At 42.1% G+C, this 52,459-nt stretch overlaps 1 protein-coding gene across 1 annotated transcript; it reads right to left on the bottom strand.

Moving 5' to 3' along the window:
• Nucleotides 1-6,254: 6,254 nt before the first annotated feature.
• Nucleotides 6,255-34,560, bottom strand: LOC306752980 (double-stranded RNA-specific editase 1-like; the record flags this gene model as incomplete). The annotated part of the gene is made up of 10 exons (XM_079236812.1): nt 6,255-6,431; nt 7,405-7,583; nt 8,023-8,204; nt 9,398-9,566; nt 10,179-10,333; nt 10,632-10,800; nt 11,779-11,893; nt 13,622-14,667; nt 17,514-17,588; nt 34,476-34,560. 10 exons carry the CDS (start codon nt 34,558-34,560, stop codon nt 6,255-6,257), a joined length of 2,352 nt encoding a protein of 783 aa, XP_079092938.1.
• Nucleotides 34,561-52,459: the final 17,899 nt, after the last annotated feature.

Here is a 52,459-nt window from a genome sequence, read left to right as displayed (position 1 = left end):
TTGCCATTGCTGCCGTGTGGGCACACACAAAGCCTTCTTCGATAGTCAGTGATGGAGGATCCAGGGTTGAAGCAAGAGCTGACAGGTTCCTCAACTTATCAGGAGATTGACCCTGGTTATGCTGCGTTTGTGTCTGACGGTTATGTTTCACTGGTAGGACGTGAGACAAAAGTACCCGTTTAGATTTTAAGAGATTCAGGGGCTCTGGAGTCATTTATTTTGTTGGCGTAAGGCCGACTTCAACTGAGTCTGCCCTATATAATTAGGAGTGGCATTAGGGCCAAGGGTTGCTCATGTTGAGAAAGCAAACATTTTGACCGTTTTATGTGACAGTGCTGTAACAGAGAGAGGCAAATATTTATGGTTTATTTTATGATTTGAATATAGCGATGAGGTTATTATTTCGTTTTGTAAGAATAAACATGATGGAAGTTACAACTGGACATTGGCATTAATGAAATGCATCAGGAACAATCATCAAGCGAGCAGCCAAGTAGTGCCTTAGGGTTGAAAAGGCAACGGGGGCACTACCCTATGCTATGATTCTTTTGTGAGATTACGACATACTATAGACCTTTTTCGTGACTTTTCATGAAATAATTCAGTATGGCATTTCTGAGACATTTTTAAGGTATAGCCTACTATACTATGACTTTTTGTGCCTTTATGTGACAGGATTTATCAAGACATTTTAATGACATTCTTCACTATGCTATTAAATTAAATTTCAAAAGGTACGTTTGCTTTTGTTTATATGATTGTGGTATGTAACAAAGTTGTTTATTTATTAGACTAAAAAGCTGAACTGGGTGAACGACACAAAGAGGGAAACCTAAGGGAGCCGTCTTCATCAATATTGGGATCTGGATTGAGACGAGTGGGTGGGGATCGTCTCAAAGTCCAATCGCTTTAGTGATAAAGGAGGAAAGGAAACACATTCAAACCAAAATGGAGTAAAGTTAATGGTAGCGACTGGCTGCTGTGATTACAAAACCTAAAAACCTGCACATTGAATTGACCTGCTTGACGGGGTCATGCATGAGAAACTGCAAAACACACAGATGAATACATTTTGGCACAAACATGAGGAGAAATGGAGCGTGTGTTTGGACATCTTGATAGAGTTACTGGAGCCACTGTGAGTAGTGGCAATAATCACACTGGTATGACTTGTGCATGATTCCTCTCAGTAGCAGAGTCTGGGGCAAAAGCAGAGTAAATAGATTTCCACGCCACAGCCCTGACTCATATTAGTCATAATTCATGTAGGCCTAAATGACTATTGCTCGTTCGATTAAATCTGGTTATTAGATCCTTGAATAATCATCTGAGTGGAGACATAAATGACGCATACGTAGCTGTGACCATGATAGTAAAAAATTGCCAAGTAATGACGATCCAAGTATTGCAATTTTTCGAGGACCAGGGGGGTATTCTTCGTACCTGGCTAAACAAAGTCAAGCAAATGTCCTAATCTCCAGCTTAAATTAGCGAGATGATTGACATCAGGCTATCTGGGTTTCTTCACGGCTGATCCGCGCTGAAACGGTCTCGTTAATTCTAGCCAGACGTCAGTCATCTGGATAAATGTGTCCGCTCCTCTTCATAAGGGATAATAATGGAGCACTGACACCATGATGTTCTAACAGTACAATGGCAAATAAACTCAGAGGAACCTCTTTTTATTCCTCTAATGAGAAGCAGGAGATGATCATGAAGGCATATGAGGAAGTCAATACCGTAATCATTCACAGCAAACGCGTTGCGAATATTCCAACGTTTTTGCAACATTGTTGCCGTGAACGCAACTTTAACAGCGCCCGCTGCGAGACATAAGCGTCGCAAATATATCAGACAAGTTAAATGCGTCAGTGTTGAGAAAATGTATCGGCTAATTTGAAGTGCTTCATCACTCAAATCAATCAGATTATATTTACGAATAAGTATATACTTATGAGGATATATGTACTGTATGCACGTATGAATCATATACTATATATGTGTATATGAGTTTGAATATGTGTATGGGCGGATCAGTATGTATGTATTATTCATAATCAGAAATTCAATCAATTGAAGCAGTGAAAATAAATTATGTGTGATTATGTGTGAGGTTTAAATTTTTGGATGTGTTGCTATGGTGATTAATCTAAGCTTGCTTCGAGAAACCGAGAACGCCTGACCTACGTCATCTTATCCTGACAATTAGCCGCTAACTCAGTAAGCCAGGTACGAGAAATAGGGCCCAGGTCCGTTCTCCGTGGCCCCCGTCAAGACTTAGCCCGGGAACATCATTTGCAGATAAATTGGCAAAGTGGAGACGTATGAAGCGCTGTTTTCACTAATCCCACTTCACCTTGAAGCTGCTTGACTTCTCTATTCTCTCATTTTCAGCCAGACTATCAGCTAAAACCCCACGGCCAAGAAATCAGCTTCTAAAGCCGGCCCCTGTGTGTGTGGTCCCTGTGTGTGGACGAGTGAGGGATGGAGCCAGGCTCTTGAAAACATAAACACTGTCTTCATTGAAAGGTCTGTCTTTCTGCAAGGGTCTACTGTTCCCTGGTGATGCAGAGAGGACAGGTAAGCCACAGAGAGATTATGTGGCTCTCTCATGTTCACAGGTGCCAGAGGCTGATAGCACAAGGTAATAGGCCTCTAACAGTCCATGAGGAGATGGCTTTAGATAGCAGCAGATACACAGCAGCTACCTGCATTGTGTCAACAACAAAAGCACCAGGCTTTACTCCACACCATCATTTTGACATTACACCTTCACCGGTATCACGTTTTTTACAAATGCGCAGCATATAACGGTTGCTTGCAAAGTTTGTTTAATTAACAATAAATGTATATGTTTTTGCTTTTATATTCATCAGTCCCTCCTATTAGATTTATGTTATGGAATATGTTCTGTGTGTGTATCATATGCATCATATCAGACCTGCAGCGTGACCCCTTTGAACTCTGTGTGTCCAACAGCCTGAAATGGACACAGACAGCATTTCTGTTGATATTCTTTCAGGAGAGCGCAAGTCCTGTGAGTCCATGGGGGGCTTTGGAGGTTTAGGCTTTTGGATTTACAGCTGATAGCAAGCTGACAGCTGTACTAGAGTTGTATTGGTTGTTTGGGGCCAATAAACAAATGTCCAGTGGTCAAGATCACACAAATGATGATGAAAACTAAAGATTATAGTGGGAAGAACATGGCATTTTAATTTGCTTTTGTTCTAGGTTATTGCCAGAGGAAATATGTCACCTGTGGATGAGTGACAGACGGGCAGAAGGGGAACAGCTGGTAATAAACACAATACCCACAACTTACTATTAATTATTATTTCAAATAACTAAGCTGCTGTCAGGATATGGCTAATGTGCTTTGTGTATATGTACTGTAATGCTACCTTATTCATACACAATTCTCTTTATATATTTTATTTTACTTAAATATGATTGAACAGGATGTATATTTGATACTGAAGAAATTCCTTTTTAGAGGAGTCTTTCTTCAATAAAGAAGCACCACATCCATAACCCTTGAAAAGCAAAGACACCATACAAAATGACTGTAACAGGATTTTATTAACTCATTAACTCATTAACTCAGTGACTTGACTCAGTTTCTACATATTTTATATTAATAGTTTTCATGCTTTACAGGAAGAGCTCATGCATTAGGCCCCGCAGTCTTGCTATATTTTTTGGGGGGAAATCAATAACATAATGCATGAACCCATCAGAATTATGGAGGCTGACCAAGCACCAACACATGGACAGGTAGAATCAAAATACTGTGGACCATATTTGACCATTTATCCATTTACTTTTGCTTTACCTCAAAGTCTATGGAAAAAGTAATACTTTCCATTTTTAAAAAGTGCATATACCGTGGAAACGTAATTGACGGCACCTCCAAAAACCCTGAGGGCCCAAGTCTGGAGCCAGGAATGCTGAGACAGGAACAGTTCTGCACATGCTCAAAGTTAGGACGCATTGTCAGCAAGTAAGTACAAGCAGAAAGGATACACATTCAAAATATACAAAGAACTCAACATATAGTAAAAGTAAATAGGTTAAAGATGCCCTGTGTGTTTGAGGCTGGAGGTTTACATCCCGAGGACCTTTACAGCAAATAAAGAATCAGAACATTATTTAAAAGGTAGACAAATGCTTTTACAACAAGTCAACTTAAAATCCAGCCCTAAATACAAGCTAGACCAGGACATGACATAGAGATTATTTCTGTGCTGTAGAGGAAACAGGTCTTGTTTGGTTTTGAAGTAGAACATCACACATAAAACATCACTTCACACACCATCACGAGCAGCAGAGGCAGAACATAGTCATATAAAAACAACATTTGAATGTGTGGGAAAGAACACAGAAAATAAAAAGCTGTCAACGATTTGACAGATGCTGACATCATCTTTGGTGAGCTTTTACTGGTGGTAGTAGCGACTGGAGTGTTAACAGCAACAGCGCTCGCAGGTTGTGGTTCACTGTAGTTACTGCATAGGGACGATCACTGTCGGAGAGGTTCACTCTGAAAGGTTGCTGGAGTTTGGTTGCATAAGGTTGTTACCCTGATCCAGTGCAACAGGGCGCCGCATATCAGGAGAGATGTTCACGCCAACATGTGTGTTTGACCTCTGGAGGGTTTCTTTTGTTTGGTCGGAAGTGAACCATTCATGCTCGCATGTATCACCCCGGTTTGGTGTCATCAACGAGAGGAAATTACCCCAAACTACAAGGGTTAAAGAGGACGAGGAGACAGATTCAGCCAATTCTGTAAACAGCATCAAGTGTACAAGCCACCATGGCTGAATGCTCATCAACAACATTTACCGCTGTTCTCAAGGAGTGTGTTTCCAGAATCCTAAAAAGACTCCTTTAACCGTCGGGGAACAACATTTCGTTGGCGTGACTCTGTTTCCTTATTCCAGCAATGATGGAAGCTTAAATGACCTACGCTCTTACTCAATTTGTACAGTGTGAACTAAAATAAAAACATGTCACCACTTATACTGGTATACATGTAAATTGATGTTTCTCTCTAATAGTTCATACATTCATACAAAAATAAAGATTCTATGTTTTGCTTGTATTGTGAAAAAGAATGAGGCCATATGTCCTTTCTAGCTATGCTCATACGGGCGACTTTCACTTTGAACCATCTTAATGGTGACATCAATACTTATCATTACTATCACTTTAACAGAACAACATTTAAAAGAAGAAAAAACACTATATATCAATATATTAATATATATCATATCAATATATTGATATAGATACAGCAAGCTTGTTCTGGACTAAATGGGGACTAGGGAGCAAAGTGAAGACGAGCACGGACGACAAGATGCAGAGGAGAAAGGTCTAGCTCTAACTGAACAATGTTTTTGGTTGTATTTCTTTGATTGACAGATGTGTCAGCCTATCACAGTCAGTCATTGTGGTTGTCACTTGTCTCTCATGAGGTGCACTCAGCTTCCTCCCCTTGGACCAAAGTGTGATGCTCTGGTGAGATCGCAGCGCAGCATTAAACATCTCTTCAGAAAGCTGAGTGTCCATCTGAGTTATTTACAGTCTAGAGACACAGTTACAGCATAGCACAGGCACACCCACATGCACGCCTCCCAATGGGAGTCCATTCAATTGAGATGCACCACAGACACAAGATACATCAGAGTAAAGCTGTCTTTGAGCTGGGGAGGACTATCTCCTCAAGTCTTTTCTGCCTTTCTAGAACTCTCAGTGTGCATATCCTCAGCAAAGAAAAGTATCTTTGTGACCTCAAAGAAGTGCAACAAAGCAGTTTTACAAACTGCAGGAGGACATTCGCTAATTATTACAACACTGATACTGGAGAAACAAACCTGTTACTGGAGACTTCCTATGAATTTGGTATAAACACACATGCAAAAATGAATACATCACTATTCTTATATAAACAAGTGCTATTAAAACTAACAATGCTATTTACAAGTTTCCATTCCCAAAGTTTGTACATTTGTCCTTTGTATAAAGTTGCATAACTGGCTGAATGCTAATCTTTTTTAACTTGTAGTGCTGGCTGAGAGGAAGTAGCATGAGGCTATAAAAATGGTGGAATGTGAAATCCATGGATTCTGACATCTGGATGTGGCGCCTCTTTCCTCCCAGGAAACACAGCCCAGTCCATGACAACCCATAGGGACATGATTCCACCAGGGAGAGCAACCCGGGAAATGAAGCGAGCAAAGAGCCTTCGCACTACCTCAGGTGGCGGGGGCAAACTGGTCCTGCTCTATAGGCTTCTTCACCCAGGCGCCCAGCCCGGCTTTGTGGAAGGCTCTGAAGAGCGCCTGCTTGGCGCCGTGGTACTCCGTCGCCGCCTGCTTGGCCTCGTGGTAGCTGCTGGGCCGCACGGCTTTGATCCGCAGGGACGAGGACAGCTGGGTTCAGGGACAGGAAGGACACAACATTGTCTTAGCGGTAAAAGTAATGAGGATGCTCGGCCAGACTATTGTAATTTGAGTACTACGTTTTGCCTAACAAGTCTTCTTCATCACTACTCAGGATTCTGATGGCATCAGGGAACCTGTTGTAACTACGTTAAACCTTTTGAAAACCCACCTATTTTTAGGCCCCTGTTCGAAAATTGCATACCCAAACTAAAAAAAGTATATCTCTGCAACCACTAGGGCTATTTGAATAACGTTGGTGTTATAATAAAAGAGTATAATGTGAGTTGTGTGTTCAGATGTGTAAATGTCAGTCTATATGTTCCTGGTTATGAGTAAATGAAGATGTGAATTATACAGTTTTTATAGCAATCTCTGCCATAGAGCCCATATGGGCTCCACAGTTTAAGGGGTTAAACCTTACACCACTGCTAAGCTAGTGTTTGTAGTAGTAGCAATCGTAGTCTTCTTTACAGGACTAAAGAGGTTTTGCTTCCTTTATTTTAATTACTACGAATGTAGAACAACAATGACGGCTTCTAAAGAGGTTATGATAGATGCTGCAAAAGCCTCATTATTACAGAACAGGAGAGCCTTTCTTTATGGAAAGAAGAGCAAAGAACGGAAAAGATGTCCCTCTTCTCTAGATCGGTTTCCTTGACACTTGGTTCATCCAATCACCTGCCAGGTATTTTATTTTAAAGGCCCGCCTCTTTTTCAAACAGTTTACAATGACTGCTTCTCATCAGGTTCGGTCATCAGCACCATTTGAATGCTTCAGGCGGGCCAACAGAACTACTTGGTTATGTTGAGTAAAAGATTGTGGTTTGGGTTAAAATAAGTTTTAAATGTGTTATGTAACTTACATATGTGGCGTTAGTAAGCATGTAAATAAAGTATGATCTCTCCTCCCTAAACGAGGACTTCCTGTGCATTAAGACCAGTACTGTGTGCTGAGGGTCACCTTGCAGTGCAGGCGCGTCCAGCGGCTGTAGAGGGCGTGCTTACAGAGCCTGGAGGGCCGACCTAGGTCATCCTTCCCTGTGGTGGCGTTGATCACCTCTAAGCCTTGGTCTCCCACCGTCCAGTTCACACTGAAGTTGGGGGCTTTTCCGGGCTGACGAGCCTCTGCGTTGCTTATTCCTGTCGGCAGGGTTTCAGTTCACAGTGGACATTACCAAGAATGGAAGGCCAAAGCCATCTCATGAAACACTCACAAAGCTCTCAGAAGGAGAATCAGGGAGGACATTTTCAGGATCATCACACAGAGTCACTTTGCAAAACTCCATTAACTCGTTTGTCTTTTTAACAGGTAAGTCTGAGCCCTAAACTATTAAAACTCTCCCGGTGTAATACTGGTGTTGAACAATAATTATGTTTCAATTGGTGATTGGTCATTCATGTAGTGAGAAATAAATTGAAATAAAGGAAAATCCTGATTTTCTCACAGAGTTTACACGTCTCTGCCTAAAACACGACACTCAAACCTTCCTGATATAGAATAAACTTCCAAAGGACCTACACATGCAGTGCAGAAAACCAATCAGTGAACATCCGTCATGAGTGAAAGTGTATCTCTCACCGCTGAGCAGTGGTTTGTTCAAGCTGAAAGACTGAGGCAGGTCCTCGATCTCAGTGATCCTCTGGTACATGGCTCTGGAGAGGTGGTCCGCATGGTACAGGCTGCCCAGAATGAGGCTGGAGAAGTAGATGGCCTCGGTGAAGTAGCTCATCAGAGAGCCTTGCAATCCAACGACGTTCCACCTGAAGGGGCCAGAACGGACACATTATTCCATCAGGAAGACAGACATTCAGTTTGTCAGTCCTCTGTTTGTGAACCACAGAGAAAGAGACAAAGGTGGTTAAACCCTGAACAAATCTGCAGACATCAACATGGTTCTCATGAAAACACAGATCTCAGTCCAGCTCAGAAGAGCCCTGAACCTCCTGGAGATTCATTAGCAGCCTAATCAAAGCTCCAGTGGCCTCATGACAGTGGACAGAAGACACAGACATGGAGTGATTGCAGCACGCCGTCAAGATCATTCATCCTCTTTATATTACACATGTGCATCATCATCAGGATTCCTAACGTCTGCTCAGCTTCTCAAGTCTGTAGGAAAACTACGACATTTTAAAAGGTGCACAAGTTCCATGTAAAACACATCATGGTCATAAAGCAAAGCTGATGGATGCACTTATATTCTATTTGATTTATACTATATGAATCCAAGACCAAATAAAGGTGCCAGGTCGGTGTTTCTTTAATATTCCAGATTGTAGCAGCCTTTAAGGAACATAATTCAACATGAGTCAACAGACCACCGGTCACAGCTGACTCAGCCGTGTCTGTGTAAACAACAGAGATTACGACATAAAAAAGTTTGAAAATGTCTTTTAAATAGAATTAGTACATATGAAACCAAGATAGCGTGCGTAGCCATGCTGTTGCAGTGGGACATTTTAATTTCACAAAATCACTGAGTTTTTTTTTAGGTGTAAGCTTTGAGGAGATCATGCGTTGTTGTGTGTGTGCGTGTGTGTGTGTGTGTGTGTGTGTGTGTGTGTGTGTGTGTGTGTGTGTGTGTGTGTGTGCATCTGTCTGTCTGCAGTTAATCTGTTTCTGTCACCAGCTCCTTGAGCCAAATATAAGCAATGCCATCATTCACGTGTTGCAGTGGCGGGCCGTGGATTTTGTACCTATGCCTGCTGTTTAACATGGTATTTTTTTGCTTCAAGTCCATTTTCTTCCAATGCAGTGATTGTGATTTTGGCTTTGAGCGCTGCCAAAACACAGGTGACCTACACTCAATACTGTGCCTGAACGCATCCTGTGTGCTGCTCTCACTTCTGTACGCAGACCTTGTATCACTTTCTCACATTGCTTGTGTGGCTCCTGACTGTATCCATGCTTTGCCATCCCAGTGTGTGTGAACAGGAAATGAAGCGACACACACCTGGCTATCTTGTCACTGCAGGACATGGTGAGCAGCCTCTCGCCCTGAAGAACCCCGTCCCACGTCTGAATGGTGTTGGTGGAGCGGACTGGGATGGTGCCTTCACCAGACTCAATCTTAGTGCGGAGCTGCCCGCGGGCCTTTCTGTTTGGGTGTCTGTCACCCTGATCTGAGACGGGAAGAGACAGCATGACAGACACTATAAGGATCCTATGGTAAGCAATACATTCATATTTAAGAGATATCTTCTTTCTAATATGAGGAACACATGTTATTAAAGTCTTAAATATTAATCAGGCCATATCATGAATCATGATCATTTTCTATGTTCTCAAGGCCATGTGCCCCCAGGTTTGTATGGCGCATAGTGAGAACATAACAAAGGGTCCTATGTACACAAGGTCCTATGTCACCCAGTTACACATGTGTGCTCTCCCAGGATTATATGTTCCCAAGGTCCTTTGAGCCCAAGGGTTCTATGTTCCCAAGGTCATATCTTCCCAGGGTTTTATGTTCCCAGGGTCCTATGTTTCCAATGTCAAGATCCTATGTTACCCCAACCCGCTCTCATTTCCAACTCCTCCCATGCCGACGCTCGGTCGGCACCTGAAAAGATGCTCCCCAGCTCTATTCACTTCAGACGACATGGGCTATTGTGAAAAACCATTTGAAAAGTTGACTTCATATTAACAGAATATTGACCTAGGGATCATAAGACCCTGGAACATTGATACGCTCCCATACTAAACAAGTCCAGTTCTCTGGTTCTTCATCCGCTCACCCTCCATTCCAGCTTCATGGGGAGAGAAGATGCGGGCGTCTCCACAGGGGGAGGTGCTGATGTACAGGTGGAACTGGATGTTTTCCTTCAGTCTGAAGCCTTGTCTGTTGTCACACCGGGTAAAGACAGATGTCTGCTGCTCCTCTTCGTGGTTACTGGAGACACAAATATGAAGTCAAGTGACATCATACCAGACAGAATGCCACACAGACTTTCCAAGTTGGCTAGCAGGTGGCATGTAAACTGTACGTCAGAATGACTCAATCAATTTGGGTCAATGTTAGATGATAAGATTTTATTTGACTAGATTTCAGAGATTTGGGTGTTTACATTTAAATTGAAGATCAGCACACACTGTATTCTCCCTTATCATGGATCAGTCAGGTCTTTACTAAATAGTGGAAATACTAAACACATTTACACAAGCCCCAGGACTCAGACAGCAGCTCTCACCTGAGGAAGTGCTCCAGCTGGGAGTACAGGTACCTGATGAGCGATCGGCGAGCCACGATCTCAGCGTGGCAGTCATTGAGGGCCAAACCTCTATCACTCATGTATTCACCATTGATGCACTTTGTTCCTGTGCACACGCAGATGACCTGAGCCTCCTTCACATCTGCACCTGTATAAGAAAGTATGAGGATTGAAGTCTAAAGTGGGACATGGATCTGGTGTCATCAATCACAAACCCAAAGATCAGTGACCTATAAAGTTAACCCCTGTTTTACCAACCTCAACCAGGCTAAAGTTATATCATCTTCTAAAAAGAACAAACAGGATTCCATTGGTCTGATGGTCTACAGGTCACTGGGCCTATCAGCTGGTCCGGCCAATGGGAATTCTCCCGGTGCTCTAGAGAAACGTGGTGGAGGTGGATACATCGCTGTAAATCAGACTTCCTGTCAATGTGTCCCAGTGGCCGACAGCGGTACTGCAATTATAAAAACCCCTGTGGCTCCAATAGCATTCACTGCAGACCTCCATTATAAAGGAGAAACAGCACACCTACTGCAACTGCAACAACCACTCTTTTTATGAAACATTTTTATTCCATGGAGGTTAATTAATATAAAACTTTCTAGAACATGACTTTTATTTGCATGACTTCCTCGCAGCACAGCATCTATGGACCGAGCTGTGACACACAGGTGGGCCAGCGGGTGAAACACTAATGAGCATGTGCAGAAGGAAATCAGGAGAAACGTTTCGGCTCATGCCCAAGTGAGCAATTATCAGTCAAATCATGGGCTCCATCTTTCTGTTTGGTGTCCAGTTCCTCCAGTACATGCACAACCTTCCTCTAACAGATATTAAGCCGTTCTAAATCAACATGGGTCGAGGGTACATTGATGATCACATTTTACCATCCAGCAAATCAGTAGATGCCCACTAGAGGATGGACAGAATACTCAATACCTCACGTTTTCTTTTTCAGAAATCAAAGAGAACCAACTAAGGCATGTCACTCTGGAACCACATGCTAAGTGGACAGAAGATAACCTTGATGTGTGGCAACACTCTCAAACAAAAGCTCCTTTCCACAAATAAACTTTTGTGGAATGAGGGTTGAACGTTTTCAGAAGCAACTATTCAAAATCACCTGTTGTCATGACGACACCGGCCAATACTTTCCGTCTGGAGTGTGGAGTCGTGAAGTTCTCCGTCAGCTCGCTGAACTTGTCGACGACGAGGCGAGAGACTGCGTCGGCCAGGACCTGAGATGGCAGCCCCAGAAAATACACAAAAATGATTTTTAATTGAAAAGGCAGGAAATAAAGTCTGTGAACAAAATGAAGCCTGAAGACTGACTCATCATCAGATTTGATGTAATATGAATATGAGAAAACAACAAAGCCCACGAGTGATGAAAATAAAATGAAAGCTCTTCTTATCTGCACTGAAACTATTATTGAATATTTCAATTAGGAGTGCTGCCTGGTGTGAATGACAGGCATGATGTGAGCAGCTTAAAACAGAGAGAACTCCGCTCCACTGACGCTCTGGAGGAGAAGGCTGGTGTGATGAGCAGCAGGGTTTGAATAGCTCTCAGAGGGTGATGCTAATTAAGATAGCAGCCGTGCTATCAGCGTGCAGGGATTACAGGCAGGGATTAGTTTACGTGTAAATAGATTCCTCGCGTATTGAACTTGTCTTTCCTGAAGCTCTTCATTCAGACTTTGTCAACTTGGCCATAAGCGGTGACACAGCAGACGGATATTTGTTTCAACGACTCGGATCCAACCAGGAAGTGTTTGCAGTTCACATTCAAACAGGCCACACCCACTTTATGGTTATGGTGTTTGTCAGAAGGCTTATCATCGTCATAGGGGACTATTGGCACAACTCACTTTTGCTTTGTGCTGTAATGTTGAAGGTCAATCGTGAAATGGGTTTGTGCCAATATTAAAACAATAAATCTAATAATTATGATTTTATATATATACATATATATGCATACATACACCTACATATATACTGTATAGATATATACGTATATACATATATACTGTTTAGATATATACGCATGTAAAAACACATTTATATATATATAGATATATATATTTATATGTGTATATATATACATTTACATATATATATATATATATATATATATATATATATATATATATATATATATGTATGTACTGTATATATATATATACATATACATGTACATACATGTACATATTTTTGCCCTTTGCATCTCCGTCTGTATTGTTTTTGGAATTATGTTTGTAATCCAAAACAAAAGAGGACTTTATACAAGCTAAAAGCATGAAAGATAATTCAGACATAATGTCACAGTTGTTTTATGTTTTTGGGGAGAGAAACAAAAAACACATTTTCAAACAAACAGTGATGTTGTGGGACAAAATTGCTCTTTTTCTTCTTCTAGTATTATGCAACATAGGCATATTATTAGCATATGCCATCACATGACTCCAGTCCAACAACAGGAATAGATGGTCTGATGGTTATAAACCCGTCAGGTTGATAACCAAACATCTGGTCCGGTTACAGAGTTAGCAGAGGAGCTCATGTACAAGCTGAGGCAATGTGTTGGCCTGCTCTTTTAAAATGGATACATAATGTGGGTTTGACTACACTAACATTCTTCAGTCTCTACTTACTATTCATATTATGCTTCAGGAAAACTAGAACTAAACTTTAAAAAAAAATTGCATTGCATATTGTTAACTTGTAGCACCCAGGGGATGTACAGCAGAGAAGAAAATGATGAGTAGCACAGAACAATTGAAAAGAAAGGGAACAAAGTTCCTGGTGAAGTCCCATATGATCATACCTTAAGTAACACCCCTGCAATGACTATCATTAACTCTGTGCACTTTCTCACGTTGATCTCTAAACAACACAATACATGAATGTTAAAGGAAAGAAGATAACGGGGCCTTTCAATAGCCAATACCTTGGTCCATGCTTACCTGTGGCAGGTGAAGCTGCAGTCCTTCGTTGGGTATCGGCTGACTGGATGGAGCCTGATCCAGCTGCATGTTAAACAGAGCAGACAGGGCAGCCTGGGCGGCCCGGGCCTTGGCCAGCTTCTTGTTCCGCCCGGAACCCTGGAAGTTCTGAGCATCTGCCGACACGGACATTACAAAGTTCTTGGCATGGCTCTCTCCGCTCTCTGACACAAAGTCATACTTGAGGCCTGGCCGTAACTCATTGAGGATCATGACTGGATTCTTGCCGCTTGTAGGGGAGCTGAAGGGGGAGGGGACTGGTGGCAAGGGGAGCTGGACCAGGTTTGGGAGAGGGGAGGGTAGCAACGGGTACTCTATTCCCAGTGAGCTGAAGGAACCGTTACTGTTGGATGCAAGGTAAAACGGGTCGTCTGCAGGAGTGGACGTCTCAAAGGCATTGAAGAGCATGTCTGGGAAGTCCGCCTGGTCCGAGGTGAAGTCTGTGTGAACAGACAGAGTCCGGCCCATGGCCATGTGGGCTTCGGACGCATTGGGGAACTGGACGAAGGAGCGCAGGGCCTTCTCCGCTGCGTTCAGCTTGGCCTTCTTCTTGGTTGGACCGGAACCCTCAAAGAGCTGCCCATTGACCTCCACAGTCATCACAAAGACGGGTGCATGGACGGGCCCGGTCTGAGACAGCAGTTTGTACTGCAGCCCTGGCTTGATCTCATTCAGCTGCATCAGGGCATTCTTAGGCAGAATGGGCCCGGGTACTTTCTTACGCTTCTTGGGCCTGTACTTGGAATGTGCATGCCCATTATTCCCCTCCTCTAAGGGACGTTTCCTCCCACCCCCAGCACTCCCATTGGGGAGTTGAGCAGCCTCAGCTGCAACCCCCTCTTTGGAGAAGAGGTTGTCCAAGTTCCGATTTTCCTTAACATCTGTGCTGCATGAACCTGCGGTGCCCAGAAAGAGTAACTTACAATGCCTTCGTTGCAGGATCTTGTAAATGTAAAATTTAGAGATTCCTTTACCTCTCTTTGCAACTGAACAAGTGATGTGTGTTCCTTAATCAATAGTTATGTGCTGACAAGTAGGTACACGTGTATTCCAAACACATGCATTAATTTATGACAGAAAAATGTTACACACAATTAGGACTAATCTGTTTTCAACTCAATGGGAAACATGTTGATTGAATTACGTTTGAGCAATGCAAACTGTCTCCATGTAATACTCCTCTAACCAAAGTATCATCTTAAATACAATGAGAAGCAAAACATTAATTTAAACTATCTGTTGCAGTAGTTAAAGTTAGCAAACTATAGAACAAAATGTATTTTTTAAAGTCTTCCTCAGGACGATGTTTGTGTTTTGGGAACACATATCACCAGACCCTGTTAACAAAGCTGATGGAACTTTATGTAAATTTTCATTTATAACATCCTCCAGCAAAAGCTCGATAGGTTACTCCTTTCGGTGCTCAGGACAGAAAACAATCCCATCAATAGCAGGTTTAGAGGAGTTGTGGGGAAAGATGAGGGTGCAAAAAAGGGTGTCAACTTGTACTGAGCCTGAAGAAAAATACCAGAGAAATGTTATGAACTTTTAGCATTTGATTGATTAAATATGTCCATTTCAGACAGCATCAGCTATTGTGCATTAATATACATTTGGGTTTATATACAAAATAGTACCTTGTATGTGCATGCAAAACCTACAGTGTGTCATTTGACGGAATTATGTGCCAACTATAGGGATGGGTTTCAATAACCGGTTCCATTTTGGATCTGGTTCCAAGACCCAACAACCCCTTACTGAATATTACATTCACAGACTCTTTGAGACTCCTTTACCTCTTTATGACACGATGAAAATAAATAAATGCTAACGTGTAAAACATGGACTAAACAAGTCTGAATGCCTGAACTTAAACATTCCAAAGTTCAGACACACTTCACCAAAGTCCCAAAGTCCCCATTGAAATATGTATCCCGTGTCCATCATGTTGAAGTGAGAGCTTTTAGCATTTTGGATCATCAAGTACTCGTCCAGACTACTGCTGCTGTTACAGCGTGTTCTGCGTTCTGTGACCTGGAGCAGTGCAACATCCATTTGAACTTCAGGTCACGTTAGGAAAAATAAAACGATAAAGCAGACTAATATTTCCACTGAGTTCCACTAAATTAAAAACATAGTTTTTAAGATCCCCTCCAAATAAACTACTTGAAAAGATTTGATAAGGGCTTATGGAATAATTCCGAAATGTAATAGAATGAACAAGAACCCCATTCATATCCATTGTCATCATAAGCCAAGTATGCTTTCTATAAATTAATAAATAATGTTCCTCACATCCTCCTTATTTAGAGTAACGAGCCAGGACAGAGTTGTGCTCGGCGTTCAGTCACCGCCAGTCGACTGGAGGCAAAGTCAATAACCAGCATGAGGAGGGGAACTGAACTCAAACATGAGAAGCACAATAGCAAACAATGCCCTGAGCAACACAAGGGGAGATGATTATAGGTCTGTTGGGGAAGAGGGAGCATATTGTTACATATTGTTATTGTTCCTCACTGAAACAGCCATGCTGTGGCTCAGCAAGCAGCAACCGTCACCAGCAGAAACCGAATGTCTCTTCATAAGATGGAGAAATGGATCTATTGGCCGAGGTCTGCCTATGGGTCTATGACATGTCTCGGCATGTCTATGCATGTTTATGGCATATCTATGGCATGTCTCGGCATGTCAATGGCATGTCTATGGCATGTCTATGGCATGTCTCGGCATGTCAATGGCATGTCTATGGCATGTCTATGGCATGTCTCGGCATGTCTATGAAATGTCTTGGCATGTCTATGGCATGTCTACGGCATGTCTTGGCATGTCTATGGTATGTCTCTGCATGTCCGGTAGTAATGCCAGTGCAAAATGTGCTACATTTTATTTATTTTCTGGCTGTTTACAATCTGAACAAACAGCCTTTGAATAACCTTGAACACTTCCATCATCCGCCTGCCACCAACTCTCCCTACACTGGCGGACATAATCCACATGTTCTCCCGCCTGGTTTCACTTTGGCTTACACAGAACAGGGGCCGGATTACTGCTGTGTGAATACAAATAAAGAAGAGTTTAAAGAGCCCGTCGGCTCCGGGGCAAAGCATCAGCTGCCCAATCACAACGATGGAATTGTCTCTTGGTTCAGGTTCCAGCACAGACTCCTTTCAGCATTCCCTGACAAACTGCCAGATTCGCTCGCTCTTGAAAACTGAATGTCATCTCATGGTAAGGCTTGATCCTATCATCTTTGTAAATAAATAGCCAACTTATCAAACTATACATCCTTTCCCCAGGAATCAGCGGTCAGAAACAACAAGCGGCACATGACGGGTGTCAGAGGAAAGCAAAGCTTTGTGTCAACTTGTTGTGCTCGCTGCATATTTACGTCCCATAGAATCTTTTCTACAAAATCCAATTGAAGCTTATCATGCAGGTCAGGTTGTTTCAAGGCTGAAATGGACCTACATTTCAATCTCAGAGATGTCTCTCAGAAGGCTTTGGGAGCTTTTTTGTTAAGAGCAAGGGGACAAGCTTAGAATTTGCCATCAAAATGGACTGAAATCTCACAGTAGATACACCCTGACCCAGGGATTAAGCTCTGATCCGGCCTCTGAGCCGGCAAAAAGGATCCGGCGGTACATTTTCAAGGACAGTCCGCCAGAAATACAATGCACCACACATATTTAGGCTCAGGATTCTGTATTTCCTAAACCTGTATGCATGTCTCATACACTCAACACAAGAATGAAAGAAGATTTTTTACTTGGAGCTGAAAAAGTTTTTGTCAATGCTTTTGGTTCAGATGTGATATTGATGTCTTGGTTAGACTTGAATGGTTGAATTGACTCACTCATGCTTTTGACTGGGCCCCCCTCTGTGGTGAGCAGCCTCTGGTGGTGTCGAGGTGGCCGGTCTCCCACTCGGCCTGCAGAAAAGCATAGAACAGGTCGGCAATGTGGATTCACTGGGAGACTGAATCTCACCGCATTAACACAAACACAAGTATAACCTTTTGTTGAATGAAATAACGGAGCCCAAAAATATAGTGCATATTTAGAACATTCTAAGAACTTAATTATACGTTGATCAGAATAAAAAACGCTGTTATTGTTCTCTCAGCTTCTATCCTTTGTTTCCCATTTATATCTCATCCGCCATTAGCATTTAGCTGTTCTTTTTGTGTTTGCATGGTGTAGCACTTCACAGTGTCCTTTTGAAAAGTGGTAAACAATAATAATACTTGTTTTCCATGAACACACAGCAGCAGACAGATAGCTGCTAACCAACTCAGCACAGAAGGAGAACAGGGACTGGCAGGTGAAACAGAGTTCCTGTTGGAACATTAGCATTAAAATTCAGCAGGCAGCACCAGAGAAGCCTGCACAGCCATTTGAGACTGATACATATGACTGACCCTCATATTCTAACAGCGCTTTATTCATTCCATATAACACTCTGAATGTTTAAAAAGGAAAGCTTTGTATTGTATTTCACAACGTTCAGGAGATGAGAGGTGAAGACATGAACCAGTCGCCAGTCAAGCTGATGTGCACGCTTTGAAGGAAGGAAAGGTCATAGGTCACATGACGCTCGCTACATGCAGACAGTGGCCCAATCCCAATCTCCACCCTTACGGACTCACGGACTTTGAGGCTCCGACGAAGTCCTTGAGGGTTTAGTTCTGTCCCATTGTCAAATCGTAGAGTGCTTGAGTCTCTCAGACATTTTGAGCCCTTTATGAACCCTTTCCGTAAGTCAGCATTCGATGCAGACTTTGCCTAAGGGAATTACAAACAGTTCATAGCAATGTGACGTTAAACACGCAGTTCCCAATGGAAGAATGGAGACGTAAAAAAAAAAAAGGTAAGCAAACCTTTACACTACAACATTAGGGATTAAAGATGGAACATAAAAACACATGAAATCACATGAAATCAGAGAAATGCAAGCAGAAATTATATTTATAACATTCATCAAACATTTCATTTTGACAAAATGAGTAAATAGACACCATCAAGTAAATAGACACCATCAAGCCCTAAAGCCTCTCACACTCAACCCCTTAGCCTGTGATGTCAGTAAGTCCCTGAGGGTTCAGGGTTTGATGGTTTAGGGGGGACATTGGGATTGGGCCAGAGTCTTTGCCAAATAAATCGTGGTTTTGGTTAGTTTGAGAATATTTGTGACAAGTTTCAGTTTTAGTTTGACACGTCCGTCCTCTACGATCTCTTCCCTAAACGGACCAGAGGTGGGCGCTATTCAGGGTCCATGTCGACTTCAGGGTCCATGTAGACTCACAAGGACATCGAGGCGTCATGGAGACGCAGGTATCTCGTTTAATGGCAGTCGTGTGTGCGCTAATTAAAGATAAGAATGTGATGTCATGTGACTACTGATGGCATCGGCCTCATCAGTTTCAACAGTTCCATGAGATCTATTAGCCTGCACACACAAAACTATGAATAATCTTTCAATATCAGGGGCTTAATTAAAAGAGTACTCGACTGAGACAGCATTGTACTCCGATAACATTGTCTGACTCATGATTAAACAAAACAGAATATTAAACATATTCTTCTTCGCGGTAAGAACCTGGCACCTTTATTTCCCACGATGCACCTTGACTGTTTTCTTCCATTAAATGCATCTGTCATCAGCATTATTTCTACAGCTTGTGAATTTAGAAACTTTCTTTTGATTGATTTCATTAACCTTACGTTAAAACCTTTTTAAAACCCTAAAATGTTCTCGGTACTAAACTCTCTCTAACTTTATTCTGCTTCACTTTATCAAAGTCAACCTTTGCAGAGAGAATGTTCATATATTGTAATATGAGTTGGGTTAGAGAATGTTCACATATAGTGCTATGATTTGGGTTAGAGTTGGACCTTACAGCTGCATCATTTCAAAGAAATAATCATCCTAAAAGTGATTTTCTTATAGGCGGACCTGAAACATTTTTATTTTTTCTCTCATCTTCATTTACTCTTAACCAGTAACATATAGACACATGTACACATCTGAACAAAACTTCACGTGCACCTTTTATCATGACACCCCAATTATTCAAATAGCCATAGTGGTTGCAGAGATACACCCTTTTTAGTTTGGGTATGACATTTTCGAAGGAAGGGCCTAAAAATAGGTGGGTTTTTAAAGTGTTATGATGTTTTTCTCTCTACAGTATCAGTATCAGAAGCAGGATATGATGATGGGATACTTCCTACCTTGATATTCAGCTTTAAGAGTGTAATGACACAAAGTAGAACAATCACTCAGCGTGCCACTAACGTGTAGAAGTCTCTACAAAGCTTTTAGGCATTTTATAACACATCTGTCATTGACATTTGCCTGTTTGAACCAACCCAAACCGGTTCCCCCAACACCTCCTCGCTCATATGTCACAACTCATCATCCAGCTCATCTCCCCTTCAGCTAGCCCTGTTCTCCGCCTTGCCCTGAGCTCCTCCTGTCAGACAGAGGTTCTCGTCTCTCAGCCTGATAAGACACGCTGAGGTGCCGTTATTTCCTTCGGTCTAATCAGGAAACTGTCACTCAGCGTGTCATCTCTGGACATGAGTAAACAAACGGAGGCCGGCAGAAATCACGTAATAATCACTGTTGATTTCCAGAGATGGCGGAGGCGGAGTTTCACTCCTCTGATCAGAGCAGCAGAGAGAGGTTGTCGGTGTTTAGACCCACCCTGGCCGCTCTTCTTGAATGGGCATGGACGAGAGGAAAACTCACTGCTTCACTACGTGACCAATTTGCATGAACTCAGGCTCGGGCTCTATACTCGGTACACACAGGAAAGAACAACAGTACATGCAAAAAAAACAAATTAATTCATGATTCAACAACAAAAAATACAATCTATACTCCTAGTCACTGACCTATAGAATATGAGCGATTAAGATTAGATTATGTGGTGCTAACTCAATTGCAAGGTCAAATTGGACAACATAAAATAATTGTCTCAAATCCAGTGATGTAGTGTGTCCCACACTAGATGTTCTTTTACATTATGCATGAGCTCAGCTTGTTGCATGTACAAAGTTCATTTAATATCCTCAAGCATATGGAACTATGTCATATATTTATAAATTGACAGACTTATATATGTATGTCTATTATTGTGTCCACCTCATCTATATCAATGAGGGTAGGCTAAATAGACTCAATCAATTCTAACAGTGTCAACTAAAAGTAAACAGATACAAGTATATACTATATAAATGCACTGTGTTAACAGTATCTCTGCAAAGTTTGACTTTGATTAAGTGAATTTAAAGCTTTTTTTGTAATTCATTTAGTGCACATTTCGTGAACCATAGGTTTAGGTCAGCTAAAATGCCCTAACTTTCTTCCTGGACCTTGAACGCCTCTGGTTCCACAACAGAGGGGCTCTGCTCAAGCAGATGCACCAAAACATACCAAGCAAGTATTGTTTATCCATAAGTAAGTCATGTTTCAGTGTTTTGGCTGGAATGTGGTTGATATCTTGCTGAGGCTTTGTCTGACAAGGGATATGATGGTATTGATGGATTCCATAGGTCATAGCTTTCCAGAAAGGTTCGCCAATCATGTGTGGCATCAAGCCTGAGATATGAAAATGTATATTTTCATAACTTGGGGAGCTCTCTCGAGTCACTTTCGAGTCCTCTTGAGTCATATTTATGGTTGATGTTAATATTTATGCTATGTCACATCAGTGGCTTTGGTATTGATTCATGGGAGTACGAGGACTTGTTGAGTGAAGATGACCTCCTGATGAAGAATTCATCTGAAATGAATGCTAATACTTTCATTTATAACAGAGTATGTTAACACTGTAACCTTCTATTTTAGTCTGCTCTGATGAAGGTACTTTAGACCGAAAGCACAAAAAAAGGCATATATTTATGTGAGCATATATGTATTCTAGTTTGGACTTTTACTTGTGTAAAAGATGTGATCGACTCCCATTCTTTACTCTATGTCACCAGTTATAGTTTATGAATCCAAGCTGAGATTACTGTTTCCTCAGACTGGCAGACAGGAGATGAGTTGAGACGAGAGGCTGCAGCAGGTAATCCGACCGTGAGGCAGAACGCATTGGCCAGAAGGCCGCCAGTCCACATGAAACTAAATCCATGAGCTAACTCTGGCAACATAGTGGAGAAATACAATTATTGCACCTTTATGTCTGCAATAATTATGTCAGAGTTGAGAGTAATCCATGAAATGCCGAGATGCTACGTTTGTTTTTGTATCTGTAGGAAATGCATTGAGAGGAATTTTTGGTTCAGAATGTTTTTCTAAATTCATCTACAAGAGAGAAGACCTCAATTAGACCCAAATAAATGGTTAATTGTGTTCCCTCTGGAAGAAGGGCAGAGCGGGAGAGGCTTCACTTGTCTGTAATCGCTGCTCTGTTGGAGATACGGCCTCATGCCCCGCTGCCACTCAGCTGTGAGGCTCTAACATGAGACATGACAATGTTATCAGCTTCTCGGGCTCCATTGTGTGAGGCGGGTGGAACTAGAACAGGGTTTAGGGCGCCGTTCTCAAGATAATGGAGGACGAAAATGAACTCAGAGAAAGTGAAATGTCAACAAATGTAGTTATCAGCCACGCTCGTCACAGAACCTTTTGAGCGTTTGAATTTTGTACCATGCTCATTCCAAAACCTTGTTTACCTCATTACTGACTGTCTGAACCACACATGGTGGCGTGTTCGCTCCAGAGCGTACGTATCTGATCCGGCCTCACACACTGCTGTTTTAAATGAACAGAATACAAACAGAATCATTCAGACACCAACTGTATTATTTACATTTTGAAATAGTTTTGAAGAAATGATGAAATGATTCAAACGTCTCTTTAGTGGTTGTCCCCACAATGGTACATGAAGGGAGTATACTGCTGAACTTTAATTACTTGTATTAATGAACTGCATGGACTGAGTCTCTCTGATTGAAGAGGTTTAAACTGTGATTAGTTCAGCTGATGTTCCAACAGTGCTAACCCTAGACTAACCTTCTAGTGCAAATCAAGAAACTCCATCTTGGAACCCATCGGCTATCGGAAATCGCCCCCTAGTCTTCTGATTGTACCCAAACAAGCTTTGGTGGCAGGATGTTCAGACCTGTTCAATGGCAGTGTGTATGGAACATTTATATATATTACATGTTGAGCAATGATACAAAGCGCCATCAACAAATTGGAAAGACAATGAGATTGTGGAGGAGAAACCGCCGGAAGAATGGAAGGTGGCGTGTATATTAAAGGAATCTGTGGTCTCCCATCCATGTCGCATGGAGAATAAGTTTATCAGACAGGACAGGACAAAATAAATAAAACTTTATTTACACTGCCTACCGCCACGCTCCGACACACCGCCGCCTCAGATCATACATCACAGCACACTAACCACAACATTACACAGTGAAGGCTGAGGCTGTGTGCATTTAAACAAGGTTAGGAACAAGAGAAAATACACAATGATATAGAATATACTTCATGTTACTGGAAGTTAAAACCAAGTGAGGACCAAACGTAGATGTGGTGAAAATACATGTATTTATCATCCTATAAGGGTCATGGGAGGCTGGAGGCTATCCCTAGTACACACCAGCCTCACCCATCCATCACAAGGCACACATCTATCCATACACATACCAGAACCCTAAATGCCTCAAATAAAGCATAAAATGCTGAATTGCTTACCAGAAGGATGGAAGAACATGCAGTGTGCTGTGGAAATAATAATGCTCTATTCTATGGAGTCTGTGGTTCCCGACAACAACTATGTCATTTTGTGTTTATTATAGTAAAAGTAGAGACAGTGTTCAATTGATACTCTTCCATCTAATCAATTCCAATCGATTGCTATAAAGACACATCTCTGCAGGTCAGCTGGACATGTGAAACAACACTGTAAAACATACCAGCTCATCTTAATAAAAGAAGTAAGCTAACCCAACTTAAATGGCATAGAACGTCGTAGTTACTTGAGTGATACACTAACATGAACTCGAAAGTGAACTGCAGTCATAATGACTCAGTCATTTTGAGTTTGATCAACTTCTGGTAGACTTTCAAGTTATGTGTATCAATTCCAATGAGTTGTATTAACTCATTTGATCTAAATTGATTTTGTAGACAGTGGATGTGTTCGAAAACTTAACTGATCCTTGATCTGTCGTTAAGACAGGTGTCTGTAAATGTAAATTTTTCTGCGTTTTTTTTATTTGATTTTTCAAAAGTTATCGAGGAATATGCACTGTACTATCCAATAACACCGTTATTGTAACCAGCAGACCGGAAGGGTCTGTCTCTTCCTGCGACGGAGTTTCTGCTTGTTGTGAAGTGGGCGAGTCTACCCAGCATGCAGTTCAGCACAATTATTAGCGTTACAAATAGTTTGTGTCACAAACTGTTGTGTCGTGGTGTTTTACCCTGTTAAAGAGCATTAGTTGTGGGTTATTGATTGTTGTTATAAAGTTTTAACCATGACTAAAGTTACAACCATGACACGTAAGTAGCTCCGACTGCTGCACCCTCAGTGGTGAAAAAATAAAGGTGGCTGCCTGCTTGAAGAGTGACAACAGTTGTTATGGCCATGCGGTATATGAAAAATTCATACGGTATACCGCACAGCCCTATGTGTAATGTTTTGGTCAAATAATCATATTGGTTCTAATAAATTCGTTCCATCTGAGTTCATACAAACATTACAAATATGTTTAAATAGTAAATATGTTTTAAATTCAATACAAAGAATGGAGTTAGTACTAGTAATTTATTTAACAATAAATACTTGAGTTAGGAGTACTCCATTAAAGCATTTTTTCCACTAAAAGGATTTGAGTTATTTAACTTGAATGGTTCAAGGCAATCGGTTTCCTTAAACTATTTGAGTTGACTTTACTCATCTGATTTTACAGTGAATATGAAGTTTATGTGCAAGCACATGTGCAACTTTCCAATAATGAAAAGAAGTATGATGCCAAATATCATTTGGTTAAATTGAGCTTTTCTTTGAAGCAAATTCCTATTTCACAGTTGTCGACCTCCGGTTCTGAAAAGTGAAGCCAATTCAAAGAGTCTTAAACCTGCATTCTGTCTCCTGGCCTGCAGGGGGCGACTCCTCTGGTTTCAAAGTTAAGTCTGATTGAATGAAAGTTTATGAAAATGGTCCCACTTAAAAAAAGAAATAGACCATAAAGCGGCGTGTGCTTTAGGGCGAGGCTAATTTGTTCCCACTCTGGTCTTGCTGTTGTTAGCACTGTTAGCGCTTTTAGCGCTGTTAGCTGTGAGGCTGTCGGCTTAGAGATAGATATTATTTTACTTTAAATTTTGGTCACCTTGTTTTTCCCTTAAAGATAAAATAAAACAAGCAAACTACAATATGGCTCCAACAATATATTATATTAGAAGCGGTTTTCATGGTTGACCTAAATAAAATGGAAACTAATAGCTGCCTGGTGAAGAAATCCATCTGAAAACTGACAGGATCTTTGGTAAATGATCCACTGTTAATTGGCATGATGCCAAATCAATTGGTCTCATTAAGTGGATAATGGCTTGCCCTTCTGGCATGGCTTTGTGGCTCATTGCTGCGGGGAATGCATAAATAATACACTCTACATGTAGACATGTCAGAAACACCAGCTCGGGGTGTTTGCCTCTCGTGCAGCAAACCCATCAACAAGAACACAGAGTTTGGACACCAGCCATCAATGGTAACTAGCGACTGAGCTGATAGAGATAAATGGATTTGGGAGCCTTTTTCTGGCACTCCAGGCGAGTTACCATCATAGCCCGAGAGGGAGAACAACTGCAAACAGCTGTCAGAGAACTCCTTCAGTAGCCTAATGCAGATGGATCGACCTGGAGGAGATGCAGACAGCCGGGAGGGGAAGCGGTGGCCTCAAACATCGGATGCACAAAAAAATACACTTTCTTGAACATTGCCGGCAGCACAATGCTTTCCTCACACACAAACTCCATTTTCTCACCATGAAATGACATTTTGAGACGTGCAGAAATAGGACCCTGACGGGCCGGGGTGTGACATATTGAGAGGCCAAGGACAGGTGATGAGCTGGAGGAGGGGGAGGAGGAGGAGAGGACCGAGGAGACATTGGAGGTTTGGCTGCATCATACAGTCACAATGTTGTTTGTGTCTAAAACTATTGTGGTTACAGACACTGGATGGAGCAAACTCTCACTAATGTAACTGCTATGCATCAGGTACCAGATGGGTATTGTACCAAAGAGTAAATGTAATTTAACTCAATACAAAAAGGGGACATTTTTACTTTGAACAAGACGATCCCAACATGAAGATGTTTCAGGGAATCTGCTCGATGCGACAAGATCCCGCCTGACCTTTCCAGCTCGGCAGGGCCAAACAGAACTCTTATTAACCTGTGCCTCTCCAGATCCTTCTCTTCCACACGTACTTCCATTCTCACGGGCAACCGCAGCTCGATGGAAATGTGACATTTGCAGCAGGTTACAAGGAAATCATAACAGAATCTGCCTAATGCAACTGCAAAACCATCGCATTCAATCACACAAGAACATAGATGAATATGACCGGAGGCCTGGAGTGTACAGCCTCATATCGTCTCTGAACACAATGCAGGCAGCGATACAACACAACATAAATGGGAAAACAATGTAGTAGAGGAGGCCGAGGTTTGTTGTCAAACTTTTTACTTTTATTAGAATCCTTTAAATGTGTAATGGAAGCCTTAAGTGTCATAGGAATGGAGGGACCTCCCTCTCGTTAGTGGGGTGGTAGTCACTCTGATGTGAGCGTTGACCGACTCAGCAGAAGAAGATATCAATAACTTCAGGATAGCTTTCATAACGTGGGGATGTGATGTCACCGTCAACCAATCAGCTATCAGAACAGCAAAGGTGCTCAATCCCACAGACGTGTCCCGAATAGCTCTAAGCTTCATCATGAAGTTGAATCAAATGATTCTCATCATCATAACTTCCCCCTCCCAGGATGTCACAACATCATGCAGCAGCAGAGATGTTGACGTTGTGTGTCTTCATGGCTCTCTCTCTCTCTGAGCTGTTGTTCCACCGCTGCTGGACTGCAGGACAGAAATTCCTCTCCGCTTCCCAAGGACACTCGCGGGCTGCAGCCATCTCACTCACATTTTCACAGGGACTCTGTGAAATCTTTATGACGGCTTTAATTTGCTGCGTGGCCCAGTCGGTAGCTGGAGGGGCCGGGTCAATGCGGTATCAATTCCACACGCTAATGCGACTCACTTAACCAACAGGGCTTCCAAACACATTCGTGCTGCTGACAGCAAACTATTCAAGCCGCTGTGGTGCCTCTCCACTGGTGGCCGAGGAGAAGTGGCAGCCTTCCTGAAGGTAAAGCAATTAAGAGGATTATCTCCTTCCATACGGGGAGAGAAGGCTTGGGTGGCGTTGTAAGTGAGGCCTCAGGGCCAACAACCACAGGAGTCCTCCAGGAAATAAAGCTCACGTATTGAGTTCAAGGTCACGGTACTAATCATTCTCTCAGAGCACAGACGTGTGATGAGTGAGTCTGAATTATACAGATATTCAAATGATTAGACCTATGTGGTCAGTTTGACATTATCTCTCATCGTGTGGCGCTGCTGTCACCAGCTGTCTGAAGTCTGTCACATGCGCACAGTCACATGTCAAAAGCCAATTAGAAACTCACTTGCATGTATTTATTTCTAGATGTCCTTATTATAGGGACTTCTGCAGGTCCGTGATTACAGCAACTGTGACTTTCACACACATCAAAGACAATAGAGACCAGACCAAACCCAGATACTGATGCTTTTCTAAATACAACTTCTCACCGTTCTTTTAAAACAGCTTTTCACCATTTTTGTTTAAAAAAGCCCAAAATGCTGTATTTCGATATATTGAACACAAAAAGTGAAATATATGGTTTGGTACATTGTAGGGTTTTAAAAGTGTAGTTTGTCAAATTTAGACTTGTACATGTAAGATACAGAAATGTGTATGTGTACATTACAATGCATAAGAGATATGATAATTAATAAGGGATATTATTATGAAGGATATGTAATTGTATGCATATGAAGGTCATATGCGTGCTCGTTTCTGTGTTAACTTGAAATGAGCCTTCTACATAATGAGCATACTTTAACTTGTGGTACTGTATGTGTATTTTGACGCTAATATTTTTACCTCAGTAACATCATGAATGCAGGACTTCTTGTAAGAGAGTATTATTTTCACTGTGCTCTAGTAAGTAATTCAATCATAAACACATTAGTTGCATGAATATGAATGATGGCGTAAACAGACCTGCATTTACCTGCGTTCAACCAACCCATGCTCGACCGTGATTTGCCAATATTATTCGGAATACCAACGGAAACCAGAAATCTCCCAAAAACGTACTGCCGACAGATTCTGCAAACATGTGCAGGAATCAGTTTGTTGAGATGAGGCTCATATTACAAAATATAGTTGCCTTTTGGAGGTAGTTAATGTTGGAAACAACTGGAAGCAGCTGACCGCTCACATTGCTCTGTTGTTGTGACGTACCCTTCTGAGACAACCAGGAACAACCGGCAACCACAGGGTTAGCTTAGCCAGCTAGCAACACAGAGCAGCGCAAACTAGCTTCTTGCTAGCGTGCTAGCCTTAGCTCGCTCGGTAGCTTTGAGCTAAATGGGCGTGTGTCAGCCACGAGGCTCCGCCCACGCTCCACCTCTCCCCTCTGAGCTTAACGTTGGCTCTTCAGAAGCCTACAGGACACACAGGAGATCTTATGCGACAGTTCTACAGCCAGAGCGCTGACTTCCTGACCTTCTAGTCCCAAAGCCAGCCTCAGACCAGCTGATCTGTGGTGACAGGCTTTGATTTTTGCTTGAGCTTATTTTTGACTTTTACAATTTTTCATAAGGTCTCTAAAGGTCGGCATGAGAGATTGCAGGTTCCCGTCGCATCACTGACCCTCCTCCACCTCATTCTCTCTGCATCACTGGCCTCGCCGCTCACAACAGATGGCTATCACTGTTCCCTTCACCCCGGTCAAGGCTGGGCCGGGTCCTCCGCTATCTCCCAGAGAGAGAGGGGAAGCTCAGTGCTGATGTTGAATTTCACACCCCACGGCATCAGGATTAGCGAGACAAGGAGCTGATGGACAGCAGGTGGAGGTGGAAGGTTGGTGCCGTCTACTGAAGCCTGAGAGGTTTGTCTCTGATGCTTCCCAGTTACCTCCATACTCTCAGCTTAATGAACCTAGTCTGGCTGGTATTGTGTCATGTGACTTGTTGCCGGAAGACAGCGATGGAAATGTGAGGGAGACTTGGAGAGAGATGAGTTGCTGTTGTGTTGTTGTGTTGTTGTGTTGGAGACACAGAGCAGAGATTAGTGCTGTAGAAGAGGTCATGGCTGAGTATTCAGACGATTAGTGAGACTTGGTTCAACACAATACCAAACAGACAGGATCCCGGTAAAGGAAAAGCTTTTTCTCTGTTCCATAATGCTGTCAGACACTAAGAACATCAACGTGAGCGCTCTGAGCGAATTGACACGTGGAGTTGCACTGACATGATCACATTGCTGCCATTTGAAGCTTTCTACCTCAAAACATGTTGTCCTCATCCGTCACTTAGACAGAAATATGAGAAATATAGTTCATCCTTAAGCAGATAATCTAAATGCTTCTTCCACCAGTGAACAGCAGGAAGGGTTCTTCTGATGTCATGGAACCAGATTAGTAGGAATCATCAGAGGAAACAGGAACATGTATCTGCAGATACTTTAGTATTGTTCATTTTAATGAATTATATCCTGTTGATTTGACACATGACAGGAGCGCGTAAATGGGCTGCTTTTATGAAACGATGAGTTTAAATACAGGTGAGCTCACAGCCCTGATCCTCGAGGAGAGGCTGGGTTATCAGCAGAGCTGCAGGTCTGCGTCGCCTCCTCCACGCCGCAGAGCGCCGGCTGCTTCCAGACACAGATCTGCGGCGGTGGTTTCGGGCCGACAGACACATCCCTTAGCGAACACGCCTCACGGAGCACATCGGCTTAAACCTCGTCTGGAATTCACTTTTGCTCCCAGTAGATTAAACTCACACTTCAGTTCATCTCACAACACCCCGCTTAGCAGGGACCCGGAGAGGACGTGCGCCTCACGCGCCCCACATGCAAAGTGTGCACATTCTGTTTGTGCACATTAATACTGTTTACCACGCTCCCGTGGTAACAGTTAAGTTAAATGCAATATTCCCGAGTGGGATAAAAAAAATGAAAAACCGCAGTCCACCTGCTGCTTTGGCTTTTTGTGGCGAGGGCTGGAATTTGAATGAATGTGAGCATTAAGTGTACTTGTCTTTTGCAGTTAGTGAAAGTATTAGCAGACGTTTGCAACCATGAAGGGAGCAAACGAAGCAGGACGGCTCTGGGAGGACGAGCACATGTTGAAGAAGACTAAACACACAAAGAGACATTCACCAGCCAGGAAGATAATGCTTCTGCAAAGAGCATTTTATTAGTAATCATTCATTTGACAAAATTTATCAACACTGAGAGGAGTGCAAAGGTTTTGGTGAAGAACAAACGGTCTGTAAGAAATATGCTTCCTGACCAATATTATTGTATATAAACAATGGTGGAGGAGATATTCATATCCTTTATTTAAGTAAAGGTACTTTAAAGAAAAAACATCATCAATCATGTTGGTAGTAAAATTCCTTCAATCAAAATGTTAAACATATGTAATTGTACTTCAAGTATTAAAGTAAATGTACTCTTGCAGAAAAGTGTCCCCTTTGACTTGTTAGGGTCCGAGCGTCAGTCCTGAGAGGACCCTATTGAAATACAAAGGAGTATTTTTCATTATTCTGATCCTTATTTTTCCACTTTGGACTGCTTTTTGGGGGACTTGTCATATTCAAAAACTCACCAAATTTGGAACACTTGTCAGGCCTAGTGAAAATAGGGATGTATCAAAGCCGGGAAAAAAAGTTCCAAAAAATGACTCTCTAGCGCCCCCTACAAGTTGGCCAGAATGTTTTTTTGACTTGAAAAAATTCACACATGTCCATCTCCACCTGCTCTACAAAAAAGCCTCTCAGACCCATAAAGTCCGCCTATGAATATTTTCCGCCATCTTGGATGTTGTGAAAAACACATTATTGTAGTTTATTCCTAAACGCTTGCTCCGTTTCATACCAAACGTGGTACGTATCATTATTGGAGCTGGATCATCAATACTGCATTGAAATTGCTTGGATATCTCATTGCGTTGAGGATATCGAGCAATCAACCTCTTAGGGGCGTGTCTTGTTTTTAAACACTCATAACATTAAAACTATTTGGACAAACGACTCCAAACTTGGGGTATATGTGCACATCGCATCCCCTAACTTGCAATAAATCAGGCGTTTGATTTGAACAATAGGGGGCGCTACAGTACTTCGGTCAATTTGCCATTTTTCGGCCCATTTATGCTAATTTTAGCATATATTTGCATTTTCGCAAAATACTACTCCTCCTACAAATTTCATACAATAAACTTAAATTCTGTTCTAAAGTGATATCAAGACCCTCAGGAGTATGGCTTGTGCGCTCGCAACGTTTTCACTCAACGGCCTTGACGTGACGGGGACCCAAAGACTACTTAGAGTTAACCGCTATATGAGAGAAAGCTGTTGTAACTCCTCCATACATGATGCTATTACCCCAATACTCCTCATGCATGATACTGGTCCATGCCTGAGGAGATGTACATGACAAATGTTCAGATTGTCATAGCGCCACCTACTGGCAAAAGTAAATCAGCCAAACGGCATCGGATTTACATCTAATTTACATGACCTGCTCTACTCTTCATGTAGAGAAACATGATGCCAAGTGTATGTTGCATTCTCTTCATGCACAATAACACTCTTCCTGTATGGGCAGCAATTTTGGGCAAATAATTTACTCAGCAGGCATTTTGCCAATGTCATTTTCTTAACACCATTAGTCAAGTTAGTCACCATGAGATGCAAGTAGCTTCGTCTGCTGCACCTTCAACATCAATGTGAACAATCAACCTGAACAATCAACCGTCAACTTCAATTGTCAACATCAATGTGAATGATCAATCTTGTCACCTGCCAAAAGCAGAGACTGGTATGAGATGTTTATACTTGAAACCGGTGTGTACTGATTGAACCGGGCGAGTCGGCGACATGCCGGCGACATGCCGACTACCCCAAATGTGCCGGGATAAGCGAGGACCTGCTCACAGCTGCTCGCAGCTTTAATTATCATTATTATTACTGCATTCCTTCAGAAGAAGAATGTTACTGCTGGAGCGCAGAGGGAACTATTGAACGATAAGTATTGTTATTCTGGATGCATCTGCTGATTTATTTCTGAATTAAATCCTCTTTTGTGAATCAGAAACCATGAAATGTTTCTGCATTCAAATAACTGAAATGATCTAAATAGTTTGATTTTACAATAAATTATGTTTTATGAGCACTTCACGTGTTTTTGTATGAAAACAAACAATTAACATAGTAATTAGTGATTAAAGCTCTCAAATAAATGTAGAAAAGTAAAATATCCACGCTGCCTGTCAGACTTTCACCCAGCAGGCCGCTGTCAGTGTCCCATATAAGACCACGTCCATGTGGACCTATTTGACCTTACTTTTGTTACGTAACTTCACTTTAACTCATCAATTAACCATTAGTATTATAGCCTTTAATCCTACAGAGAAGTAAAATATGTTAATTTCCCTTCACCTTGATCCTGTCAGTTTGAAATGTTAAAACATTATACGTTTCCCTTTAAAACTATAATGGTTTCATAAAAACTGGAAGATAATTATTCTCAAGATATTTCAATCATCTCTTAGAACTTTCACACTTGTCAGTGGAGGGCGACCAGACAGTATTCTAGGTTTTAATTATTATTATTAGGAGCGTTTCTCTGATCGATCAGCTGCTAAATCCTGATCCATCTCTAATCCCTTCTTCACGTGAGTCGGCCTGTGACGATCAATAATTATGTTGGAAAACATATTGTCCCAGAAATAACTTCGATAAACGATGCTGTCATTTTAAGACCGGTTTATGCCTCTGATGATACATAATAGCATAATAATGCAAGTACACCTTCAGCCCTTTGAGAGGAAGCATTCATCAGAGTGCAGCTCAGGACCGAGTCAAGTTCTCCTCATACGTCTGCATGGAATGAATTCATGAACAAATTGTGAACGTATTAAAGAGCATTGAGTTAGAACATCATGAGGTACTGCATGTGATGCTACATGGATAACTGTAGATGGAGATAGAGCAGGTACCTGCTAGCTCCCGGAGAACATTCTCCAGATGCCCAACGAGCAGGACGTGAACATTATGGATGTGTTCACATCTCAGGCTGATTAATCTGCATTAATTAGGCTGCGATGTCTGTAGGGTGGCAAGTATGCTGATCAATCATCTTTACTCCTCCTTGACCAAGATTATTCACTCGACAATTAGAGGCCTAGATCGAGAAGCAGATATAAATCACTCTGGATTTATGAGCCACAAGCTTACATGTTGTGTGAAACAGCTCTTAGGAATCAACACATGTATTTCCTTTTAAAAATGCTCAGTGATGATAATTAGTGATGATATGTGAGCTGTACTTTAGAGTCACAGATAGAGATGCAGATAGTAATCACCTTTAATTGTTCATTGTGTTTTATTAAGAGTTACGTAACTACTTATGAGACTTTTTTAACTGCACCTTCTCTCGTCAGGCCCAAACTAATTCCCAGGGTGCAATGCTTACAGGGTCAGACCTTGAAGAGCCTTCACTGCAGGAGGTTCTCAGCTCGTCTGTGGAGACGTTTTTATGACTCGTCATGTTTTATTTACAAAATTATGTAACATTGAATACTTTGTGATCAAAAACATGCTTTCAGTTGGAACTTCCATTAATGTGAAGGAGATATTGCTCACAATGTATTACTGAATATTACTGGGACACATGACGTGCTCTGATATAAACAACTTCTGCAAAGTCTGACATGTTGTTTTTACATCAATATGTATTTTTTGTCATTTAAATGATTATATATCAAATATGTAATTCATCAAGTGTTCCATGTGGCTCTGGAAGACATAAGACAAAGACATAACTGGTGTTTATTTCATATACATGCAGAACAGTTCAATGCAGATTGTAAGAAGTCAACGTCTACTGTGAACAAATGAACTGGTCAGAAAAGCTTAAGTTATATTCTGAAAGGGTCTGTATTAAAAAATAAAATACAGACGTCATCTTCCTTTTGACTAAAACATTGGTATTGTCTCAAAAAAAATCCAGAATCTGTCTGGCTCTAAAATGAAGGTACTTCATTGTCCCTTTGGTTTACTCTTTGTTATTTGACTTGTTTATTATGGTTTGCATATAATAACTATGGCATCAGGAAATTATTGACAAATACTAAAATTGCATTGTTTGACCCTTTTGGTTTTGATGTTCAGACCTCCAGTACAATAAGTATTGATGATGCTCTGATGCATTGATAATGCATAACTTGACACACATTATCTTGTGCTATTTCCACAATAAAGTTGATTCCTATTGCGCTAAAATAAATAAAAGAAAGATAAGCAGAAAGCAGTGAGATGATGAATGAGATGTATGATAGTTTCATAACCATAACCAGCTATGGATGTAGAGAGGACAGCAGCGTCCACGATGACGACCACGCCACACAAACACACGCAGCGGCGCTGCTCCAGCCTCCTCTCACGCTCACAACCAGCCCAGAGCAGCAGGGTACCTTTGCGCTCGCAGCGTTTCTTCCTCCTCCTCTTGCACCTGCGGACCAGGCAGCCGGGGGCCGTGGAGTCCAGCAGCAGAGCCATGACCCGGGTCCTCTTTGGTGGCTCCTCTCGATCAGCCTGATGCTGAGTGCAGACTCAGAGCCTCCACAACTTTAGAGCAGCCGGTGTACCATGAAGCAGCAGAGAGCTGCTGGCACATCGGCTCTTTGTGGTGAATGGCTGTCAGATAGATGGGCTGGTCTCCTCCTCCTCCTCCTCTGTCTCTCTCTGGCTTCCCTCTCCTCTCTCTCCCCCTCCCCCTCTCTCATCCATACTCTGGTCTGTGATGAACTTGGCACGCAGGCACTCTTGAAAAAAATACCCAAAAAGTGCCTTTTGAATATGCATCTGACAATACAGGAGTGGAGTGTTTAGAGGAGCCGCCAAAGGTCTAAACACCGGAGGAAAAGAGCAAATCCATTACTGGAAACACTGAGGATCAAAAAGCACGAACAACTTCCTCACCTGCTACTGTAACAGGTGTTATGCTCATACCAAACATGACAAGGCTTTGCTCTCATAGCACGACCACAGTGACTCAACACCGGGTGGAGAACACAACCCAGCTCACACATCCATGTCAATGAGCCCGTGACAGAAGGCTGGGTAATAGAGCTAAAGAGCTCAACCCGTGTTGGCCAATCAAACACGAGCAGGGTCACACGTCCACAGAGAAGGTCCAGCAGGACGGAACGCTCTCAGAGAATCACAGAGAACTCAGAGCTGCCTTCCTGGACCCAAAGCATCGCCAACACACCCTACCCATGTTGAATGTCATCACTACTACTATAATGCTTTAGACGTGACAAACTGCATCCATCACGATGGGAAAGTCAAACATAACTTTGTGGTTTAAAACCAAAAAACTTGAATTTAAGGCAACAACAGGGTTAGGGAAAGATCTTGGTTTGAAATAAGTATGTTTGTTACGTGACTTGTGTATGTGTCGTTCGTTAAGTACGCACGTTATGTGACAAAAGTAAAATGAAATTGACGTTGACTTTTCATTTCATACAAAACAGGAATGGCGGTGTCCTGGGTAAAAGTCCTGTGTTTGTTTGACCCATCTACCCCAACTTCCACTGAAAGAGGACTTTGTTGCTCTTTATATATGTCATGGTATCAACAGGCGGACGGGTCCAGGTTATTATACAAAATGAATTGAATCAGCGTTGTGATAAACACACACGGGAGAGACGGAGCGAGAGACCGAGTACGTGAGTCAGAGAAGAGATTTCACATGTCGAGACCAGAGCCTTCAGCCAAGGATGGAGCGACTGTATGTTCACTCTGACAGGCAGGTTAAAACCTCTCTATGTTCATTAATAAAAGTCCCTGCATACAATTTAGTCCTTTTAGAAGATGAAAATTGTAGCTTTTTTGGGGGACATCACTTCACACCTGAAAGAAATGAATATTACACTGCAAAGCTTATTATTGAATGACAAATCAGTTCATTACATTTTTCTATTTAAAGAACTTTATTTTAAGAGTTCTACAATGTTATGTATTTTTTTTAATCCAGCCCTTTTTTATTTAAAACTACTTGAGTATGTAGTATTTATAATTCATCCAGTTCAATTTGAAACTGATAAAGAATATTGTTGAGATATTACGCAATTGAACGTTCTTTATTTCATTTGACAGTCAGTTGTTGACTAAATACAGAAGTTGAAACATATACAGGCTACAATAAACATGGACCCAACTTTTTTTTAAAAGCTGCAAACATCAACATTTTTAAATCAAGAATGGATCATAATCCTGCAGCTCCTCTCAGCTCTGAAGAAATGTTTAGTCTTCCTTACTTGTTGTTTTAGGTTCACGACCCACAACTTCACTCTTTTGCTTTAGTCTCTTAAAACTCATCAGCTTTGTTTCCAGCAGCAGCTGATTTCAATAAAAGAGTCTGCAGCTAAAGACTGAATAAGATAGATAGTTTTCATATGAATGTAAAACCTAACAAGGTGTCAGTTATTTATTTTGCTGCCCCCAGTGGACATACATGTTACATGCTATAAACACATCAAACCAGTGAGGCCAAGAGCTTCCCCAAGTCTGAGAACATCACTTCAGCTTGGGCGTGGCGCCTCTTAGTGGTGGTGTCAAAAAAAAAACAATATGACCCAGTGGACTTTTTTTATATGCAGAACATAATAATGCGTTACTATGAACATGAGAATGTTAGACGTTGTATTGTATGATGAAATGTCCCACCTGCTCTCACTTCAACTGAGTCGTATAATGTTACATTTCTTTGTGAGTGGTTCAGAAATCAGAAAACAATGTGAGCTGGACATTTGTGGACGACAGGCTTTATAAACAGTAGAATGATGACATGTTCAATGAAAGGGTTATGATGACGTGTCAGCACTGCCCCCTGGTGGGCTACAGTCACATTACAACGCCACACCAGGAGATACGAGCAGCGCTGTTTCTCAATTCCACAGGTTTATGATGATGACGATGATTGCAAGTTAAATGAATATTAAACTTTTAGCACCCTCTTGAGGAAACACACTCTTCCCTCAGCAGACATGAGGAGCAGAGGCACAGGAGGAACTAATGAGATGAATAAATGCTGCATTCTGTCCTGTTATTATGCTGCACAGCCTCATCATTCATGTGAATAGTTACAGACCAGACAAAAGGTCTGCAATGAGAGAGAACCAGGAGTCCTTGCAATAATCAATACACTGTGCGCTACGTGTCCACAGGAGATATCCCAGCATTGGACACGTGAGGGGCGGGGACTTGAGCTGGCCCACCCTCATTTGCATAAAGTAGCCTAAAGCATAACTTTATGCAAAGAGGAGCAGCCAAAGTGACAGTCCATCTCTCGAAAAGCAACGCGGCATGACCACAATGCATTGCACGGCTGGTTCCAGACGATGAATAGGAAACGTGGAGATGAAGGATCCTGTGGACACGTCACATGACACGGTCCAGAATAAACATATAGAAGCCTTTACACAGTCCTCTCACATCCGTGTCTATTTAACCTCAGAGCTCGTGGTGTCAGTCAGACCGGCAGGGTCCCATCTCCATGCTTCTGGACAGGTTTCCTTTCGGGACCTCAGGCCCTGGATCTTCAGATCTCAAGCTCCCAGGCGAGCTACAGTCCATCACAACGTGACCCTGGAGAACCTTCTCTTCCTACTCTGGTCACCTCTCCTGGATTCTGAACCACAATACATACACAATATGCTGAAGGTCTGGTGCTCCTCCCCGACCTCCGAGACCTTATCGATCTTTAAATGAGTCCTGACCTGACTCATGGTTTTATGATTTTACATATTTATAATGAGGAGCCACGAGGAGTTCTGTTTAGCCGTTAAAACCGTTCTCTGTCGCTTTGTCGAGTCTGAGGAAATGACCCTCGATCATGATGTCATAATGATGTCATCAGCAGTTTCTTGGCTTGGGCTCGGTATAACGAAAACCTCTGTCCTTTACTTGATGACATGAAGTTTGACTTTTATTATGCAGAGGACGTAAGCATAAGATGCATTATGGGAAATGTAGGATCCTGTGTTTTGGGAGTTGGGCTGAAAGTCAGAATACCTCTGATGCTTCGATTATTATCCGCCAGCTTGTGAGGGCCCGATAACTCGGTGGGATTACAACACTGGTTTGCTTGAGGGTCTCTTTAATAATCCATCTAAACATAAACATGGAGTCAAAAAGAAGAAGACATGCAGAGTCAACCAACCTGGTTTATGTCTTCTTCTGGAAGGACTTCAGCAGTATTCTGAAAGGAAGAAAACATGTTGTTATTATGATGGCTGCAGTTTGTTTCTGTAGTCTGAAGGCTGAGCAGTAAAAACTGAGGCTACAGAGAGCGGCCTGTAGGTGGAGCCGCTGTCCTCTACATCTCACTGAACTCCTCTCCTCCCACTCCTCCATGCCTCTTAACATCCCAGCTGAAGGAGCTCGTCATTAGCAAGAAGAAGATTCCAGTAATTCAGTACAGAAGAGGAGAGAACCAGTCACATGATCTGACGGTGTGGCTCCTGTGCTGACAGGTAGAGGTCATATTCAGAGATTAGAATTACTCAAAGGAGCTTCTGGTGTCAGTCTCACGGTGACACGGATCGGAATCCTTTCATTGAATCAGTTCATTCAGTTTGATCAAGTTAAAGAAGAGACTTTCTGATGTCTCTGAGGGTGAACGTCTCTTTTTTAAGCAGCATCTCAGATGCGAACAAATGAAAGATGGACTTAATTAGTCCCCTTGGGGAAATTCTTCTCTGCATTTGACCCATCCCTGGTTAAGGAGCAGTGGGCAGCCCTTTGAGGCGCCCAGGGAGCAGCTGGGGGGTCTTGCTCAGGGACACTTCGACATATGAGCTATGGGGGGACTGGGGATCGAACGGGGTTCCTTGCGGTTTTGGGACGACCACTCATTCCCCTGAGCTACAGTCGACAGAGGATCTCCTGGAGCCAGGCCTCAGGGTGACCCAACCTGGCATCAGGACTCTGGGCTGGTCTGACTGTGACCTCTCTGTGAGGAGAGGGTCAGAGGTCAGGTGTCATGAAGGTGTATAGCGGCACTGGGAACCTCTCCAGTTCAAAGTGGCTGGTAAGAGAGGTGAGCTAGAAGACCAAGCTGTGTTCCTTTGTTCCAACTTCTACTTCAGTAACACGAGCAGAACAAGACAACAAGATACAAGACTACAGATACAAGACGACAGATACAAGACTACAGATACAAGACTACAAGACTACAAGATGCAAGACTACAGATACAAGATTACAGATACAAGACTACAAGATACAAGACTACAAGATTACAGATACAAGACTACAAGATTACAGATACAAGACTACAAGATTACAGATACAAGACAACAAAATACTGCTCTGACTCTGTCATACACTGTAAACATACTGATGAGTTATAATATGTTTATAGCATTGTTTTATCATAGTAATAACCATAAGGCTTTATAACAATAGTCATTACACATATCAAAGCATGCCATTTTAGATTCAGATTTATGTTTACTTATAGTGACGTATAACCAGCTTGTAATGTATCGTATCTGTCTATACCTCAGGAATTTCATTACCCAGGTTTTAGTGAAGTGACAGAGTGCACATAAAGGTTTAAGTTACGGAGTAGAGTCAGTAGACTGGACATAAACACACGTCGGTCTTTTTCTCCCGTCACCACGAGATGGGAGAAACAAGCTCAGGGCTCCACTAAAGCAGCGTATTGGTGAGTTGTATCTTTATGCACTTTATAATTGTCTTTATGCCGGTCGTATCATTTACGTCATATTTATTACGTCATATGTATTACGTCATATGTATTACATATGACGCAAAACCGGTCCGTGGCTCAAAAAAGGTTGGGGACCACTGATCTAGAACATTGTGCTTTAACAAGTCTCAGTTGTTGTTTTTGTTTTAAATAGTTTTTAACAGTATTTTTTAACTTCATAGGCTAAAAATTGTCAAGTGCACATATTTGTAAAAATATATATATTTTCCTAGCATTTTTTTCAAACAGAAACTTTTGGAAATTATCCCTTGGAGTCTACAGTGCCTAACACCTTGTTGTTTTATGGTTGTGTACATTCAACACAATAGTTCTTCACATCATATTCAGCAACCATTTCTTCACTTTAACCTATTATTTATTGCTTTATATTGCAGTTTATCTGGCTGCACCACCTGACGTTTATCAATGTGACCTGACAATGTTATCTCCCTGCGTCGAGCTGATTTCTCTTGACTTGACAGTGGCTTCTTAAATAGTAAAAGAATATTCAATATTATCATGACAATGGTTTAAACGTGTATAATATATTTAACTTAAGTTAAAAGTAGATATTTTAATCAATATTTTTAGAGAGATCTACAAATCTGCTCACTCAGCCACAGATGGCAGTTGAGGTCCTCTTGATGATGCAAAAGTCTGTTAACTCCTCTGCCCTCCTTCAAAATAAAAGTCTGTTAACTCCTCTGCACTCCACTTCAAAATAAAAGTAGAATTTGTACGGTTGACATTTGAGAACAAACGTTTTTTATTATTATTTCAACAGCTTAAAACTATTGGTGTTTGTAAACATTTATTTTATTTCAAATGTTTCAACAATAGAAGCATGCCGTAGTTTATTTAAAATTTATTATGATGAATACATTATTTTATAGTTTTTATAGTCTGATCATTTGCTGGGACAGTTACACTACCTGACATTTTCAGGGTTTCAGATCCCAAAACATAAAATAATATATATTATTTGAATGAACTGAAAATATATTTAAACTGAATAGGTTTTATATAATTAAATAATATATGTCATGAATTGATAAAACATTATTTAAAGGAAATAATGGATTCGGACACAAAAATATGCATGTCATGTCATTGACCTATATACAAAATATCATAACTCATAATCATGCATTATGAGAGGCTTATAGTGTATCACAACTGTGGAAAATATACTACAGTTATAATACAGGTCAGTGAATGACCAGTGTTCATTAAGAAGTATGAGACTTGAATTTAAGAGTCATTATAAAATGCTTTATGTGTTGTGATTATTTTAATAATGCATTCTGATTATGTATGAGCGCACAATCTTTTTTTATAAGGCTTCATAGCTGAACATATGCTATTTAAATTTTAAAATAAAAAATAGGTCATAAATCATGTTCTTAACACAATTAATATTATGTTAAAGATTAAGAAGATTTATGGTATTATTTAATTCCATAAGTCTTCTGCACATTATGATTTGACTCTGCTTTTTTGTTTTGTGAATATTTTAACATTATGTTTAATTGTGAAGGAAATAATCACAATGGATCAGATATCACATAGGTCATTCTTCTCCAAACAAAAGCCTAATTATTATTAACATAATTAATATAATTATTAGAATATGAAAGATGATTTGGCGACATAAATCAATAAAAAAAATGTAATTTAAGATTTCTTTCAAGACTTTTCGATCATTTAGTTTAATAATTCTATACAACATAATTGTATATTTCCGAGTGCATAATAAAAGACCTCTCTTGTTGAAGTTATTAAATAGGGTCATGATTAATTTGTTGTGACAAAACATTTAATAATTTTGAATAGGCCCCAATAATGGGATCCAATAAACTCCTCTGTTTGTTTTCATTTATTAATTTAACGATTAAGCCGCAATCAGTTTTTTTTGTGCCTATTTTCCCTCAAAGTTCTGTATTATATTTTGTTCCCTCCGAATAAACCTTTTGAATTAATTGTATTTACTTTGTTTCCCTTAAGAGGATCTTATCTCTCTGGAATAAAAACTAACTATCGTTAGTTCCATGCTGGGTCCCAGTTAAATGCTATTAAAAGCTAACACCTGGAGCATGACTTCCTGCATCAGCCTGAAACAACACACCTCCCCGTCACTAACACGGGGCTCTACTCTGAAAGAAATCAAAGAGCACGATAAAGACCGCGTGGTGATGAAGACCGGCTGCTGAGCCAAAGGAAACACAACGCGTGAACAGAAATGTGTTTGGACAGGGAGGTGAAGAGCAGCAGCAGGAGCTGAACGGCAGAGGAAACACAGCTTTTACCGTCCATTACACACACACACAAACACACACACACACACACACACACACACACACACTCACAACACACAACGCAGCGGCTCAATTCTTCCACTCTGCGTTTACTGCTTCTGCTCATTTTCACCTCGTCCATCCAGCACCCGGTGCAGTGTTTTCTTCTCCTTCACTCTCATGTCAGCAGCTGTGGTCCAGCAGCTTGCCGGCCCACAGCTGCGCCAGAAGACGGCAAAGTGGAGCCAGAAATGCATCTGCAGTCAAGTGTGTGAACTGGACGAGTCCTCGGTGCCCGCAGAGCATCCACCTCTCTGGAGGGAGCTGGTATCAAGTATACCGGCCAGGGATCGGTCTTTAACAACATCACAGTCCATCTGAAATGTGAACATATACCTTCTACAATGAATATTCAAAGCACAGGCGTATCCATGGAGTGTTGTCTGAACGGGATCTCTTTAGTGCTGCAGTCCATGCGACGGTAATCTGCATCTAAACCTTATTCTGATTATCATATCTGGATTATCTCTTGGTTTTCATATACATATAATCACTTGAGCAAAATCTCCACATTTGGACCGTGGAGGGCCATGATGTCTGAGACCAGAGCAGCGGGTTAAGCCTCCTGAATATTACATCGCCCCAAACGTTGCTCATTAAGATGCTTACTGAGATCAGAGGCTGTCCACAGCGCACTAAATACCCACAGCGCACTATAATAATCATAATAATAATAATGATAAAGGACACGTCCATCCTGATAGAGGGATCCTCCTCTGTTGCTCTCCCGGAGGTTTCTTTCCTTTTTATCCCCTTGAAGATCGTTCCTGTACAGATGATGTCATGTGTACAGATTGTAAAGCCCTCTGAGGATACTTTATGATTTAGGGCGAACCAAATCAATTGTTTAATACAAGAATTGATATTACAGAAGACTGGATACATATACATGCATGGTGTATATAGTATATATTATATATGTATTTATCTATGTCTATAAATGTGAATAAGTACTTCTTACATTGGGAGAAATCTGAGATAAATATGCTAATCCTTATGTAATCTCCATCTACTGTATGGACCCTGTTCAAGTGTTTGTGAGGAGACGGTGCAGGAACAGAAGCTCTGGTTTACTGAAGCCGGCCAGCAGATGGCTCTTTGACGACATAACTGGGGAATACCCACAATGCTTCTGACACACTCTGACACACTCTGCAGCCAATGGGCCCAGTACAGTGCATAACACTGGTACAATCACAGTGTCCATTACAAAGAGATCTACCAGGAAGTGCATGTAACCACAGCAGCACCTTGCCAGACCACACCAGCCGGCGTTGGACATGTCAAAGACCATGGGACCTTTTCATACTCCTTATATTCATAGTCTCCTTTCTAAAATATCCAAATGTCCAATGTAGGTTTACTAGATTGTAGGTTCACTTACGCTACAAACCTACTTGTTTAGATTCAGTCAAACAGTGTTATTTGGGTTAAATCAGTAACTGTTACTCAAGCAGAATATGCAGGTACGTCAAAAGGTCAAAGAGTTCAACTTGACGTTTGGTTCCATAAGGGACCCGAACCAATGTCCAGTGCATCTGTCCAGCAGCACTCTGAGAGCAGCAGCCTCCTCCTGAACCGAGCTGCTTCCCGTTGACCTTTACTGTCCTCTACAGGCTTCAGCCTCAGCCTCGCTCTGATAGATGCCCCTGGCTGGTGAAGCTGGGAGCTCTACTGGGAGCTCTACTGGGAGCTCTATTGGGAGCTCTACTGGGACACGCCGTCAGGAAACCAAATGCCCAGATGTGATCCAGGTGTGTGCAGAAGAAGAGAAGCAGCGGAGCCTGGAGAGTGTACCTTTCTTTCCTTTTTCCAAATCCCACCGCACAGACGGATGAGAAGCAAACAGGAGGGGATGTCTGTAACCTACTTTCATGCATTTGCATATTATTCAGAGAGGGAAGAGGCAGATTTAGAGCGGGGGTTGATGGGATGGGGGTGGAGCCGTTCATGGGACTGACAAGGACGAGACAGGTCGGCTAGAAACCAAAGTCAGCATTTCTAATCGCTCGAGGTTGCGTTGTTCATGAATCTATTTCAAACCCGACCTCCCCTCCATGCCATCTTCCAATGAGAGACCTTTGTGTTTCATTCAAGTCACTTATTCATGAATGTTGTCTTTTCAATGGCCCGTAAACATTTTCCTCCCGTGCTAAATGTTTCATCACAGATCAGCATGTGAAAAAGGAAAACCGACCCCATAGTTTAGGCAGGTGCTGGTAACTCTGGGGGGAGGTGCCTGCAGAGACCTTCTCCCTCTTCGTCTGATGGGAGGAAACCCCTCCATGAGGTCGGAGCGGTGCGGAGGCTGACGGAGGAGTGTGACTGAAGCTGGAGGCGCAGATAATGAGACTCCAAAGGAATAGATGAGGAGGACACAAAGACACACATCACGCCCGTGGTCTTAAAGGTTTAAACCAGATCTTATGTGTGTTCAAACCTCCCAGGGGAGTGGGCTCCTGTTCCAGAGTGTTAACGTCACCTCTCACTGCTTAACCTTTCCACGAGGACACTGGGCTTAAAGGGGCACTCCCCTCATGTCGCACATCCAGATGCATTTACTCAAATGAACTATGGGTCATGGCAGATGCCCGATGCCTTTAATATAGTTCAGCATCAGGTCTGATCCAGTGTATACACAATAGCAGTTTGGTGTATTTGGATTGTAAACTGCTCCCCATACAGTTACAGGGGCTGATGGTTCATGTCCCTTGAGTAAAACATGCTTATTATTATTATTATTATTATTATTATTATTATTATTATTATTATTATTATTATTATTCACTTTTTGTCCGGCTTATGGGATTGATTTTGGTGTTGGCAGCAAACTGTTCGTAGTCCTTGTGGTATTGACCAATCACTAGGTATGGGAATCACCAGAGGTCCCACGATATTCTCACGATACTCAAGTCCAGATACGATATTATTACGACACTGCAATACTTAAGTCCAGATACGATATTATCACGATACTGCCATATTATCACGATACTGCCATATTATCACGATACTTTGAGTATTGCGATATATTGCGATTTATTACGTTTTTTCAACCGCAAATTGTCCCCAAAGAAAGGCACGCCTGTTAACTGGGGATGTTAACTGCCAACTTTCGGCAAAAAAACGGCAGTTAACATCGCCAGTTAACATCGCCAGTTAACAGGGCCGCCTGTTAATCCGTAACACCGGCCGCTTCCAGCACGACGAGAATTCATGGAAAAGGAGGTCTTGGTCCAGATATTATGTTGTCTGCATTCTAACAAGCCAGATGCATTGTGGTCTTTTGGCCAACACAGGGATGGCCTCCACTCAAGTTGCCTCCTGGACGTCTCTGAAGGGCTTTCTGCACCGGCAGAGATTCAAACATTTGAAGTTTTCTGCTCCGTCTGACACGACGCTGTCAGCTGAGCTATTTTTACACCAGGAGAGCTCATCTGATCTCATCCCAGCACTCATGTTGCCACCTGAAGGTATTCAAGTGTTTGAAAGGTCAAATTATGGCAATAATTTTTCAGGTTGGCAAAGCACCTGTGGGTCATTGCTCCAGTCTGCAGCGCTCATTACCACACCAAAGTGATGATGACGATGATGACTTTGCTATTCTTGGAGTGTTGGCTCCACTTGCATTTACTTTCTTCTCTTTGGTAAATAACAAACGGGTCAATATGAACGTGATGTTCAAACGTTCAGAATTCTGGGGATAATAAATCCTGTTTATTCTTTATTATAATGATATCACACAATACATTTTGTGAGCTATGTGATCATAACTGGAAGCGAGCACCTTATTTAAACGGCATATTATTTCGTTTAGCCAATAGTTTGAGTCCACAGTATTCTAAAAACAAGGAAATCCTCACGTTTATGGTAGAACCATTAATACATCGAAATATGTTGGTATTTTCATTTGATAAATTACTTAGTCTGTTGGTCAAATCATAAAAATGCATCGTAACATCAGCCAAATGAAATAGAGATCGCTGATTTTCTATTAATTAAAGTCTATTAATAATTCTGTATTCTCTCCCAGGTTGTTATTCTGGCAGTGAGAAAGCTTTGAAGCAGCATTCAGTCAAATTAAAAGTACAGAAACATACTTGAATAAAATATGAAAGATCTTGGTATTGATTACTGACGGGGTAAACATATTTGTGCGTTAGTGACAAAGCAGTGCAAAGGGGAACTGAAGCTGTAGCTCTTTTAAATAAATTTAATGTATTTACTTTGTTTCCCATAAAATTATCTTATCTCTCTGGAATAAAAACTAATTATTGTTAGTTCCACGCTGGGTCCCAGTTAAATGCTGACAAAACCAGTAACTTCACCTCTCAGAGCCCAGGAGAGCTTAGTATACCGTTAGTGAGTCTGTTATTGTCACTGTGGTTTTTTAAAGCTATTTTCAGATTAATTAAAGTCACAATAACTGAGGAAGGCATCGGTCGACCAGCAGCTGTTCAGAGAGGTACAATAACTTGTTTTGAGTCATGGAAAAGCAGTGATCAAATTCTGAATATGGAGTACACTTAAAGAGATATTGATTCTTATCGGTGTAAATATGTCCGTAGCATGCCGCTGCTGCTACTCCAACTCCTCTCCTGCAGAGACCGTCATACAGGTCTAACTGTGGGTACTTCCATCCTCCTGTGGGCTGCCCTTCAGAAAAAAGGTCTCGTCATGAAGCCCTCTCCGTGTCTCTGTCCCTTTAGGATGCTTCCTTCATGTCGGCAGCTTTTATCTGTGCAGCCGCTCTGCTGAACGAGTCCCCAGAGCGCTGTTGAGTTACGCCGGCACGCGGGCCGTTCGATTGGCTGTCTCTTGCTGTATTGGGAAATGTCTGTCTTGATGGAGGCGGCCGACCGAGGGTTCACTTTGCTGACACACACACGGCAACACATTAACCAGATGCCATTTACGCTCCCACTCTCACTGCCGGGCTTTATTGACATTGAGATGAAAATGAAAGGGGAAAATGGGCGGGCCCCCGGGGGGACACTGTGCACTAGCCGGGTCGCATTCCTGTGACCTTCACCATCACCACACATCGATCTGCAGGCTCACTGATACACAATACATATTCAACTCTAATGGGAAGATTGCTTTTTGGATAATGCTGTTTTTTACAACTTATGGTCATCGATTTATTCATCATTTCTATCACTTCTGATGATATTGAGCTGAGATCTGAGACTATGATGACATCACTACAACATAGTCAAGCAGGGTGCCACAAGACTTCAATCCTATTGTTTTAGTGCGGTGAAACATTCTTTAAAAAATATTAGATTTCCGTTCATTTCATTGTTATTTTTACATTTTCAGATATATCAAAACCAAAGAAAAGCAATATCAAACCCCGTGTCATAAGAAAGCTCTAGTGATCCATCAGTCAGACTCACATGTACAGTTCAGAAGGATCAGATTGATTTTAGTCTTTTTATTCCACACATTTGTCTTCTTTGTCAGAATCTGGGGCCTACATTATCCATAATACACCTCAACAACCACCACGTGGTCAGACATTCAGGCGTGTTCATGGAGCCTCGAGCCTGCAGCAGAGAGGAAGACCTGGTCTGGATCTCTAAACACCAAAGGCAAGGCCCTCACACCATAAGCACAGATGGGCCCAGGGGCCCTTGTGGTCGGCCTCTGGAGAGCCCTAGTGGTTATCTCACGCTATGAGCATTTAGAGGTGGTCAGCTTGTGCCGTGCACTTTGAAGGTTAAACAACGCACCGCGTGCCACCTAAAGCTCGGAGGCCCTCTGGCAGTCTGAGGACCTGGGGCCCCTATGTCAATGGAAAGATGCTGCTGGAGCTCAAATAAATAAGCCAGGAAGAAGAACTACTCAGTTAAATCCGGCTGATTTAACCGATTAGTGTACCTATAATTGGGAGCCATGAAAAGAATTCGAAGTGAATAAGAACAAACATGAAAAGTTGCTAATAATCCCTCACAGGACATATCTAGCAAGCAGGAGTTTCTGGAGCAGGTAGTGGAGAGGAGGACGCTGAAGAAACTTTTGTCCATATTGGACAACCTGGACCACCCTCTCTACCACCTACTGCAGGGTCAGCGGAGCACTTTCTCCAAGAGATTCATCGCGCTCCGCTGCAACAAGGACCGCTACAGGAAAACATTCCTGCCGACGGCAATACGACTTTACAACAAGTCACTGCTTGCCAGATGCTCTGTGGATTAACCACTGTACATGTTTATGGTTATCTACACTTAACATATTATATTACATACATTATTTGTATTTTTGCACTCTCCTATTGTTTGTTGTTGCTGTTATTTTGATTTCCACCTCACACACTTAATATGCACATACATACTTGCACTCTTGCACTTGTACTTGCACTCTTGCACTGTTTAAGTTAATTTAATTCCTAAATTAATACTCTGTTTTTCTTTCTTTCATCCAGCTATTTTATTTTATTGTTATTTTTATCTTTAGTTTTATTAGTATTATTATTGTATATATCTTATATATCTTTCATCCCTGTTGTTTTTATATCTTATCTTATTTTCTGTGTAAATGGCTGCTACTCGACACGAAATTTCCCCTTGGGGATTAATAAAGTAGATATTCATTCATTTATTCATTCATCTAATGATACACTTGTATTCCCAAACAGGAATGATGGACAACACTACAAATATGGTGGTAGAATCCTCCTTTGGGCTATTAATCTCAGCAACGGTTGATGTTAAAGAGTGTCGATTCAGCTGTCAAAGGGAAGAGAAGGAAGTGCAGGTAAAGACAGGACAGGAATAAGAAGTGAAGAGAGCAGCCTGAGAGTTTATCGCCACAGAGCGTCACCCCAGAGAGGAATTAGAGCTGTTCGGCTTCAGTGCCACCAGTTTGTCAGAACTAATGCCAATGAAGATAACCCTGAGTTCCAATCCCACACGGTGGCATAAATGAGTCAGAACCTCCACTGCACGCTCTCTCTGCTCATCAAACAAGCTTTTTGATTTAATCACAAACTGGTGAATCAGTGAGATTATGGTAGCATTAGATAATGAGGCCCTGATCCCAGACCAGGAGCCTGGAACACAGGTGTCCAGCAGTCAGCGCTGATGCCGGGTCTCTCTGTTAAAGCAGCAGTGACCACACCAATGACCCCCAATTACTCCACCACATTCTAATGTTTCTTTCTTTCTGAAGCAGCCGTCCCATTGAGAGAAGAGCGTTTCACTTCTTCATCAGTCTTCCCTCACATGCCCCTTCCAGCTGCTGCCAGCCCATCGTTCTCTCTCTTCTGACCAGATTTCAGGAAGCCAAGAAGCATTTCAGACACGTCCCTCTCCTTAAAGCCCCGACTGTTTGAGTATTGATGAAGTAACTGAGATGGAGCGTATACTTTAGAGGTGCTGGGAGCTGAAGCCATGAAGAGATGGGTCCTGATGGAGTCTGGCTTTCCCCCCACTGGGCCAGACCTAGTGACCCGTCCATAGGGATGGGTATCGTTTGGGTTTTTCCCAATACCGGTGCTAAAGCGATACTTTTAAAACAATACTGGTCCCTAGACCTAAACTGATTTTTTTTTTAAAGCAAACAACTACGATATTAAAGAAAGGCTTTTTTTATTGGTAAGGCAATTTTTTCTTCTTCAAATTGAACAATATATTAACTGTTTGAAGTACACTATATATAAAGAGTGTTCTCTGTTAAAAGGTTGATGGCTAGCTAGCTACTGTAGCTATACAAACAATAGGCTATCGTTGCCTGCTGCCAGGACGGAGTCATCAGAGTAGGGTAACAAAAGTATTTCAATCGGCTCAGGCACCAAAAGGAAGCACCGAAATCTGCGTTGCGTTTCGGTCTCGTAGGCACCGGTCGTATAGGTTTTCGGTACCCAACCCTATCCAGAAGGGTTTGGAGTGATTCAATAGGTGTTATGGGACGACTTGAATCACACGTGAAGAACAACAAGCCTCAGCTTGGCTTTAGGTTGAAGGTCAAAGTTCACACACAGCAACACAACTCCACATGGCCTTGTTGTCCTCCTCTCCTCAGCAACAAGGTGGACGTGAGCTCTGGCTCAGTGGCCCGTCTGCTCGGAGCGGCTGCCGGTCATGTCTGTGTCAGCCGAGGAGGAGGAGGGAGAACGAAGGCTTGGCTTGTCTCCTTGAGGTGTTGCAGAACAGACACTGATAGTCACGGGCTGGAGGTGTGAGACACATGTGGTGTGAGGCTTTTATAGCTTGTTGAAGATGGATGGACACCTGCTAACCGCTGGCTTTCTGACCAAGAACGCACAGAACAGACATGGACGAGATATATTACACACTTACATGTTAACTACCGTAAAATGCGGGTTATAAGCCGCTACTTCCACCCCCTAGTTTTTCTCAACATTGACCCATGCGGCTTAAATATTGGTGCGGCAAATTTGTGGATTTTTCTGATTCTAAATTTCGCAGCAGTTGCAGCGACATAAGGTACAAAATCCACGCGAGGAGGTGGGATGGAAAACAGGTCTGATGGTAGGGGTCCTAGAGGCAGAGGTCCTAACCCGGCGATCTAGTGGGGAGCTAGCGAGCGGGGAGTTAGCGACCGGGGATCTAGCGAAGATTTGTGGCTGCACTGTTTGAGTTCACAGCTCTGCAGCAGCTAGCTCCCCGACAACCACCGAAGGTAGCGGGACCATCCCTGGCTCAACGCCCAACTCGGGCAGCAGCCACAGCGGCTTTTAAACCGCAGCGGCTTGTTTATGATTAAATAGACTTTTTGTATTTATTTAGTAGATGCGGCTTATAAAAGACTGCCCCTTATAACCCGCATTTTACGGTAACTAACATACACATAGGATACTCACTAAAAGAGCTGACTAGCTACGCCTGCACTCAAGTCCACCTCAGACAGACTCTGGGTCAGTAGTTTCTAGGTGTTGTTTCTCTGCCTGCACACATTGAACATATTGAACATACTCACACATGCATACTGCATATATGACAAGAGGAGCCACAATCCCACAATGCAAAGCATCACATTGTTTAGAAGCAGCACCATGCAGTATCTGCCTGTCAGTGATGATGCAACACGCGGATACTTCAGTGTCTGTTGTGAGGTCCTCACGGGTCCACTGACCGCAGAGGGAAAGTCACCTTGTCTCCCTGCAGCAGCACCCAGAGGTCTGGTCCCACCCTCGTGTTGCAGCGTGGCCCCTGCTGGCCCCCGTCTGACGCACTGACACAGAAAACAAGCAACAGAGCCGTCTGCTGTGATGTGATTCTGGCTGACAGAGAAGCCACAGTTTGATTTTAGCTTCCTTGTTGATTTATTATGACTTCTTGACACCGGCAGGGTGAACTCTGCTGATTTGGGCTTTTGTCTCGACTCCTACACAGAGCACGATGCTTGAGAAGTTATTAGAATCCATCTTTTAATCCCGACTGCTTTCCATCTCTTAAAATACAGAGTGTTATGTGTAATGTGTCACAGCGGTCCATCATTTAAAGAAGTGGAAGAAAAGCTCCACAACAATGACTCAGCACGCAGGAGTTTATTCGGGTTAATCCTCAAGCTGCGATCACTTCTACTTCTGATTCACAGGTGGACGACCCGCACTGCCATGAGTCATCGGACACACACACAGTGACACACACACACACACACACACACACAGTGACAACACACACATACGCACACACAGTGCGTTAAGGCGCCTCACACTGCACTGTGTTGTCAGAAATGATTACACCAAAAGTCTGGATTGCGTCTGCAGTGTTGCGTAAGCGTCTCGTCCTGAGTTCACCTCGTCTGCTCTTTAATCTTTAATCCTCTTCACGGCTCCGCCGGGTGTCAGACGTGGAGCAGCAGAAGATCAAGGCCCAGTCGGGGTTCTGGGCTCCACGTCTAACAACCTCACGCAGACCGATTCATCTCCAAACACAGAACCAGCAGTCCTCGCAGCACCAGCAGAGGGGCGTGGCCTGTGTGAGGGGGCGTGGCCTCTGTGAGGCTGATGAAGGGAGGGATCAGCTGTCAGCTGAGCACAGGACAGCACGAGCCATCACACACACAGGAGAACTGCTGATTTGATGACAGCAGAGGATTTATCATTTTATAAAAGTCTGAACTAACAATTTGGACTTTTGAAGATTTTCTTTCAAAAAAATATTTTTGACAATATCATCCAACTTCTTTTCACCGTCGTCCTGAATCTCAACCATCCTGAAGTGCAAGCCGTCAAAGATTACACACGTGGACTTCTTACTGACTTCGGCATTGTCATCCGTAGCGGTTATTTGAATACAAACCCACAACTCAAATGATTAGTCAATGAATGATTGTATTTTCACTAAAATCT

The sequence above is a fragment of the Taurulus bubalis genome (genome assembly GCF_910589615.1).
Source record: "Taurulus bubalis genome assembly, chromosome: 21".
In the NCBI taxonomy this organism is placed as follows: domain Eukaryota; kingdom Metazoa; phylum Chordata; class Actinopteri; order Perciformes; family Cottidae; genus Taurulus; species Taurulus bubalis.
Note: the sequence above shows the minus strand (reverse complement) of the source record. Positions and strands in the feature narration are given on the sequence as shown.